We start from the raw sequence: 63,646 nt of genomic DNA on the forward strand, positions 1-63,646 counted from the left end.
CTGAAAGACCGGAGATGGCTATGGCCAAGGTGATTTAATGTAAATCAGAGCGAAAAGAGCCTAGCTCAATAGAGGTAGAAGAGAAAGCAGCAGGTGAGGCAGGGTCATTTTTATAGCATTCTGTAAGCCCTTAGAGATGTAATCAAAGCATGAGAAAGTGCTTAAAGTAAGACAACTGATTGAAGAACTGTATGTCCAATGGCTGCTGAGTCACACATCGCACACTTGAGTATGTGTAAGGAAAGTGTCTATAAAGTGAAGCTGAATAAACTATCAGCCTAAGACGGGCAATGGCTTTCAGAGTACAGGCTGCCAGCTTGCTTATCTTAGAGTACAGCCTGCTTGTCCACATACCACACCCACAAACAGAAATCTTGCAGTCTTTGTATGCAGGGAAAAGGAAACTACTATCAGAAGAAATGTTAGTCAGTTACAGGTAATAATCAACATTTCTAAATTCATAATCATCTCGGACAACTGAGTATCCGCAGACATTTGATTAAAAAGAAAAGCAAAAGGCTCTGGCAAAGACAATTCTATAGATTTATCAAGCCATTTTATCATCCTCTGGGGAGTATAGAAAAACTACATTTCCCAGTATCCTTACATCTAGATTGGGCCTGATGACCAATTCTAAACAGGGGAATGCAGTAGAAACATAAGCCACCCAGGTTTGGCCAGAAACACAAAATCTCCTACATGTGATACTCCTCTCTCACTTTTTGCAGCAATAATGGGAATCCTAGAGTAGTGGTGCTCTGCATCTCTGAGTCATCCCTTATAGGAAAGTTGCCCCGGAGAACTCTCTGACCAGGATGATATGCATTGGCCTTTATGTGAGGTGAAAGCAAAACAAGAAAACTTACATTGGATTAAGGCACTAAGAATTTTGAGATTATTTGTAATAGCAGGTAGCATTAATTATCCTTACTAATATAGCAAAATAAAAGAGAAACACCAAGATAATTAAACAGAATATTGACCCCAGAGGAAACATATATAATTTTAGGAAAAGACAAAAACTTTAATTGAATTATAAGTCTAATTTTTCTTTTTTAAAATTTTGAGGCTGGGTGAAGTGGCTCACACCTATAATCCCAGCACTTTGGGAGGCGGAGTCAGGCGGATCACCTAAGGTCAGGAGTTTAAAATCAGCCTGATCAACATGGTGAAACCCCATCTCTACTAAATACAAAAAAATAAAATAAAATTAGCCGGGCTTGGTGGCGCATGCCTGCAATCTCAGCTACTTGGGAGGCTGAGGTAGGAGAATCACTTGAACCCAGGAGGTGGAGGTTGCCATGAACTGAGGTCGTGCCACTGCACTCCAGCCTGGGCAACAGAGCAAAATTCCAACTCAAAAAAAAAAAAAAAATTGAGAAAATGTTATATTTATTTATTTAAAAAAAGAGTAAAATGAAAAAGAAAAAGAATAAGGGACAGTTGACATAAGTTAAAAATTATTGCTTAAATGATAATTTCAGGAGAAAAGCTATTAATAGAAAACATATAAATCACAAACAAAAAAAAGGATGAAAAGCATTCAGGGGAAAGGTAAGCACAGTAGATAAATATTTTTTACATATTCTTATACAACTTCAGAATAGAAATGATAAAAAGAAAACCCTAAAAACTGCAGAAAAAAATAAATAAAACAAATTATCATGGGCAGAATTGAATCAGATTGGCAGCTGACTCCATACCAGCAACATTAAGTACTAGAAGTAAATAAAGTCAGGACTTCAGTCAGACTATAAAAGAAAATGTTTTACATCTCAAATACTATAACTAACCAAAATATTAATAAAGCATTAAGATAGAATAAAGTCATTTAATACAGACAGAGATGAAAGTTTTTCTATAAAGTGTATTAAAATATGAATTCCAGCACACACAAAAAATGTAGTCCTAAGGAAAAAAAAAAGCTGAAGATAAGAAATCAAAGTACAGTGAAACAAACTCCAAAATTCAGTAAAATTAAATCTCAGGATGGCCAGGATGTTGGTTCTGTGGTAAAACCAGGGAATAAGAAGTTCATATTAGAACAAGAAGTAAGAGCATTCTGCTAGAATATCTTAAGGAAGAAAATAAAATTTTTTAGGAAGAAATAGCATGCTAAGGAGGATGAATGATCTTAGTGAGAAAGTGAGTGGATGCTCCATCCCGGGACTTTCTCCATGAGCCCATGTGCAAGGCCGCTCCAAAGACATCAATGGAAGTGCTACATGGGCTCAGTGACATGGACTTCCTTTGCAAGGCTAATCGGAGGTTATCAGCACCAGCAAAAGGAGATACTAAAGTTTAGTCCCCATCATAGCACCATTCCTCAGGTGTTTAAGGAGATCTCCCAGAAGCCTGATTACTTTGAATCCCTTCTATCTATCATTAGGGAGACATAACTTAATTTCACAGGAGTATGTACATATTCTCAAGAAAAATTTTCCTTCCTTACCCACAATGTTTCTGTCAGCACCATCATTCTTGGACTTATTGAATGACTTATTCATCATTTTGATATCATCTCTGACCAAAGAACATATTTTATGGTGTTGTAAGTGTAGACGTAGACTTACGCCCATAGAATTAATCTGGTTTTATCATGTGCCACACCACCTAGAAGCAGCTTGATTGGTAGAAAGACAGAATGGCCTGCCAATGGGTCAGTGAGGAGACCACCCTCTGAGAGGTTGGGGCACTGTTCTATAGTAGTGTTATATGCCCTAACCTAGTGGACAATATATTGCTTTATCGCTCATTGCCAGAACACTCAGGCCCAGGAAACAAAGAGTGGAGATAAGGATAGATTCTTCCTATCACACCTTAAGTGGACCACTTAAGGAATTTTGCTTCCTTTCCCATACCTTGTACTAATTTCTGTCCAAGGGAGAAATTTTTCCTCTAAGAAATAAAGTCATTGTTCTATTAAATGGGAAGCTGAGATTGCCTTCTGGCATTTGGAGCTCCTCATGCTACTAAAATAACAGGCAGCAAAGGTGGTCACTGGCTTGAATGGATGATCCCCATGACCATTCATGGGAAATTCAGTGGCTGTTCCATAATAGTGACAACCAGAACAATGCCTGGAACCCAGAGAATTCCCTGGGGTGCCTTTTAGCATCCCTTGTCCAATATATCTAGATAGGAAACACAGCAGCAACTCAATGAAGCCAGGATCCCAAGGACCAAGGACTCAGATCCTCTGGGAATGAAGATATGACTCACCCTACTAGAAAAGAACTCTGGCCTGCTAAGGTGCTGGTGGAGGACACAGGGCATAGGAGGTGGAATAAGGTCGTTTTGATTATTAATTTAGTACTCATGATCAGCTACAGAAGCAGGGACTGGGGCAGCCATGTTTTGTGTCATTTCAAGGACTGGGGCAGCCATGTTTTGTGTCATTTAATGCTTTCTTTTCCTCCCCTCCTTACAAGGCACACATTATGGGACGAGCCCTGGAATAGTGGCTAAAGATTTAGGTTTCAGGAGGATCCAACTCAAGCCTCTGTTCAATCTCCTGGCTTCTTAAGGCAACTCAGACATCTGCTTTCCTTGATCCCTATACTCCTGAATCCACATTTACAGTTTCTGTTTCCTCCATACATCAGTTTGCACATAGGGTATATTCGTGAGGGTAACATTAGCTGCTGTAATAAGCAAACTCCAAGCTACATAGTGGCACGATCATGATGGAAGTTTATTTCTTGCTCATGTAGAGTGCTAAATGGTTGTTCCCGGTTGATGGGAGTTGCCTCTCCAAGGAGTAATTCATAGACTAAGGAGTTGTGATGGTTGTTCCCATCTGTCATTTTAAAAATGTAACTTCTGAGATCCTTCTGCCCATCTGTATCAAGTGAGTAAAAAGAAAAGAAAACAAAGATAAAGCACACCTGTCTATTGAGCTGTTTGGTCTGGAAGTGACACAGGTTATCTGTGACTGCAAACACCAGGGAGAACTAGTCACCTGAACCCCTGGAGATCTCTCTCTCTCTCTCTTTTTCTCCTCCCTCATCTTCCAGCTTTACTGCGTCTTTTGTGCTGCCCCAGATCCTCCTCCCTCTATCTCAGAGCCCATATGAAAACTTCCAAGTGGCCCTCCAGGCAAAGCCATATTGTGATTTTGCTATCTTAGGAAAAATGAACAGAGGTACATAATTATGACTAATTATGACAGATCATGACCATTATCCAAACAAAGATAACCCAGGGTTATCTGAACCTTTTCCTTAAAAATGCATGCCTGTCTGTACTGAAAAAAAAAAGTGAGCCTTACCCACCAATACTTTGTTCAGGAATCTTGTTTGCTTATACTTTTGCTTCCTTAATTGATTACAAGGAAAGTTGCCTTTTAATATCTCAAGGCAAAAGTAATTGCTAATGGATTTTCCTTCAAGACACCTGAGGAAGCACACCTCAGGGTTCTACTTCAGAAAGAGTGACATTAATGACCATAATACACCCTCTTGGTTGGTAGAATAAGAGCCTGCAGAAACCCAGCTTAAGGCCACCAATGACTCTCCTGTTGTCAGCACTCACTCTGTCCCCACCAGAATTACTGATGAAGCACGGAGACCTGAAGTAGCATAGCTGATAGCTGAATCTCCTTTGATCAGTAAATTTTATTGAGAAAAAAGAGTGATCCCCTTTGACTGCCCTCACTTTTTTGATATAATGAAATACACATCTAATTGCTATTTAAAAAATAATTAAACACAAAACCTTAAAATAATTAAACACAAAACCTTAAAGACTCACCCCATTATTATGTAAAGCAATTCAGCTCTGCCTAAGCAATTATACCCACATTTATATATGCAGGCCACACACACACACACACACACACACACACACAAAGGTGAGTCAACCTAATGTAGTCCCTGGATTTAAAGGGCAATTTCAGAGCACTTTGCAGTACTTAAGCATGCACACTGGAATCCCCCTTGCCCCAAATGTTTTACCAACACATTTCCTCCAAATAAAACAAAATGAAATAAAACAACACTCCCCAAGGAGAACTTTCAAACCAGCTGCTAAGAGGAAAAAACCAACAACGTTCTTTATCACTTTACACAAACTTCTACTTAGAATCTTGAATGTCTCACAAACTAGCATATCTCTCTGCCAACTAGTTTCTTAGCAGCCTTTTTATTATTATTATTATTCAATGGCATTTAGCAGACGGAAAAACCCTAGATCACAGAGAAAGGCTCAAATTATAATCATACACAAACTTATCTGAGTTCCAACAAAAAGTCTTAAAGGCCCTAGTCACTTATTTATAAACACATGAAATTATTTGTCTCCATTTGGAAAAATAGACTGACATAACTGGAGAACACACTTATTACTCATAAAGCAGACGAAGCAAAAGTAGACATTTGACATATAATAAAACAACTTCAATATAATTAATGTAAATTACAGAAAGTTCCCATTTTTAGGAGTGTTGGATCCACCATCCCTACCACCACCACCACCATTACCACTACCACTAACATTAAAAAAAGAAAAAGGTGTTTAACTGGAAGCAGAATTGTTTTATAAAAACGCTTACAGAATAAAATTTTGTCAATATACTTCTGAGTGTTCAGAGTTTAAAGCATTCACCAAGGAAGCTATTCTAGAATCTCAAATTGTCTAGTTTTAAATAAGAAAAGAAAACTAAAAATAGGAGCAGACCTCATCCTTTTTTTCTTGTTGACCTCTTAGAACCGTCAGTTGCATACAAAGTTATTTCTAATTATAAGATATAAAAGTTCATAATACTTCCCACTCACTTGGCTTATTTGAAGTCTATTACAAGATATGTATAGATTCTCGTAGGAAACTTTGTTAACTTACCATCGCTATTAGTCTTCAGAATGAATTACATAAAATCAGAATGCATTGCTATGCCCCTTTGTAATCAGCTGCTTTGCTCAATTGCTACCAAATTCAAATTAAAGAAAATGATGGCTTTTGGAGACCATTAGGAATAATTATCCTTTCTACAATCCATAATTTGATCGTGGATAATTATGTGATGTAACAATAGAATAATTAGACTTATTTCTCTATCTGTGTTTGTGTGTGGCCTAGTCATGCCACGTTTGCCAAATTATATTTTTAAATGACCTATTAAAATTATTCATCTCTATAAATGTAACTGCTAGAAAAGATTTAGATAATTGCAATGGATGTGTTACTCAAGATTGTATTTTATTTTCCTTTCTTATTACTAAAAATATTAATTTCAGTAAAAATGTTTTATACTGAATTATTTCAATGGGCTAGATACTATTAGTAGATAAGTAAGCAAATCTGACTTGGAAATCATTATGGAACATCAGTCCTGGGGAGGAGAAAGACAATCGTCAAAAACCACACAAATAAATACAGATTTACAATTGGAAACATGATGAAAGAAAAAACAGTCTTCTGTGAGTGAGTGTGATTGAAACAGCAACCTGTGAACTAAGATTTTTTTATTGTGGTAAAATATACATGACTTAATATTTATCATTTTAACCACAATTCACTGCCATTAAATATATTCACAATGTTGTACAACCATTGCCACCGTCTACACCCAAAATGTTTTCAGCATCCTCAACAAAAATTCTCTACAGATAAAACCATAACTCCTCCTTCTGCCCCTGGTATCTTCTATCTATTTTCTGTAGCTACAGATTTGCCTACTCTTGCTACCTGATCACTACAGTCTGAATGTTTGGGTCCCCTGAAGTTTTGTATGTTGAAATTCTAGTCCCCAGGCGGATGCTAATAGGAGGTAGGGCCTTTGGGAGGTAATTAGGTCATGTAGTCAGCGACTTCATAAATTAGACTAATGGCCTTATAAAAGAGGCCCAAGAAAGACCTCTTACCCTTCTGCCACGTGAGGATGCAGCAAAAAGATGACCATCTGTGAACCAGGAAGCGAGCCCTTATCAGACACTGAAGCTGTTGGTGTCTTCATCTTGGACTTCCCGTCCTCCAGAACTGTGAGAAATAAATTTTTGTTGTTAATAAATTTCTGTTGTTAATACCAGTTTATGGTATTTTGTTCTAGGAGCCTAAACAGACTAAGACACTGATACAACTGGAATCACACAGTATTTGTCCTTCTGTCTCTGACTTATTTCACTAAGTATGTTTTCAAGATCCATCCATCTTGTAGCATGATATAGTTTGGATGCTTTTTCCCCTCCAAATCTCATTTGGAAATGTAATCCTTCAATGCTGGAGGTGGGCCTAGTGGGGAGTGTTTGGGTCATGGAGGCAAATCTCTCATGAATGGCTTCATGCTGTCCTTGCAGTAATGAGTGAGTTCTCAGTCTGTCAGTTCATGCGAGATCTGGTTGTTGAAAAAACCTGGCATTTCCTCCCATTCTCTCTGCTGGCTCCTATTCATCTTCCACCATGACTGGAAGCTTCTTGTGGCCCTCACCAGAAGCAGATGTGGACACTATGCTTCATGTACAGCCTGCAGAGCTGTGAGCCAAATAAACCTCTTTTCTTTATAAATTACCGAGCCTCAGGTATTCCTTTACAGTGACACAGAACAGACTAATACAGAACACATACCATTCTGGCTAACACGGTGAAACCCAGTCCCTACTAAAAATACAAAAATAAAATTAGCTGGGCTTGGTGGCGGGCTCTTATAGTCCCAGCTACTCGGGAGGCTGTGGCCAGAGAATGGCGTGAACCCGGGAGGCGGAGCTTGCAGTGAGCTGAGATCATGCCACCTGTGCTCCAGTCTGGGTGACAAAGCGAGACTCCATCTCAAAAATAAATAAATAAACATAAATAAATAAATAAATTACATTCTTTTTATGAGTGAATAATATTCCATTGTGCTTGTATACAACATTTTGCTTATCTATTTATCTGTTGATGGGCATGGATTGTTTCCACCTCTAGGCCATTGTGAATAATGCTGCCATGATGATGGGTGTACGAATATCTGTTCTAGTCCTTATTTTCAATTCCTTTGGGTATACACCTAGAAATAGAATTGCTAGATCATATAGCAATTCTGCATTCAATTTTTTGGGGAACTGCCATACTATTCTCCACCGTGGCTGCATCATTTTACATTTCCCTCCAGTGATGTACAAGAGTTCCAATTTCTCCACATCCTCACCAACACTTTTTACTTGCTGTTTTTTAAAATATAATGACTATTATATTTAAAAACATTTTAATTATATTATTATTTTTAAAAATTATATTTTATTATATATAATATATTGTATAATAGCTATTATATATTACATATAATATAATAATATATATTATATATGTAATACAATAGATAATATATATCATATATATTATATAATAGTCATTATATATTTTTTATATATAATGGCTATTATATCCTAGAAAGCATAAAGTGATACCCCATGATTTTAATTTTCATTTCACTAATGAGGCTGAGCATCTTTTCACATACTTATTGGACTGTATATCTGCTTTGCAAAAGTGTCTATTAAAGTTTTTGACCACTTTTGAATTACTTTGTGTTTTGTTGTTGAGTCTTAGGAGTTCATTATATATTCTGGATATTAATTCCTTAGCAGATATATAATTTGAAATTATTTTCTCCTATTTGTTAGGTCGTGTTTTTGCTTTCTTAATAATATCCTTTGATGCACAAAATTTTTTTAATCTTGATGAAGTTCAATTTATCTACTTTTTGTTTTGTGGCCTGTGCTTTTGGTATAATATTCATAAAAGTGTTGCTAAATCCAATCTATTGAGGATTTTTCCTAATGCTTTCTTCTAAGAGTTTTATAGTTTTAGCTCTGAAGTTCAGATTTTTTTATCCATTTTGAGTTCATTTCTGTATATGCTATAAAATAAGGGTCAAACTTTGGTCTTTTGCATGTGGATATCCAGTTTTCCCTGGAAAAAATTTGTTGAAAAGATTGTCCTTTGCCACTGAATAGTCTTGGCACACTTGTAGAAAATCAATTGACCGTGTATGTGATGGCTAACTTCTGGGCTGATAACTGATGTTTTAAGGATGGACTGGAGTTAAATTAGTCTGGCATTTAAAGTCTCTTTGGGGTAATTCTGAGTTATTCAATTTACTCTGGTTTTCCAGCAGCATAATATAGGGTGACACTAAATCCATTCTTCTTCCTCATCCTGCAACCAATGTGAGTCATAAATATGCCAGTTTTTATTTTTGCTAGTATCCAACAGGTCATGATGATTCAGAAAAGCAAAACTCCCAAGGCCACCTATTAATTCTCATAAATAGTACAGAATAAAGTTGCAAGGAAGAAGAACCTAATTATCTAACAGTTAGTGAAGCCCACCTTGCCCACAATAAGATTAGTAATTTACGCTATAATCAAGAGCAGTATCAGAAAAATTTCTTACAGGCAATTAAAAGATTTGTGGCAGGAGAAGGGAAGGGGAGTTGGAGTTGTCAGTGGGGATTTAATGAGAGTTAACGGGGGGAATTTCTGTAATTTGAACTAATTATATTTTAGATTTTTATTATCTATCAAATGTCTCTTCTTCATTAATTTACTTTGAAGGAAGGAATATATCCAGTTAAGGAATTTACTCTATTTTCCAATATGAAAATAAATAATTTCATGTCTTCACTTAAAGGGATTAAAATTTTATGCCTATATTTTTGTTGAATTTAAATATGAGTAGACCATGATTTTAAAAATCGTGTCCCACTTTCAAACTGCATCTTTTTAGGTTTCTAATAAATAAAAAGTGGGCTCATTTTCAAGTTATATACCTTTTCATGATTGCTGCTTTAGCTACACAAAGACTCAGATGAAGTTTGAAATTATTGCTTGTAAGAGCCTAATCAATTTTATAGACAAGTCAACATCACCTTCCTGTCTCTCCTTGGGTTGTGAAGGTGCAGGGAAGAGGAGGAGAAGAGAAAAGGTGGGAAACAGGGTAGGGATGGCAATTCCCTCCCTCCAATTACGCGTGTGAGTATGTTTATTTAAACTCCATGATTTAAATATTTCAAAATTATACATTTAATTTTAACAGCATTCATTTGCACTGTCAGTGATGGTCGCATTGCTATTTGAAAAGTGAAATGGTCAAGTGCCCCCAAAATATTGTGTCTCTTTCATGTAAGACACAAAAAAATTGTGTTTTCTTTTACATAAATGTTTCTAGAAATGCAATAGACAACATTTATGTGTATTATGAAACGGGAGAGAAATTTTTTGCTACATGAAGAAATTTCATGACGTACTTATTTCAATGACTTACCATAGAATTGCTCTGGAATATTATGCTTATTAAGACCTTGTACTTGGTTTGACATCTGTCACTTTAATTGCTTTCTGTATTTTAAGGCTTTCTTGTTATCTTTTACCTATTTTGCTTTTGGATGAAGGAACCATGTCCATTTGCTTGTATCTTTTATCCATGACTTGTGAGGCTAACACCCTATTTTAAAGATAATCTTTCATGATTATCTTAGAACATTAAAATTCTTTTACCTAATTATGTCTGCAATAACTATTGACTTCCTCTGATGGATGTCAAGGCATTTTTCACTGATGACATCCCTGTCTTTGCTATTTCTCTTTTATATTTTGCATTATGTCAACCTGGATATTTAAAATATTCTTTTAAAAACAGACTTTGTTATTATACTTACATATGATATTTTACTTTTGTCGTCATAATTACCCTCAATTACTTAATTTTCCTCTTACTATTGATTCATGATTTGCAAGTTTGTATTTTGTTTTGTGTTTTATTTATCCTACAATTGTAGATAGTTTAAGTGATTATAACCACTTTTTCTCAATCACATCTTCCCTAATGAAGAATGCAATTGCTTATTCATCTCCTAATTGTTCAGAGCACATTTGTAATGCATCTTGCTGGAAAACAGACTTGAGTGGCAAATTTTCTAAGAATTGCAGATTTGAAAATGGCCTCATCTTGCCTTTTGAGAATAATCAGCCCTTGGCTAAAGATCTAATGTCTGCGTCTGTATCTATTAGAGATGTGTGAAGTTGCAAGTAACACAAATTGCAATCACAGGTGTTTATTTTCCTCATGCAACAAGAAGTCTAGAGGTATATGGTCGCTAGCTTTGGCTCAGATGCCAATACGGTGCTGGAACTCCAGCCCTCATGTCTGTGGTAGGCAGAATATTGGTCCCAAAGATGTCTACATCCTAATCATTGGGACCTGTTGATACGCTCATTTACATGTCAAAGGAAAATGAAGGTTGCTAATCAGCTAACCTTGAGATGGGGACATAACCCTGGATTATCCCGGGGGGCCCGAAGTAATCACACAAGTCCTTAAAAGCGGAAGAAGAGGCCGGGCACGGTGGCTCACATCTGTAATCCCAGCACTTTGGGAGGCCGACGCGGGCGGATCACGAGGTCAGGAGATCGAGACCATGCTGGCTAACACGGTGAAACCCCGTCTCCACTAAAAATACAAAAGATTAGCCAGGCGTGGTAGCGGGCGCCTATAGTCCCAGCTAGTCGGGAGGCTGAGGCAGGAGAATGGCGTGAACCCGGGAGGCGGAGCTTGCAGTGAGCCAAGACTGCTCCACTGCACTCCAGATGTTGCTGGATTTGAAGATAAAGGAGAAGACCTCAAACTAAGGAATACAGTGGCTTCCAAGAACCACACTGGGAAAAGTGAGGAAACAGACCCTCCTTAGTGACTCCAAAAGGAACACAGCCCTATCAATACCTGGATTTTAGGCCACGGAGGTCCACTTCCGACTTCTGACCTTTGGAACTGTAAGATAATAATTATGTGTTGTTTTCAGCCACTAAGATTTTTTCTGGCATTGATAGAAAACCAATGCAATGTTTATGTTTATTTCAAAGTAAGACAGAGGAGAAGAGGCCGTGCCAGGGAATTTGATTATACCGGGAATTCTAAATTTAAGTTTAGGATTCCCTGGCTAATTTTCATATTTTTAGTAGAGACAGGGTTTCACCATGTTGGCCAGGCTGGTCTCAAACTCCTGGCTTCAGGTGATCCACTCTCCTCAGCCTCCCAAAGCGCTGGGATTACAGGTGTGAGCCACCACGCCCTGCCTGACTGTTATGTTTGTCTTCCCCCCGCCACTGTCCCTTTTTATCTCAACCTTTTAATATAGCTTCCACATCTGCTTTTAACTCATTAAGAATATAAAGTGAAGACTTTTTCTTTGAACTCTTACATCTTCATTCCTTTTCTACTTTGCTTCAGATTGTTAAAAGATCTCAAGTGTTGTCATTGCTGTTTACTCATTCTTCATGTTGACTAGCTCCACTTTGTCGGTGGTGCTTTAAGTTCTGATGGGATAGATTCTCAGAATCCATTTGAATGTAGAGAGAGACGTATACTATAAGACAAGAGAATATGGGAACCAGGAAATGTGTCAGCCACATCTACAAGTAGAAGGCAGATCTCGTAGAAATGCAGGCCACCCTTTCAGTTTAGGAAATGCAAATGTTTTCAGAGAGCACTATCTGGAGGCGCAGCTCCAGAAATAGACTGCATTCTACTGGAAGAGCCGACCAGGGGACCATCTGCTCCACATCATAGATCATCCCATCTCCTATATGCACCTGAATGGAAAAGATACAAACCAGGAAAGGAGCAAAGAATGGTGTGGAGTGTTGATCACTTCTGCTCTGCATATGAGGACTGCCCTGCCCAAAATCTTATTAAAATCTAGAATGTTTTCAAGTCCTATTGTTTGTATGGGTAACTGCAAAGGATTTGTTATTTTTCTTTTGAGATCATGTCGTGGTTATTTTAGAAAGAGGACACTCCTAGCATTTCCCTTCACTCCACTAACTTCCTGGGGACCATCTTTGAGCATTAAACCTATGTAAAGACAGTGGTCTGGGGGAAAGTACCAGCAAGTATATCCTATAAAAAGGAGATAGAGATCTCTGTTGATTGCAGGGAAAAATGTAGATTACCGTGATCATTTTATTTCATTTGTGGCAGAGGCTGCTGTTTCCCTGGCTAACACGCTTTCTTTCTTCCTCTCTTAGGTTTAACAGCTTTAATTTCATTTTGTGCAGCATGTATTTTGCAGGTTTCAAGCAGGTAGGGGTGGTCACGTGACACTGTCCTGGCCAATAATACATATGAAGTCACTGAATGGATCTTCCAGAAAGGTTCTTTGAACAGTGCTAATTCAGCTGGATGTAGCGTTTTAATCCTGTTCCCTTCTTTTTCTTGCCTGAAATTTGTAGACCTCATAGCTGGAGCTCTGGCTAAAATGTTGACAATCTGAGAACAAGTCCTCATCCTAAAGTTGGAGTCTTGTTGACTTGGGACCTTCGTAGTATTTCTGTGTTATCTAATTTGTTTAAACCACTGTTGTACAACTTTTCTGTTACATATAGCTGAAGTCAACCTCTAACTGAGAGAAAAGCCATCCTCTTTCTCTTGGAGGCACTAATATCTCTGAATACCTTGTTATTATTGCATGGTTAAAGTAATAACAAAGTGTAGGACTATGATGGGTAAACTTTAATACCACCATGAAGGGTATCCATTACCCTTGGTCTACAAATCAGTTGCAATCTAGGTTTGACTTTCAAACAAACCAGTAACATAGGAGAATTTTTGAACATTCTAGAGGTTTCTGAACAGAAAACAATAAAAGCTTTAGTTGTACAAATGGGCATTTAACACTTCCATTGGTAAAGTGTTTGGAGACTAGACTCCAGCTTTTAGGAAGTGCAACTGCACCTAGAGGCCACAAAGCCTCAAGACAGTTCAGTGAAGGGCCTGAGCCCTGTGAGGTCATGCATTGGGAGCTATAACTAATGTTTTGGAATAAGAGATAGGGGACTCAGAAGACTCGTTTATGGCTTTTTACTAGAATTCTTATCAGTGAAATTATTTGTAAAGCTCTTTGTTTATGACAACATCAGCTTACATTAGCTGTTCTAAGGGGAAATAAGGAAGAAGAAAATTGCACATCCTAGGGGAGTGAGCAAAGCCCAAGAAGGAGGCAAAAACTCAGAAAAAATGAGGCAGAACCAATCTAGGAGCCTTCCTATCTCACCTGGAGTTTTCTACTCAGCAGTTCCTTTTGGTTCCAAATTTACATAATAGATTGTTGTGTGCCAGAAATGATTAATTCTGTGAGCCATAAACTTTATTAGGTCCTGCCCATTAGCAATACTCCAGGGTTTTTTTTTGAACAAGTCAAAAAAATAAAAAAAAAAAATATATATATATATACACACACACACACACACATATATAGAAAGAAACAGGGTCTCACTCTTTCGCCCAGGCTGGAGTGCAGTAGGACAATCTTGGCTCACTGCAACCTCCGCCTCCCGGGTTCAAGCGATTCTCCCACCTTGGCCTCCCGAGTGTCTGGGACTATAGGCATGCATCACCATGCCTGGCTAATTTTTGTATTGTTTGGTAGAGATGAGGTTTCACCATGTTGGCCAGGCTGATCTCAAACTCCTGACCTCAAGTGATCCTCTCACCTCAGCCTCCCAAAGTGCTGGGATTACAGGCATAAGCCACTGTGCCTATCCACATAGAAAAAGTTTAAATATTATTTTTTATTGATTCATTCTATAACACTTCTAAGCACCTGGAGTGTCCCAGGCACCAAATAAATTATAGCAAAAAATTTACATTAAACTTTAAAAAGGAATTCATTACTTTGCTTTTTAATAGCTGCAGGTTGCAGCATACTTTAACAATGCATTCTATGCTCTCCACCTACCATTAAAACTTGGTTTGATAAGACATAGGTAATTAGGATGCAAAGCCAACTAATCACAAATTTAAACCTCTTTGCATCCTGAGTATGACACTTCCTTTGAAAACTAGATGCCTCTCAAATTTTATTAACAAGACAAATATAACTAATTACATAAGCCTTGAGCAGCAAAAACTTCATTTCATATTATAGTCACCTAATATGAGGTATATCATGAAATAGAAAAGAAGGCAGGTATTTTTACTGTTATGTCAATACAGGATATGTTGCAAATTACTACAGGAATTTCTGGGTTTTATAAAGTAACAACTACGGTTTGGTTTTGTCCATATTTTTATTTTAACATAATCTAGTTATGTGTCTTTTTTTTAAGTTTTCCATATAACCATAGATGTCTAGCAATCAGGCATGTTAATGTATGAGTTACGTAATTCCACATACAATGCAAATTCGGTTTCTTTGCAGAAGTCTTTGAAAGCCTTGGAGATAACCAGAAAATGAAGGAAGCCCTCCACCACTGAGTTTCAGGGCAAAGGGAAGAAACAAGATAAAGTAGAACCGTCAGTACAAGTGGAATTATTAATGACGTCCAAATGCAGTCATTAAATACTATCAGACTTATTTATTGACTCCTGATATTAAGAGTGAACAAACCCCTGGCCAAGTGGGAACTTGTTCGGTAGCCTTTATCTTTCTATCACTCATTCAGTCAATTCATTAAAGCCTGTTTGTCTCTCCCAGGTGACTCTTACTGAGTTTCATTGTTTTGTTTATTGTGTTTGTTGGCTCATAGATCTCTTTCACAATTTTCTTCGGCTTCTGAATGCTCTTTAAGTACCAGTTTTGATCAGCCCATTTGCTTTAATAAACAGGAGAGCAAGATGGGACAGGGCGATACAGGGAGAAAAGGGGGCAAAGGGAATTGCACCGGGTGCTTGTGTTCCCTGGAAAAACCAGCAGGTGGTAGCAACACTTCGTGGCAAGGCCCCAGCCCAGCTCTGTAGGACCCAAACAATAGACCCCAAATCCCCGTCCTCGGCTAGAGAAGGGGTTAGAGGTGGGCGGAAACACTTTTCCTCGCGGCGCCCCCTCGGTTCCTCAACCCTGCCTCCAGGTGCCAGCTGAGAGCACCTTGCACCGCCCCTCCTCACCGCAGGGAGGTTCTCTCCGGAGCGCGGGCGAGGGAGGAGGCACCCAGAGGTGCAGCGACTTGCCCAAGCCATGTCAGAGCCAGGCGTACAGCAGCGCTTCCCCTTTTCAACCCGACTGCCCTGCCCCTTGGGGAGGGTAGATGGAGGGAGGTTCGACTCAGAAGCCCCAACGTTGACCAAGATCCAGACACGAAAAGAGAGAAGAGTTCCCGGCTAGCACGGCGACGCTTTCATACCGAGACGCCCCCCTCTCCCGCTGCCTCGGCTCCCCCTACCACCGCCCGTACTCTCCCAGATTTCTCAGTTTGTCTTTCCCTCCACCCCCTGCTTTTCCTTCCTTCTCTCTTGCTCAGCTCACGCCCACCTTAGTTCAAAGCTGAGTAGGAGCCCCACTGTTTTAGTTCCTAGAGTTAAAGCCGAAGAGGAGGGAGGCGCGAGGGGGTGTGTGCGGGGCTCTGCCCTGCCCTGAACTGCCACGGTCCGCCAGTTGCGCTTCGCTCCGCGGGTGTCCGACCCAAGCCGAGCCCGAGCCCGAGCCCAGGGGCTTTACAGCCTTTTCCCTTCCCACTTCCTGCAGGCGCCCCACGCGTGCGATCCTCCCGGCCAAGACCCGCGGGAGGAGGCCGCCCCCTTCCCGGCGCACAGGCGGGGCCCCGGGCGCGCCCCGCGTCTCCCACGCGCGCCGGGGCGGAGGAGCGGGCGCCGCGCACTCACCGCCTAGGCCGGGAGGGCGGGCTCGGCTCCCCGGAAGAAGGGAGTGGGAAGGCGGCCAAAGGGGCTGAAGGGGCGGGCCGGGCCGGCCTGGGAGGGGACGCGGAGGGGGCGGGCCGGGCTGCGTTCGCTCCAGCCGCGGCTCTACAGCAGCGGGCGGCGGGACCCGGGACCCAGCTTGGCGACGGCGATCGCGACCCGGGACCCAGCCTGGCGACGGCGATCGCGACGCGGGCCCCCAGGATCTCCCGGCGCCCCACCTCTGGAGCAGCCCCTGCCGCCAGCGTCAGGTCCACCCCGGAATCCCAGGGACTCTCGGCGCCGAACGGACCCGGGCCGGGTGCAACGGGGTCCCCGGACTGGAGAAGACGCGGGTGGCACTGTGCGAGCTCCAGGAGCCCCGGGTCCACTGCGAGGCCTCGGGGGGCGCAGACCTGCAGAGACTGCGGCCAACGGGAAGGTGAGCCCGCGGGGTTAGCAGGCGGCGTTGTGGGGGTCGGGGACAGTATGCTTGGGGACAGAGGAATTAAGGTTTGCAAGAGTAGTGGGGCTCCCCAGCCCCTAGGTGGCTTCCTGAGGGAGTACTGAGGATCCTTCCTCAAGGCCAGATTGGGGTTCCTGAAGGGTGAGGAAACGGTCAACCTGGCTACTCCCCTCTCACTCCACTCTGACCTGGCATCATTGACACCGCATTACCCTTGCTGTTAGGATCCCCCAGTTGCGTTCCCAGACATTCTCCTCTGGCTCTGGCTTGGGAGTCCTAATCTGGGAGGGTCCTCGCAGAGACGGAGCTCCACGCTTGGAACAGGATTGCCACCCCTCTGACTCCAGTGGCATCACTCCAATCCCCTTGGAGCTGGGAGGAGTCAGGAGGCTGACCACACACCTGTCCCCTGCTCCCCACAAGGCACTGTCCCCCCCAGCCCCATGACCACAGTTAAGCCTTGGAGGTGGAAGGAACGCTTGGTTCCTGCTGCCCAGCCATCACCCCCAACGTGCAACCAAATTCTATTGCGTGCTCCTGCCCCAGCTCCACCCTCGCTCTGCTCCCTCCATCTGGGTGCTTGGCCCTGCTTGCCCCACACCCCCACCCACCGATCTTGGCCGTCTGGCACCCTCTCTCCTCCCATCCCTGGGGGAGCTGGCATGGACCCAGCATAGCAATGTTGTAATGTCCCTGGCAGCGCCCATGGAGCGGAGCTGCTGGGCCTGTTCCCAGTTAACCCAGGCCCTCCGCCCGCCAGGGGAACTTGACTGAGGCTCTAGGAGGGGAGATGCTGGTCCTGAGCTGAGAGACCAGTGGGAGGGAGCTGTGTGGGGCTGTTAGTAGACCACAGAAGCTGCCCAAGTAAGGGGCATTGGAGCATTGAGGCTTCTGAGTGCTGCTCAGTGGGGCCACTTGGCTTTTCAGAGCAGTGGGCCTTTTTTCTCAAAGGAAGATTAGGGTGGGGGTGTCTATGTACTTACCTGGTGGCCTCAGAAGGAGGACTTGTTTGGAGTCTATTACTCCATTCAGGGTGCAAAAAGATGGTTGGCAATGACACTGAGTTACCAGAATGCTGGGGAGCAACAGGCTGGGGTGGGCTGAGCGTGGGAAAGGCAGGATCCTCCTTCTGGGACGGCTGTTCTGCTATCACCCTGTCCTGAGCCTGGGCCCTAGACCCTGAGTTCCCACTCTAGGTAGAAGGAGGATGGCAGGTTCTGGAGGGTTTGGGAAGCCTCAGGTTTCCCTTTCTTTACCCACTCCTCCCCGCCCCCCGCTTGGCTCCCTCTCCCAGCCCAGGTGTTTCTGCAGAAGTACCTCCTGGGGCCAAGAGCAACTCACAGCCAGACTGGGGGTAGAGCAGGGGCCGAAGGTGAGGAAGAAGGGCCCATGGAACCACTCCGGAACCAGCACTGATGTGCATCTTCTGCCACAGGAAAGCAACAGCCCCCGTCTACACAGACAGCATCTGCTCCCGCCCACCTCACCTCATACACATTCCCTTACACACTCCACCAGGTAGACACACATCCTCAGGCACTGCTGACGCAGGTGCTACTCCTGGCACTCAGGGGCTTTCTTCCACAACCTTCCACTTACTCATCTCTCAGGCACATTTGCCTCCTGCCTTAACACCCTCCCTTATGCTCTTTTCCAGAGCCACGCATGTCCCCCGTCAGTGCACAGAGTGGCTCATTCTAAGTGGCTGTCTGGCTAGACCTAGACACTGCCTGCATCTTAAAAGCCTCCCCCAGCTCCACAGCCTGGGAGTGGGAGGCACATTTGTCTGAGTCACAGTGCTCTGGGGGACATTCTCAGGGGCTGGAGGCCTCCAGGGACACAGGACTGTCCTCTGCTAGGTAATCTACAAATTAGCTTCTCCAGCCAAGGAAGCAGGGACTAGAAGAGCCGGAGGACAGCCCCTCCTCACTGTCTGTCCTGGTTGCCTCCATAAAGCCTGATGATGGGATCCTTCTCAAGGCAGGAGGCCAGAGCACGAAGAGATCTCCAAGGTGGAGATTAAAGGATAGAGGCTTTGGCATTAAACTGAGCAAGGATTATACTGGAATTTCCTGGGCGTTTAACAGCTGTGGAACAGAATGGGGGACAGGGCCTGTGGTACTGACCCCTCCCACACTGACCTGTGTGGCTCACAGGTGTAAGGACCAGCCCAGCAACCACACCAGACATAAAACCTCGAACCCCTTTGCCCTCGGGACTGTTCTGTCCCTGCTGGACTCTGCAGCCTGCTTTGTCTCACTAAATTGTTCCTGTCTGGGCTCGGTTTGGGGCCATGCCCTTTACTATGTGTTCCCAGTGGACAGTCCCCTGGGTTCCCCTCTGTCCCTTCATAGCCTCATCCCTTTGCTTGACATCGTCGAAGAGAAGCATGCATGATGTCAGCAGCGGGACAGTTGGAACTTCTTGGGAGACAAGCTTAAAGACTAGCCAGAGATAACAATTATTTTGGTTTTCTTGTTGGCATTACTTCACTCATTCATTCTCAGCTCCTACTGTATTTCCACCTCTACCTTCTTCTTATAGATGAACATTTCTTGATATTTTGAAACATAGAAGGAAAATGGCGTGGGGAGTGAATAAAATGTAAACGTATGCTTATTTGTCTAGGTTTTACAAATATTTTTCTTTTTTGTTTAGATTTTAATTATGAGATTTTACGTTAATTATAAAAATAAGGTATGCTTACTGTAACAAGAAAAATAATTGAATTATGTATAAGACAAAATTAATGCCCCCACCTACAATCCTTCATTTCTACCTCCCACAGTAACCCATTTTAATGGCCTAATATGTCTTCTGCCTACCTTCCTCCAAGCTTATTTGGCTTACATTATTTAATCTTTAAAAATTCACTTTGTGGATTGAGGTGCATAAACTATATTAAGTAAGCTTGATTTGCTCATGAAAATATCATATTTAGCATTTAATTGGAGCACGGTTAATTTTTTAAATTCTTACCAATTTACCAATTTAATTTACTTTTAAGTCATTCTTTTTTTTTTTTTTTTTTTTTTTTTTTTGAGAAAGCATCTTGCTCTGTCGCCGAGGCTGGAGTGCAGTGGCACGATCTCGGCTCACTGCAAGCTCCGCCTCCCGGGTTCACGCCATTCTCCTGCCTCAGCCTCCCCAGCAGCTGGGACTACAGGCACACGCCACCATGCCCAGCTAATTTCTTTTTTTTTTTTTTTTTTGTATTTTTAGTAGAAACAGGGTTTCACCGTGTTAGCCAGGACGGTCTCGATCTCCTGACCTTGTGATCCGCCCACCTTGGCCTCCCAAAGTGAAATATTTCATTTTTATAGCAACATAACTCGTAAGCTATGCTTTGTAACCTATGATTCTACAAATCTTTACTTTTTGCCAGTTTCTGAAAACAAAACACAACCTTGATACCTAAGAAACAGTCTTATTTTTGTAAACCGAAGAGATGTAGCAGGCTTGTGGATCTATTGTCTCTACTGTATCAAAAAGATATTAAGTGATATATCTATAAAAGAAGCTGAGAAAATATTATAAAGTCATAGACTGCAATTGTTGTTACCTAAAACTTTGTCTAATCAGTCTCATTTTCTCTACCATTGTTTTATGTTCACATTTCTGCTGCTTCTGGTTTTATATTTTTAAAACCTTATACACATCTGAAATGTGAATATTTTTCTAAAGGAGATAAGTTCTTTTGCACATTCTTGTGTTAGAGAATTTCTAAATACTGACCAGTTCCTTTTGTAAGTCAGAGGAGAGAGGACTCTCAAGCAGGCTGTGAGAGAGGAGCAAGGGGCCTGGCTTTGCAGAGGCTGCTTCCCATCTCTGTGGCAGGAGAAATGTACTGGCCTGTCCCTGGGATGCTCTCCTGGACCAAATGCAGAAGATGCTCCATGCCCACAACCATTGAAGACACCTTTGAAAAATCAAGTTCTGAGTCCTGCTTACTTAGCATTCCAGGCATGTGGAGCAGCCGTGTTCTTGTCACTTATGTTTCTGCCTTTGAAATTGGCTTCAAAAGAATCTGCAGTGGTATGAATTTGCTGACAGCAATTTATTCCATATCTTAATAAAGCTTCCTTTTTCTTTATTTGGATTCCTGCAACAGGGGTACACCCATATTCTTTTTATATATTAAAATTAAAAGTCTTGAATTTATTTGGCTTGTTTGATAAGTAAGAACTCATCTAACTTCCTAGTCTGACTCAGCAACAATTTTTTTTTTTCTGAAAAAATGTATTTATAACCTTCAATCATCTGGATCTGAATCTAAAAGAGGTCCTCATCAAACATTAGAAGTATCCTTCTGGGTACTTTAAGATCCTCAACCATTTCTTTTTAATGAATATCTTTGTTCTTAGTAAAATTTCAAAAAATTGCTGAAGTGGTCATCCACAGGCAGTGTCTCTATTTTCTTCTTTTCTTTATGCTGTTTCTTGATGGCAGAAGCTGAGTGGCCTTAACATCCATGTTTCATAATTGCTTTTGCTCTTTTCTGGATCTTCTGGAGGGAGGCCAGCTTCGTGTTGTCATTACGAGGCATGCTAAGGCTATGCAAGCACGCCCTATTGCAACCACAAGTGACTGTGTTCCTTGTAGTTCGGGTCATCAAAGCAAATATCTTGCTATTCATCTTCCAGAGTGTTCCATATTGGACAGCTGATACTATCTGCAGCGCATCTTTTCTATCTTGCTTGGCTGTCTTTCAAAATAATTCATTGAAATATTTCCAAAATATTTATTGTTCCTTCTTCATGATTATTTGCCTAGTTGTAAGCTTGAGAAGACACAGGGCTTACTGTTTCTTCTTTGTACAGATTACAGAATCCATCCATGTTCTGAGTGAAAGAAAGAGACTATTTTAAAGAATAACTTCTAGGCAAATGGTAAAATAGACTTCATTGTTTAAAAACCTGCTGCTGGCATTTTCTTTCCCTGATAACAGTATTTCTAAGGACTCCGTGACTCTGGTTTGCTTCAGTGTGTCAAGCACGTCTCCAAATTAAGCCATTGAGAGTTTGGGGGGGGTGCACTTACAACATGAATTACTTTAGGATATTTATTAAACAGCCACTGGTGACGGTGCCAAGGTTACAGAATTGAATAGCTATGCCTGCTTTTTACTTCATGATCTCCCCGTTCCTCTCCAAAGCATTTATTTCATCTGTGAAGGATCCTAGTAGCATTTCAGACATTTTTGCAAAGAACATTACTTAAGAGCAATTTGCCATATGGAAATGCTCCTTACTTGTCTCCATAGGCTGTAAATTGAACTCTCTATTTCACAAATAGGGTTAAAGATGTACAAAAGGTGAGTTTCAGGGGCTAGTTGGCAGGTGCCCACTCTACATCAGCCCACGCGTATGTAGAAATGGTGTCTTTCCATGATAACTTCATGGACAGCACAGCCCGCAGTGCCAGAAAAAAATTAGTAGGAATCAAATTATGATTTTCATATTTGTCGCAATTAAAGTTTCATAGTTTGATTTTTGTTTTATGATAGCTTTCAACAATCCCAAGGCCATATATATCCAGGAAAAACAAATCACAACTTCTCTTCTAATTGGCTTTTTTTTTTTTGTTTTCCTCTCAGTTCTATGTCTTTTGAGCAATCTGGGCAACATGTCTCTTTTTTTTCTTCACAGAAATAAAGGGATTATAGTCCACTTAATTCACAGACTTCTGAGACTCAGACACGAGGAGAGATAGAGAACCGCCAATCTCTAGATCAACAAGCAAAGGAGGTGCCAAGCCTGTTTGTCTTCATTGTGACGCTGGAGGTAGCTATTCCTTCTGTTCATTTGCTCGTGAGCTTAGTGGTGTGCCTTCTGAAGGCACAGGAAGGTTTTATATAAGAGGTAGCTTACTACATAGTTCTGAGAAGCCATTATGAGGATATGAACACTGTTTTGATTAACTTTACTAAACAGTTATTATCCTATAGTTTTAAAGAAAATTTTAATTAATGATTTAGTTGAAAGAATACACATGCAAGAGTTTAAGAATGCAAAAATTTAAATGGATACAATTAATGAGAATACAATGAAAGTTAAGTCTCCCTTGCACTGGGTCTCAGTCCATTTCCTTTGCCTTTTTCACAGGTTTTGGATGCTGTTCCATAGATATCCTTCCATACATATGTATGTGTATATATCCTTCTTAACAAAGGGGAGCTTACTTTACACTGTTCTCCATTGTCCCACTTTCACTTGGAAATGCTTTTTATATCAGTGCATAAACAGTTGCCCATATTTCTTTCTAAGGATGTACTATAATTTTACTGTCTTCCAATTGATGGACAGTTAGTTTACAGCCTTTTCTCTTATAAACAATTTGCAATTAATGTCTTTGTTCAAACATCTGTGCAAACCCATACAAGTATACAGTACCTGAAGGACACATTCTTACAATGTAGTTGCTGGAAAGATATTACCCAATTGTCCTCCCAAGAGAATATTCCAATTTGGATTCAAGCAGAGTATGTACAAGAGAACCTATTTCCCATATCTTGTCCAACATGGTAAAAATGGTGTCTTAGGCAACTGTGGCTGCCATAACAAAGTGCAATAGACCTAGTAGCTTATACACAATAGAAATATCTTTCTCACAGTCTGGATGCTGGGAAGTCCAAGATCAGGGTGCCGGCATGGTCAGTTCCTGGCGAAGCCTCTCTTCTAGGTTTCAGACTGCCCTCTTCTTTGTTGTGTCCTCGAATGGCAGAAAAAGGGTGAGAAAGCCCTTTGGGGTCTCTTTCATCTGGGCACTAATCTCATGATTAGTGAGGGCTCCACCCTCATGACCTAAAATTTCCTCCCAAAGGCCCCATCTTCTAATACCATCATCTTGGGAGTTAGGATTTCAACATATGAGTGGAGGGGGGGCACAAATATTCCTTCTATAACAAATGGCCTGTTGCTGTAGTTTTAACCTGGTTTCCTTTCAATGTGAGCAAACAAGAAGCATCTTTTCATATGTTAAAGCCATAGGGTTATTCTTCTGTAAGCTCTAGGAAAACATGCACCCCTTGGGGCACGAGGATCTTTGTTCACAAAGTGTATGCCAGACCTCCATAGCTCTGCCCCCTCCCTGCACTGTCTCATTTATCAGACTGAATCTTCATGCCTGTGTTCTTTCTGTATTTATTCTGGTCCCTTCCCTCCCATCATACCCCACAGCCATCTTCCTGTGTCCCTCCCGCTTCACTGCTTCACTGCCCCTCTGAAATTTCTAGAGCATCCAGGTCCATCGGGGGTGGGGCGGTGTGGTGAGGATTCAATTCATGTGTCCGTAGGATGCAGCAGCTTCTTAACCAGCTGCCTTTAATGAAAATCTTCTAACTTCCAATACAGGGTGGCTGTTGGAGGAAGGGAGGAGAGTAAATGAAGAGAAAGAACTGGAATAACCCCTTGCAGAAAAAAAAAAAGGGTAAGATTGACCCAGAAACACCCTCTGCCCCACTTCTAGGAAGGAGAGCTGTGAGAAATGAACACAGAGACAGGGTCACACAGGGAGTAGGCATGAACACTCCAAGATGGTCAAATGTGCACCGGCTCAGGAGAGGCAGTATGCAACCTGGCTTCTGTCCCATGGTGGGTGCTGGGGCGATTGGAGAGCTGTAGGAGGAGACACAGACACGGGGTCAGCTTTTGGAGCTTGGGCTGTATATGAAGAAACACTTTCTTCCCATCTGCCTCTTCTGGTCTTGTGTGTCTCCTCAGGAAGCAAGCTTAGCTGTACACCCTGAGTCTTGCAAAAGCTGCAGCCCCACCCAGGAGCAGGGTGGTGGCTGGGGCGATGGTGGACGCCCTGAAGATGTCCCATGGCTACTGAAGGGGCTGCCCAGTTAGGGAACAGAGTGGCGGGCATGGTGTGTAGCCTATGGGTGCTGCTCCTGGTGTCTTCAGTTCTGGCTCTGGAAGGTAAGAGGGAGGGGAGACAGGAGAACCCAGACCTGCCATAGAGACCCAGTGCAAGGGGGAAGTGGGAAAGATTTAGAAAAGGTAGATAAGGGTGAAGACATCAATAAAGGGAAAGACATGGTGAGGATAATGAAGACCCACATCAGATTTGTCAGAGAAAGGACCCTGACAGACAGCTGTGCTCCTGCTGGCAAAGACATGGGCCCGGGTGGGGCATTCTTTTGTTCCCGGTAGGAATAGAGTAGGGGCTGGCAGTGCTGGCTGGAGGCTTGGCCACTGTGTGCCCCTCTTATTTCTGGGCAGAGGTATTGCTGGACACCACCGGAGAGACATCTGAGATTGGCTGGCTCACCTACCCACCAGGGGGGGTGAGTGCCACTCTAATTCTGAACCTGAATCCCTTGGCCCTGCCCCTCCCTGTTCCCTGGAGAGTGGAATTCATGAAGGAAACCCTGGGTGAGGATTATGGGAAAAGGATCCCTCCCTCTAGAGCACCAAGATTTCAAGGTATCCTCTATCTGCTTTGCTTGTCATTAATTTTAAGTCTCAGTGGAAGAGATATGTCCCCTTTCCTATAACCTCTACCTCGCCTTGCTTAAGCCTGGAGCCCCTAAAGCTTCTCCTGGCCCTTCCTGCAGTGGGACGAGGTGAGTGTTCTGGACGACCAGCGACGCCTGACTCGGACCTTTGAGGCATGTCATGTGGCAGGGGCCCCTCCAGGCACCGGGCAGGACAATTGGTTGCAGACACACTTTGTGGAGCGGCGCGGGGCCCAGAGGGCGCACATTCGACTCCACTTCTCTGTGCGGGCATGCTCCAGCCTGGGTGTGAGCGGCGGCACCTGCCGGGAGACCTTCACCCTTTACTACCGTCAGGCTGAGGAGCCCGACAGCCCTGACAGCGTTTCCTCCTGGCACCTCAAACGCTGGACCAAGGTGGACACAATTGCAGCAGACGAGAGCTTTCCCTCCTCCTCCTCCTCCTCCTCTTCTTCCTCTGCAGCGTGGGCTGTGGGACCCCACGGGGCTGGGCAGCGGGCTGGACTGCAACTGAACGTCAAAGAGCGGAGCTTTGGGCCTCTCACCCAACGCGGCTTCTACGTGGCCTTCCAGGACACGGGGGCCTGCCTGGCCCTGGTCGCTGTCAGGCTCTTCTCCTACACCTGCCCTGCCGTGCTCCGATCCTTTGCTTCCTTTCCAGAGACGCAGGCCAGTGGGGCTGGGGGGGCCTCCCTGGTGGCAGCTGTGGGCACCTGTGTGGCTCATGCAGAGCCAGAGGAGGACGGAGTAGGGGGCCAGGCAGGAGGCAGCCCCCCCAGGCTGCACTGCAACGGGGAGGGCAAGTGGATGGTAGCTGTCGGGGGCTGCCGCTGCCAGCCTGGATACCAACCAGCACGAGGAGACAAGGCCTGCCAAGGTGAGAGCCCACTCGTCTTGCACTTGCCCGACACGTGCCACCCACCCCCAGCCTTTGGGCTCCTCTTCTGAACACCCCAAAATTCATTTTATCTGCAAAAGGTCAGGAATAAGCCATCTTAGGAAAGGACCCCGATTTTCCCTAATTTTATTTCTTAAAGCACTCAAACTTACTATCACCCACTCATCTGAAATTTCTGGAATCTTCTGGAGCCTTTCACAGCAATTGCCTTCTCCTAAGTCTTCAGGCCTGAGAAGCGATGGAGACCAAAAGGAGTTTAGCTCCAGCTCCAGGGTTACTATGGAATAGAGTCCTTTGGTTCCCATTCGCCCTTCTGTTGGGAGGGTCCCTGCCTCGCTGGGCCAGGTGACAGGGACGCAGGTAGAGGAAGGCAGTGGATGGCAGCTAGGGAGAATGACTGCAGCAGCAGGCCTCCGCAGAGGGAGCTTATGCAATAAGCTGGGAACACCCACATCTGGCACTGGGCCTGTCTGTAACCCCCACTGCACCTCACTTTCTCCATCCATGGAAATGCAATTCTGTCCCAGCAATTGGCAGAAGAAATCTCTGCCTGAGGGAAGAGAGGGTGGGGTTCAGTCTTGGAAGAAAAGGAGAACCAGCTCTGGGGAAGAGAAGGCTGCGAGGATACCTGCCTGCTGTGTGTTGGGAGCTCAGGGTGGGTGGACAGAGCGAGTGTGACGCCCCCACTCTCCTCTCTGCCTCCTCAGCCTGCCCACGGGGGCTCTATAAGGCTTCTGCTGGGAATGCTCCCTGCTCACCATGCCCTGCCCGCAGTCACGCTGCCAACCCAGCAGCCCCCGTTTGCCCCTGCCTGGAGGGCTTCTACCGGGCCAGTTCCGACCCACCAGAGGCCCCCTGCACTGGTGAGTTCCTCACCCAGCCCTGCAATGGGAAAGAGACTGGGAGAGGGGCCAGAAGTGGGGGGAGCAGGCAACACGGGGGGCTCTTTGCATTTGGAGTGACTTGTTTTTCCCCTATTTTCTTGGCTTCCTCCCCTCCCTGTCCCCACCCCCTTCTCTCCCTGACCCATCCTTCCCTGGGCCCACATCCTGCCTCTCTGGGCTACCCCCACCCCATGCTCTTCTGTCTCCTTCCCTCTGGGCCACCCACCCTTCCCTGGCTCCTTCCTTCCTCAATCACCCCCACTCCTGCCCTCTTGGCCCTTGGACTGCCATATCCTCCGGCCCCCCAGGTCCTCCATCAGCTCCCCAGGAGCTTTGGTTTGAGGTGCAAGGCTCAGCACTCATGCTACACTGGCGCCTGCCTCGGGAGCTGGGGGGTCGAGGGGACCTGCTCTTCAATGTCGTGTGCAAGGAGTGTGAAGGCCGCCAGGAACCTGCCAGCGGTGGTGGGGGCACTTGTCGCCGCTGCAGGGATGAGGTCCACTTCGACCCTCGCCAGAGAGGCCTGACTGAGAGCCGAGTGTTAGTGGGGGGACTCCGGGCACACGTACCCTACATCTTAGAGGTGCAGGCTGTCAATGGGGTGTCTGAGCTCAGCCCTGACCCTCCTCAGGCTGCAGCCATCAATGTCAGCACCAGCCATGAAGGTGAGCTCTTTTCCTTGGCCTTCAGGATCCCCTGCCTCCGCTCCTTTGAGCCCCCTTCCCTACTCCTGATCTCCAGCCTGGTCCACCCCTGCCGCCCTCCCCTCAAGGCTGATCCTGCTCCCAGGGACTCCTATCCCCATAATAATTTTCCTTTTGCACTCTAGTGCCCTCTGCTGTCCCTGTGGTGCACCAGGTGAGCCGGGCATCCAACAGCATCACGGTGTCCTGGCCGCAGCCTGACCAGACCAATGGGAACATCCTGGACTATCAGCTCCGCTACTATGACCAGGTGCGCAGGAGGAGTGGGGGTTCCGCAGTAGGGCTGGTAGGAACTCATAGGCCTCACAGTGGGGCCCAGAGGTGACCAGGTGCACAGGAGGAATGAGGGGTCCGCAACAGGGCTGGCAGGAGCTCACAGTCCCCACAGTAGGGGCCAGAGGCTGAATGGGCAAGGAGAGGTGCCCAGAAGCGTGCAGCACTGGGCATGTGTCTGAGAGCCCTGTCAACCAGGGAGGGTGGCTGGGGGCCTTAGGGGCAGAAGCAGGGGCAAGAGGGGGCCAGGCAGGGAGTGAGTGGCTGTTACCCCCAGGCAGAAGACGAATCCCACTCCTTCACCCTGACCAGCGAGACCAACACTGCCACCGTGACACAGCTGAGCCCTGGCCACATCTATGGTTTCCAGGTGCGGGCCCGGACTGCTGCCGGCCACGGCCCCTACGGGGGCAAAGTCTATTTCCAGACACTTCCTCAAGGTGAGCGGGGGTCAAGGGCCAGATGGGCAGGTGAAGGCCCAAGTGGGTAGTGAGGAGAGGCCCAGGGACTGTCCGGCCTTGAACCCTGGCCCCGTGCTTCCCAACCAGAAGTTCTGTGGGAAAGAAGAGTGCCTTTTGCTCAGCAGCTGACCTAGGGGCTACTTGGGGAGGTGGGGAATTGTAGGGGTATGTATGCATGTTGAGTGTGGATATGGGAGGGCTGTGGGGATGTGTGTGTGTGTTGTGTGTCCCTGGGTGTGGATGTGGGAGGGCTGTGGGCGTGTGTGTGTGTTGTGTGTCTGTGTGTGTGGATGTGGAGGGCTGTGGGGATGTGTGTGTGTGTTGTGTGTCCCTGTGTGTGGATGTGGGAGGGCTGTGGGCGTGTCTGTGTGTTGTGTGTCCCTGTGCATGGATGTGGGAGGTTTGGGGCATGCGCGTGCATGTTGTGTGTGCCTGTGGTGTGTGTGGGTGCCTGGGCACATGAACAAGCACCTGTGAGAGAACTGGCCCACCTGTGACCCTGTCGGCTGGTCCCCCAGGGGAGCTGTCTTCCCAGCTTCCGGAAAGACTCTCCTTGGTGATCGGCTCCATCCTGGGGGCTTTGGCCTTCCTCCTGCTGGCAGCCATCACCGTGCTGGCGGTCGTCTTCCAGCGGTGAGTCCCCACCCCTGCCCAACTCTGCCCAGCACCATTAACTCCACAGCCAAACCTCAAGTCCTGCCAAGTCTGGAGCCCCCTGCAGAAACCTCACACTGGTGCTCCTCCCGTCAGCCAGCCCCTGCCCTGGGCCCCACGTGGAGGTGGGCAGGAGGGCCAGGCTGGCGTCCCCCCTCCACAGACCGACTAAAGAGCAGTCTGGAGGGTGACAAGGGGGCAGCAAGGGGGTGGAAATGGGAGCGTAATCCCCAGCCACCGTTTTGTTCCTCAGGAAGCGGCGTGGGACTGGCTACACGGAGCAGCTGCAGCAATACAGCAGCCCAGGTGGGGATGAGGAGAGGAAATGGGTGGGGCTGGGGAACACATGGGTGGGGCACATGGCAGGCAAGGCTGGATCCCCCCAAGATTGGGGGAGCTCCTTGGCACAACCTTCTGGAGGTAAGTGGGCATGTCTGGGGTGCGCGGGCAGCCCTGCCTTTCACAACATGCTCATAACATACTCCACACCCCTCCAGGACTCGGGGTGAAGTATTACATCGACCCCTCCACCTACGAGGACCCCTGTCAGGCCATCCGAGAACTTGCCCGGGAAGTCGATCCTGCTTATATCAAGATTGAGGAGGTCATTGGGACAGGTACAGCAGGGCCAAGGCAGGGATCAGAACGACGGGGCTCCCTTGTGGCCTCCGCTGGCCAGACTCTGTGACGCTGTGACAGCAGGACGCTGTGAGCCTTGATCCCCACCCCAACCTACACCTATTTTCCCAGGCTCTTTTGGAGAAGTGCGCCGGGGCCGCCTGCAGCCACGGGGACGGAGGGAGCAGACTGTGGCCATCCAGGCCCTGTGGGCCGGGGGCGCCGAAAGCCTGCAGATGACCTTCCTGGGCCGGGCCGCAGTGCTGGGTCAGTTCCAGCACCCCAACATCCTGCGGCTGGAGGGCGTGGTCACCAAGAGCCGACCCCTCATGGTGCTGACGGAGTTCATGGAGCTTGGCCCCCTGGACAGCTTCCTCAGGGTCAGTCCAGCCTGGGTGAAGGAGGAGGGTCCTTGGGTCCAGGAAAGCTTCCAGGAGACGAGGTCCTGTATCTTTGCTTCTTACCACCCCACCTTCCATGGTCTCCGTCCTTCCTTCCCAGCCATTTTCTGATTCCACACCCTCCCCCTCTCATGCTGTTGTCTGCTGTGCAGTATGTTGAGGTCTCCCCCTGTCTCCGATCACTGACCTCTGCCCCCTGCCCCTTCCCCTCAGCAGCGGGAGGGCCAGTTCAGCAGCCTGCAGCTGGTGGCCATGCAGCGGGGAGTGGCTGCTGCCATGCAGTACCTGTCCAGCTTTGCCTTCGTCCATCGCTCGCTGTCTGCCCACAGCGTGCTGGTGAATAGCCACTTGGTGTGCAAGGTGGCCCGTCTTGGCCACAGTCCTCAGGTGAGAGCACAGCCTTGGGGACACAGCCTGGGGCCTTGTGGCATGCCCCAGCAGGTGCTGGGGTCGGGGGTGAGCTGGAATCTGGGGTAGGTACCTCAGCCGGGGTGTCATAGTCCCTGAAAGGAGTGAGGCTCTCCTGTGTGATGGGGAGATGAAAGCCTAGGCGACGGGGTTTGAGGGATTTCAGGGACCAAGACAAAGGGGATGAGGGAGGGGAGGAGACCTGCAACAATCTAGAACTACCTCCTGCCCTTCCCCCGTTGTGGAGATTACACAGACTCCAGAGTCAGCACAGCTGGGTACAAATTCTTAACACTCTGCTCTCCAGCTCTGTGACCTTGGACAAGTTCACTTTCTCTAAGCTTCACCTTCTGCTTCTGTGAAATGGAGATAATATCATCCACCTTGGAGGGTTGTTATGAGGATTAAATGAGATGCTTGATGTAAAACCCTTAACATATCTGAGCACATAGTAGTTGCTCCATAAACGTGACTATTGCTTCTGCTTCTGTGAAATGGAGATGATATCATCCACCTTAGAGGGTTGTTATGAGGATTAAATGAGATGCTTGATGTAAAACCCTTGGCATATCTGAGCACATAGTAGTTGCTCAATAAACATGACTATTACTATGATTATTACTATTTGCTTTTGACTTTACCCCTCAGGGCCCAAGTTGTTTGCTTCGCTGGGCAGCCCCAGAGGTCATTGCACATGGAAAGCATACAACATCCAGTGATGTCTGGAGCTTTGGGATACTCATGTGGGAAGTGATGAGTTATGGAGAACGGCCTTACTGGGACATGAGTGAGCAGGAGGTGAGCACTGACCTAGACACTGCTGATTTCCCACCCCGATCCCTCCCAGGTTGGAACATTCTAGGACCTCCATTCTCTACTCCGTTTGTATTCTAAGATCTCATGGCTCTTGGATTGCCATATCTTTGAGTTCCTTCTCCACTCCAACCTCATGCTCCATCAGATTCCAGCCCACCCTCTTACCCAACAAAGTACTCCCCTCTACTAACAAAACTTCCCATTGTCATAGTCTTCCTCTGACCCCCAGGTACTAAATGCAATAGAGCAGGAGTTCCGGCTGCCCCCGCCTCCAGGCTGTCCTCCTGGATTACATCTACTTATGTTGGACACTTGGCAGAAGGACCGTGCCCGGCGGCCTCATTTTGACCAGCTGGTGGCTGCATTTGACAAGATGATCCGCAAGCCAGATACCCTGCAGGCTTGCGGGGACCCAGGGGAAAGGTCTGGAGCTTGGGGCTAGAGCCTGGGAAAGCCAGGGAGGGTAGATGCAAACCTAAAGAAAACTTAGGAGAGGGGCTAAGATGAAGAGGAGACCTTGACCCTGCTTGCCCCTCCTCTCTTAGGCCTTCGCAGGCCCTTCTGACCCCTGTGGCCCTGGACTTTCCTTGTCTGGACTCACCCCAGGCCTGGCTTTCAGCCATTGGACTGGAGTGCTACCAGGACAACTTCTCCAAGTTTGGCCTCTGTACCTTCAGTGATGTGGCTCAGCTCAGCCTAGAGTAAGCAGGGAGTGGTGGGGTGGGGGCGAATGCTCCGGGCCCCTGGCTGGGGGTCGTATTGGGGATCTCGGAGAAGCTGGCCCAGATTTGATCCCCTCCCTCCCCACCAGAGACCTGCCTGCCCTGGGCATCACCCTGGCTGGCCACCAGAAGAAGCTGCTGCACCACATCCAGCTCCTTCAGCAACACCTGAGGCAGCAGGGCTCAGTGGAGGTCTAAGAATGACGATACCCGTGACTCAGCCCTGGACACTGGTCCGAGAAGGGACATGTGGGACGTGAGCCGGGCTCCAACAGCCTCTGTGAGAGATGCCCCACACCAAACCCAACCCTCCCGATGGCTGCACTCCCTGGTCCTCCGCCTCTCCACCAGCCCCCTCCTCATTAAAGGGAAAGAAGGGAATTTGCAAGTTTGGTGTGGTGAGGCCTCAGTCTGCAAGGAAGGGTGAGGGAGGCCTCAACGTAGGAGCAGAAGGGTGGGGCCGGCAGATGGCACTACAGAGATGCAGAAGGGCAGCTGGGCAGGGATCCGAAAACGACTTTATTGAAGATGGAGTTGGCAAGACCTAGCCCCACTTCCCACCCCCAGAGCCGTTCCTGTCTCCCTCACTCACACGCTTTCCACAAGCTCTGCACTTCCCTGCACCTGCCTGGGTGCCCTGGGAAGGGCTCTCTCCCCACTTATGACCCTGGGGTGGAGACCGAGCGCCCGAGCAGGCTGGCCTGTTTTTAAAGTGCTCTGACATGCAGTGCTCCTGTCGGAAGGGGTGATGAGCAGGCCACAGGAGAGCTCCTCACGCCCTGCCAGCCCCATGCTTGGGCTGGGCTTCGTCTGCCCCAGAGCTGAAGGAGTAATGCAGGCCTGGAGCAGTGATTCTCGATGTACATTCCTTGGCATTCATGCTACTCCTCTTTCTCCCCTGGGGCCTGGGAGATGAGACCTCTGGGTGTTTGGTTTTTGTTTTGTTTGATGCTCCCAGGAAAATGAGAGCAAGTTCCAGGAAGCGAAGTGAGAGCACGCAGTCAGATCTGATATTCCCAGCTCTCCCCGTCCTCCAGACCCTTGTTGATTATCCCACGCAGGTCTCTCCTCAGGGTCCCTTGCCGAAGCCTTTCCCAATTGGCACTGCTGCGGGAGGTACTTCGAGACACTGAGGGCGTAGGAAGGGACAGGTGGGGGCTGAAGGGACAGCCCAGCTCTAGTTTTTCCACTGAGTCTTTGTCCAAATCCTCAGAACCCCGGGTGTGGAAGGCCTGTGCGTAGCGTTGGATCCGCTGCCGGTTGAGATCTTGCCTGTCTTCCACCCTGTGGAATGCGGGAGGACTTGAGACACAGCCAGGACTTGAAGAACAGATCCAAGAAGGATGCTTGTCTGTTATCCCCTGGTCCCCCCATCCCCGCCATTGCTGGCCTTTTCCCTTTTCTGCAGCCATGGTGGATGCCTGGGTCACTGGCTCCTTGGCAGCTAGGCCTCAGAAAGCAGCACGCTCTGCCACAGACTCCCTGGATGCTTTGAGAAGTCTGAGCTCCAAACGGGACCCCTTCCTCACCAGCTCAATCAACAAGCATAGAGCCTAGGGAGCACACAGGCTTCCACAGGGACCCCAGGAGCCGGAAGCTGTCTGAGCAGGGGGATACCCTGCCGATGAGGCTTCTCAGGGGACACCTACCCCCACATATCACTCACCGCAGGAACCAGCGGTCCCCCAGGCCGTACTCCCGTCCGCAGATCCCGGAGCGAGGCCACAGGCAGCGAGGCAGCTTCCGCTCCAGCATCACCGTGGTGGCCACGATCTGCGTATGGGAACAAAAGGGGAAGTCAGAGATGAGGCTGGGCGCAGACAGAGGAAAGAGAACTGCAGACAGAGAAGAAAGCGAGAGCAGGAGAGGATGCGGGGCAAAGGTTAACAGTCTAGCAACGGCAAGGAAACTTGGGAGCTTGTGGTTTCCCCGGGGGTGATGAACAACACCCCTGGATCTGGGAGGTGGGGCAGCCTTTGTTGACCTCCTTCAGTGGGAGAGAGTTGATAGAGCTTGAGACCAACAATTCTTTACCCAATGACCCGACATCCATGACGCAGCCAGGCCAGAGGCAGGAGAAAGACAGGAAGCAGAAGCCCCATTCCCAGGAGCACAGGCACCAGAGAAAGCAAATAGAAAGGGCTTTTAAGGGCTCCCAGATATTTTGACCCTACAGACATAAAGGCCACTTATAAATATAAACATCCCACTTAGAATATCAATATATATTCCTGGAGAAAATATTTTTCTGAGCGAACCTTATTTCCCAGCTTAGTTTTTCCACTCCGTTTTCTACACAGCATAGTTAAATGCCTTCCAGTTTGGCAAATTTCCATTATTTTGCTGAAATGATTTTTTTAGATAAATTATTTTCTAGGTGTTTTTTAAATGAGGATTTGATTCATCTCATGGTCTTCTCTCCCTATCTTGAAGATCTGGCTGAAGATAGCTTCTGCTACTATAGGAAGTTTTGGTGGCATTACTTTTTTAACACATCCTGCTTTCCATATCAAATTTTGCAGACTTAAGTATTATCAAGAAGACTTGATACTCCAGTTTTTATTTGGGAACAAAATGTACTGAGTGCAATTTTAGCCACCGTTAATTTTCTTTTGATTTATTTCTTGTTGATTCCTCTAGAAAACACTGAGCTTTTAACTGTTGAGAAAACTGTGAGGCATTCTTCTCAGCGATTCCAGTATTGCCTGGTTGAATTGCTAATCAGTGCTTCTGTACATTTTGCATGATTTTGCTAGCTGTGCCACAACTGTCCAAACATAAGTGGGGTGGAGATATCCTGCCTCTCAGCTTGGCAGGTTCTGGTAGGAAGGGGATGACTTGCCCTAACCCTCCCTGCCACCAGGGGGCTCACCTGGGCCCTCCACAGCTCATCCCGCTCATGGGCCACTCGCCAGTGAGTGTCGCCCATCATGGCAATGAGGAGGTTGAGCATGAGCAGTGTGGCGATGATGGCAAAGGCAGCATAGGTGATGCTGTACATGAAGGGCAGGTCCACGTTGTAGTTGGCTGGGCCATCGATGATGGTAAGGAACAGCTCGAAGGTGCTGAACAGGGCCATGGGGTAGTCGTAGAAGTGGCCTAGCTCCTCGGGGTCCTCTGTCTGGAAGATGATATAGAAGGCTGCTCCACCCAAGGGGGTGAGGGTTACCATGGCAACCATGCAGACGACCAGCCCACCCCGGGCTCTGCGTGCATGTCCATCCTGGTCCCTTCATCTCAATATCACCAGCTCTGCAGTGCTCCAAACTTTGGGTTTTTACGGTCCCTAGTTTTCTATGAGCCTCATCTTGATCCTAAGAGCCACCTCTCCCTAACACTCCCGATTTTTCTCACCTCTGGAGGACGTCCCATCCTCTGATACCATAGGTCTCCTCTGATCTCTGCATTACTCCTCCTCCCCAAGTTTAGCCAGAGCCAGTGCCCCCTAGATTTTCTCATCTCTTCCCTGCCATGGCCCCTGGTCCTGGAGAGATGATTACCTGAAGCAAAGCCCAGGATGACCACAGCCATCAGCCAGCAGAATCGCATCAGGTCGCCAAAAATCATCTAGAAGGAGCAGGAGGCAGAGAACATCTGCACACATTCCCCAAGCAATTGCCCCATCCAGCCTCTAACAGGTCTCACCCCGACAAGTCTCACAGCTCCACCCTCTGGGACAGGGATTGGCTATCTATGGCCTGTGGACCAGATCTACCTGACCTGTTTTGGTGTGGCCTTTGAACTGAAAAGGGTTTCTACATTTTTTAAAGGGATTGTTAAAAAAGAAGAAAAACATGCAGTGAGGCCATGTGTGGCTTGCAGAACCTGCAATGTCTACTGTTCTGCCCTTTATGGGACTGTCTGCTGACTGTGGCTCTGGGGCCTTTCTCTAGGGAGCTTGGGGGGAGGACTGACCTTCTGAATCATGATGGTGAAGGGGCCTAGCATCTGGAATCCTCGGGCGAAGTACATGACGTTGCACCAGCCCAGCACGAGTGCAAAGGACATGGGTACCACCTCCCCGCTGGCACTGATGAGCCGCATCACCATGGTCACCAGCACCATGAAGGCATAGGTGATGCTGGGGGAGCAGGGAGGAGGGTGATGAGGGGAGGGCTGGGATGATCCTAGGGACCTGACAGCAAGAATGTAGCTGGGAAAGTACCCACACATGCAGATTCAGCCTCCCCACACTCAATGCCCAGGGTCATACACACAGCACTAGAGAGGGGGCTCTGGAGCTAAGGTTCTTGAGAGGTCAGGAATCCAAGGAGTGGAACTGGAGCCCTGTTGAGGGAAGGGATGGGAGTGAGAGGAAGGAAACTCACATGAGGACATGGAATGGGCCCCCAAGGATGGTCTGTCCAAAGAAGCGAGTGACCCCCATTCTGAAGATGTCTGGAACCTGAAGAGGTCAGGGAGACACAAAAGCACTCAGATACCGGAACTTGGGCTGGATTCCTCGGGCAGACAGCCTCACCCAGAGTCCATCCACACCTCACCTCTACCAGCAGGATGATGATAGCCCCAATGACAGTCACCAGCTCCCCCACCAGCCGGATATCGTCCTTAGGGGTCACGTAGGCTTCCTAATCGGGGAGAAGAACAGTCAAAATGCTCAGGGCTTTCAGGCCTCTGCCCTGCGTTTCCATGGTGCCCAGGGTCACCAGCCTTAGCAGATTCTTTTTAATCTGTTAGGTTTGGGTCTTCTCAAACTCTGCTCTCAGAGTAAGAGCGTATGTGTGTTTTTGTGGGCGTGCATTTGGAGTTTGTACCCATATATTTGAGATTAGAGCAAGAGGAGAAATGGTGTGAGGGAGGAAAGGGACACCAGTCTCTGAGGACAGAGAGCCAAGTCCTGCCCTGCTGATCTGCTCCTACAAGGGTGTCACCTGAAGTAGCTTCTGCTGTAAGAGGGTGTTGTCCCGGGGGCTCGTGCGGTTATTGGTCCTGGGCTTGAGGGGGCGGTAGATGCAGCACATGGTGAAGCAGATGATGTACAGCAGATATATGGCACCCAGCATGCAGAAGTACGGCCGCCCGTACCGCTTCCACTTGAGGCTCACCAGCTCCTTCACCGGCGTCTGGTCCAGGATCTGGCGAGCCTGCAACAGAAAGAGAACACGCGGCTCAGAGACCCTGACACCCCTCCCCAGCCACAGCCTGCTGTCATGAGCCATACCTCCCGCTTCTTGGTGGTGATGATAAGTTCCAGCAGGGACTGCTCATCCCCTGAGGAGTCGATCTCTGTGAGGTCATAGAGAGTCGAGGTCAGTGGTCCATACGTCCACTGGGTGTGCTTCCGCTTCTGCATCAGGTGCTGAAACATCTAAGGGAAAGTGAAGATGACTCAGGAGCAGTAAGCAAAGGGGATGGTCACAGAATGTGGATAGGATGCATGTGCAGGAGGACAGCACCCCTGGAGAAGGTGGCTGCCCTTTCATTTTGATGACAGCCTTTAGAGGGCAGAAGAACCCACATTCACAGTGACATTCATAGGTTCCTCATCCTCTCCCATGACTCCCTCCAGAGTTTGGAAAGGGGAGACGAGAGGCTGGAGGGCCCTGCTCTGGGGGCTGAAAGGGAAGGTGGGCTGGGGCATTACAGACAATCCCAGCATGGGATCTAGACTCTGTAACCCCCAATGCCTCAGGGGAAAAGGAGTGGGCAAGAAAGGGAACAGGTAACCAGAGTGGGAGGGGTTGAAAAATTTCTGAGTTGAGAATGGGATCTAAGCATCAGGGATCGCGTTCACCTCTGTTTCTCCCAGGGCCAGCAGGATAGGTTGAGGGTCATTAGAAAGACACCTCAGGGATGGGGACCGTCTCTCACCACAGTGTTACCCTCCACTCCAGCCAGCTTGAAAGGGGTGAGACCCTGGTGATTGGGCACGAGGTCCAGGGGCTGCAGGTGGTCCCCATGTCTGTCGTAGGACAGCAGCAGGTTGTACATCTGGCAGGCAAAAGTTTTGTTGGGCTGGAGGATGAGGATGTGTAACACTGTGTTTCCTGGGGAGGACACAGGGTATCATGTGGCCACTGGCCTAAAGTCCCTGATGTCCCCTTCCCCACCCTGAGGTCTTCCTGAAGGTCCCAGCCCCTCTCCTCACCCTGTCCCTCACTCCCTGCAGCATCCCAGCTCCCCTCCCCATCTCAGCTCTTACCCAGGGAGTCCTGGGCCCGGATGTCAGCTCCATGCTCAATGAGCAGCCGCACGATCTCCTCACTGTTCACACAGGCAGCAAAGGACAAAGGGTGCTCCCCTGTGGACACAGAGAGATCTATGGTAGGAGAGTGCAGGATGGCAGGATGGGGTGGGCAGTCTCCCCCAAGTGACAGCCTTATCTTCCCCCACATCTCAGCTCAGGGCTTGAGGACACTTTTCCTGCAGAACCAGAGGAAGGGTCGTGGGGTAAATTGGCCTCTAGTCTGATTAAGCCCTAGAAGGGTTGCTCCTCCCAGCTGCCCAACAGATACAGCTGAAGACAGGATCCTCCTCTGCCTGGCCCTGCCCTGCCTTGCCCACCTTTCCAACTGCCCGTCCTCCAAGCCCAGCCCTGCTCTCACCAAAGTAGATGAGGTTGTGGGGACTACGGCGGAAGGCAGTGCCTGTGGCTCTGGCAGACACACTGGCCCTGCGGGCAAGCAGGGCTCGCACCAGGTTCACGTTCTGGTTCACAACAGCGATGTGCAGTGCAGTCTGACCTGGCCCAGAGATAGCTGTCAGTCATGGGTCTGTCCCCAGGATCCTGCAGGGGGTCCCTCCCATATGCACCCCAGTCTCTTTCCCTCAGGGGTAGCCTGGAATGGAGAACAGGGAGCCCTCGGGTGTTCAGGATTCCCAGGGGATCCAGCTGCTGCCCATCTCTTCCTCTTCTCTAGGCCCCTGGCATTTCAGGGGGCAGGCATTCGAGTGATGGGCAGTCAGGACTGACACGGAAGGGAGACAGAGAACAGAAAAAAAGAGTAGGAGGCTCAGATCCCCTGTGTCTTTCCCAAATTATCCATCACAGAGACTGACTTGAAATACCCAACCAGTCACTCCTGCTCTTCACCCCAGACCCGTGGGCCCTCACCCTCATAGAGCTCAGATGTCATGGGCTCAAAGACCAGCTCCGGGGCAGCCTCCATCAGCACCATGGCGGCCTCCAGGTTGTCATAGAGGGCTGCTATGTGTAGCGCTGTTTCCCCCATGGCTCCTGGCATTTACAGAGAGGTGGGTTATATGGCTTCTGTGGGACAGCGGATTAGAGACGATAGATTCAGAGGCCAACAGCACGAGGTCCTGGGCACTCCTGGGAGGCCCCATGTGTGGGGCTCACCTAGGAGATCATGCTGCGTTTCTGCTTCTTACCTCTCTGGTGCACCTTGCAATCCTCATACTTGAGCAACTTGTTCAGGGCCTGGACATCATTCTCTTTGGCAGCTAGAAGGAGAGGAGACTCCCAGATCCTATGAAGGGATGGAATAGGAAAGCTGGAAACAGTGAGCATACCTAGTTGTGGAGGGAGAGGCCCTGGCTTGACTCCATTATACACAGATGTGTGTGCCTCAGCAGCAGGAACTTCAGGGTCTTCAATCAAGGCAGGTGGGGCCATTGATGTCTTTTCTCTTTACAGTCAGTAAATACAAATCAACTTTTTGCCCATTTAGCATGCGTTTTGAGATTGTCCGTGACTGGTTTCCTTCCCCCCAACCCCTGGCCCCCCCACCGGGTCCTGGGATCAGAACATATCATGTGTGAATGTATTATCGGTGCATTTCAGGTACGGAGGGGAGGAGTTCTATGTAGACATGTGCTTACCTGCTAACCAGTTTACCCCTGGAGTGGTCCTGTTTAACCCTCACCAGGTGCCCTGAGATTGCCCTCCAGGATAAGCCTTGTTTTGCATGGACCGAGGGGTGCAAGGAATTCCTGTCTCATATTTGTGGAGGGAGTCATATGCACAGGCTAGCAGGATTTCTCCTGTTGCACCATCCTCTGCCTACTCAACCTTCTCAGCGGAACCCTTTGATCCTGGCGCTTCCCTCCCAACAATAGCATCTTCAGAGCTTAACACAAAAGAACAGTGGACCATAAGAACAAGCCTGGCTCCAGGCTTTCCTTCCTCATAGGTGTTCATTCATTCATTCATTATCTCTGTCTCTTCCTTTCTGCCTCTCGTCTTTCTTCTCACATCATCTCAACAGCCTTCCTTCTTAAAGTGGACCCCTGGATCAGCAGCAGCACATGAGCCCTTATAAGAAATAGAAATGCTCTGGCAGACCCTTCCACCTAGTGAATCCAAATCTGCAGTTTAAGAAGATTTCCAGCTGATTCCTGGGCATATGAAAGTTGGAGAAGCATTGCTTAAGTGGTCCTTGCATGCAAAAACCGGTGGCAATAAATCAGAGACAAGCTCAGGGGTCTCAGTTTCCAAACAGTTCACATTAAAGTTTGCGAAGCAGTGTTCTCCATCATTTTCAGACCAGCTGTCTAGAGGGCTTTAGGTGCTACTTTGTTTCGGCTATTGGCCCCTAAGACACAAACTATGGCCAACAATGACAGATGCAGAGAAAAAAGAGAACCCAATCTAGAGGATTCATTCATCGAATTTCATGTGCATCTGAATGTTCCCATTCTGTCTTCGGATCCTTCTTGGATTTACCCAATTTGGGATTCATGGATCCGTTTATTTCACTGAGTCAGATTAGCCTCTCCTTATTATCCACTTCTCGCTTGTTTTAGGCAAAATTATCTTCTCTCAATCCCCAGATCATCTCTTTATTCTTATTCCTACTGTGTGCTAAAAATCTCTTTTAAAATTAGAACTTACCCCAACTAAGACACATGGGTCCCTTTGATTCAATTTTCTCTTGGCCTGGAGCCATTTGGTCTTTCTATGGGAGTAAATGAAATAACTCTATTTATCCATAGTTTGACAATTATGTGACATACAAAAAGACATAGACAGGAGCTCACATTCTAAAGTGCTGGCAGTGGCAGGAAATTGACTCCAGAGCTGGAGGTGGGAGGGCAACCAGAGAGGAGACATCAGCTCACTCATCTCCTCTGCCTTGCCCCCATGCACAGCAGCTGCCACCAGGTCCTGTCAGTTCAGCATGGAAAGCTGTCTCTTCATTCAGTCCCTACCTCCTTGCTCCTGCTAACCCTCATTAATTCAAGTCTTCATTCTCTAGCCCAGATTAGCAAAATATTCTTTTAACCAGTTTCCCTGCACTCTACCCCCATCTATCCTTCTTGATGCTGTTCAGATAATCTTTCTAAATGGCAAATGCAAAAGTCCAATGGGTCCTTAATGCTAAGGATAAGGAACACAGAAGCTCTTTAAGGTCTTTGTGCAACTGCTTTTCCACCCTCTGCACGTCCCACCCACTCCTTAGACCTGGCATTTTGGTCTCATCCTGTCTCAGCTCTGCAGAGCACACCATTCTCCCTATGTCTGTGCCCATGAAGCTCTTTCCTTCTAGAATCCAACTCCCCCAGCCCGCCAATTGTTCATTGTGTCTTCTGCACTGCCTATGCCTAGAAATACACCTAGAATGGTATAGATGCTCACGGACACCATCTGTAGAGTGAATGAATCAGCAGCAATGCCAAAAGGTGATTTGAATTAACTGTTGTTATTATTATTTTCATCAGTCGCCCGCTAAGCCAACTTTCAGCAAGCATATAAGTGAAAAATAGTACACTTGGTACGCAAACACATCTTCAAAACAAGTTTTCCACATTCCCTCCATCACCACCACCACATCAACCATTTGCACAAAGCCCTCCTCTCTAGATACCCTAGACTGGGGGGAAAACAATCGCTAGCACCACATACACACACACAGACGCTCAGAAGTTCTTCACTCTCTCCTGTGGCCTTACTTTTATTTCAGCATCTTTCACTGGGTGCTGTAATTGCTACGTATCTGTGTCCCTTCCTCTATGCTAAGGGTACTCGAGGGAAGAGACCAGCCACTAACTCTTCCCTGCCCTCCTCCAATATGCTTCCACATTTGTGTCCCATTTTGACCAAATGTGTGAAAGATTGATGGCAAATCTAGAAATGGGTCCGAGAGAGCACCTTTTCCAAGTCCAGAGTTCTACTCGCTGTATCCTAGATGTTAGTGGTGGTATAGTCAGTGGCAGGCTCAAAGATTCCCCTTTGGTCCCTACACGTCTCTGAAGCTGAAAGTGTCCCCCATAAACCTCCATTCCCTGTGAATTCTGACACTCTAGTGGCCTGGGGAAAACAAAAAGCTACTGTCAGACCCAGAGTTGCTAGAGTTACCAAATAAAAATACAGGATGCTCAGTTAGATTTGAATGTTAGATGCACAATTTTTTTTTAGTATAAGTATGTCACGTGCAATATTGGGGATACACTTATACTAGCAGCCTATTCGTTATCTCAAATTTAAATTGAATTGAGTGTCCTGCATTTTATCTGGCAACCTAGCCAGACCACACCCTGCGTGAAGAGCCAGCTTATGACCCAACCCAGCAAGGTTTGTAGAGAACTAGCCTCCTCTGACTGTGAACTCCAGACTCCAGCAAAAAGGGGGGCCCAGCCTGTGGATGGGTTTTGAAGGTATCCGGCCCAGCCATTACTTGCAATAACCTCATATGCCCACAAGGGGACAGCACAGAAAGCCCTAGCTCACCTGCTTGGGAGTAAGGCTGACCCCAAAACACCTGACTCTCCTTGGGTCCCTGAAGGAGGTGCACAGAGCTGACCTACTCAAAGATTCCTGTGCTTGGGGGACAAATAGATTTTTCAATAGCAACTTATCACAGGAGTTTAGATCACAACACGGGGGTCAAAGGCAGGGACACGGCTAAGCACCCTGCACAGGACAGCCCTCACTGCAAAGAATTATCCTGTCCAAAATGTCAATAGTCCAAGGTGGAGGTCCCCTGATTCAGAGGTACAATGATTCATAATCCATTTTAGAATGAGGATTCTTCACTCAAAAAGGAATCAGAAATATCCTATACAAAAAATGTTTTCTTATGGATCACTAAATACTCAACTAAGGGAGAAACAAAAAGAAGACAGATGAAGCCTTTTAAGCTCCCACTGATGAAGTAGTCAAAAGAGATTATAGAGCAAATCTGAAACTGTAACAATATGAAAGGTATTTTCAGGTTCTAGAATGTTTTCTTTTACTAGGCAATTAATTATAATAAAATTGAACGGTCTAGTTCAACATTAGACTGGTGAAAACCCAACTAAGGGGTTCCTGGCACAAAATCTAGCACATTATTTCTTGAGCAAACAGATCAATGACCTCCTTCTCAGGGCTGCCTCTGGGCCACCAGGGAAGGATTTCTGACTTCCTCTCTCCGTCTCCTCCACCCCACACCCTCATCTGCTCCTCCATCCTTGTAGATGTGTGCACTGTGTGCATGGGTCCAATTTGGTTTTTAGGTGCTGGGAAACAAGGCAGGATCACAAGACTCTTGAGAAAAGTTCAGATAAGATTTTTAGAGCTAGAAAGCCCCTCAGAAATTGAGTCAAATCTGCTCATGTAACAGATGGAGGAAGCAAGTCAGAGACAGAGCCACGACGCATGCCCCACTGGTCATTTCTTGGTCACGATTCTCAGTTTTAATCAGGGCTGGAAGAGGAGTTAGAGAAGACAGGCATGGGTCCCACTGGTCTCTCCACAAATACCTTTCCCACCAGTGAGTGTGCCCTCTGGGCAGGGCTGGGGCTGGTACACAACAGGGTTGCTCAGAGTGCGTGGCTTTTTGCATTCCTGGGTGGATACAGTGCTGTGCGGGGGAAGTTCACGGCCCCTCTCATTCCTGCAGCATCTCACTCATTATCACTTTTGCTCTTTACAACCTTCTAACACCAGCTGAATAGTTCTCCCGTGCTTCAGAAAAGGAAACTGAAGCGACATAACCAAATCATTGCCAGAAGATCACACGGAGTTAAAGGCAGGATGCTTGGCCAAGAATCCAGCCCCCGGCTCTGACCACTAAATTATGTGGTTCTTCTAGTTTTATGGCTCCTCCTGATTTTTCTTGGAGGTTGGGGGGCAAGCCTGAGCAGTGACCACAGATGAAGGAAAGAGCGGTAATGTGTGGGGCGGAGGCATACATTGGGCACTTGTGGGCCACCTCCCTCCAGCTCATGCTCCTGGCAATGGGGATGAGGAAGCCAAAGTGGTTGTTTAGAGATTTGGAATCGGCTGCCATCCTAAGTGCCACAGCTCCTTTTGTGCACATGTCTATTTGCGCATTTACAAGTAGGTGTGTGTGTAAGTATTTACCAAGGCAAGCGTGCACAATATACCAGAGAAACCCAGGGATGACTTTTCAGACACTCACTTCACACATTTCATACAGGTATTTAACCCTTAAAAAAGCTCCAACAAGCATCACCTTCCCTCCAAATTGCTCCTTAGATGACAAAGTGCCAGCACATGGACGGAAGTGGGGTTCAGGTTAAGCAGCCTCTATGAAGCTGCCCAGGACACCCCACAGCAGCCGAAATCAGATCTCACACCTCCCCCTCTATGCTTCCAGAACACTCATTTACACCCTTCTAGTGATGTCTACTAAGTCCATCTTTAGCCCTGTATGTGCCTTCAGTAAACTTTGGTCATAGGAATGAGAACTCCCTCAGAGGAGGAACAGTGTCATATTCATGTTCTGCAGAAAGGTGGAGTGCCTTATGTTCAATAAATGTGTAATGCATTAAATATCAGGAAGCGAGAAAATCCAAGCCCAAGGGGGAGATGACCTGGAAGACACGGGAGAAAGTTGAGAGCTCGACTTGGATCCCAGCAATGTAGATTTAAGCAGAGTGGGCTGCATGCTAAGAACCAAGAAACATCCACTGTAGAAAGAGGAGTTTTGGATTCCCAATCATCCTGGAGAGACTCAAAGCCTTCCTTTCTCACTAGACCATCCTGTACCCCATGGAATCCCACCCAATCCCACCCCACAGTTCTCCCTGTGAGTCCCCTTTGGAACAAATTCAACTTCACCATTTACTTGCTCTAGGGTTCTGGGCCTGCCCCATTCATAGGGGGATGACAGGACCCACCTTCCATTATTGTTACCGGGATGATGGAGATAAGGCAGGTGGTAGTACCTAGTACAGCACTGGGTTCTCAATCATTGTGTGCTCCTTTCTTCCATTAGCTCACCCCTCACTTGTCCATATTGTTCCTATTTACTTAGTCATCCCATGTTTATCTCAATGCCCCCATGCCTTCTCTTTGGTTGACGGCACAGATTAGGAAACTCCCCTTGCAGGCAATTTCAGCATCCTTCTGGGAAGTGCCCACCCAAAGGAGAGTCATTGCTCTGGACACCTGATATCCAGGAGGAAGAAGGCCAAGAAAGTGCGCAGGCCAGTAAGGAGATCAGGGCAGGGAGGGGGGATCCCTCCTGGGTGACATCAAGCCTTTCTAGCCAAAGTCTGCAGAGGCAGCCCCCATATGATCTGAGGAAAAGTGAGGGCAGACAGGACATGCGGAAGCAGCCTATTCTCAGCCAGACTCAGCTCAGGGCCTCCACTCTGCTCTCCCCTGATATCGCACACAGGGAATCTCCACCACCCCTTCCAATCCCCCAGGCCTTTTTGCACTCTGTGCCTGGATCCCCTGGCCCTGGGGTCCTAAGAGTGGGAAGAGGATGAGTGAAGCCAGTGAGGACGACCTACTGTCTAACAACAATGCCATTCTGTTGCCTCAAGATGTCATCAGCCAAACATGTGCTCCAGTCCCCACTCTCCCAGGCCTTGGGGGAGAGGTGGGCGGCTGGAGAGACGGGAAGCCATAATTCACAGAAAGAGACCATCCCCAACCCAGAATCCTTCAGCAAAAGAAAACACAGGGGCCTCCAGGCAGCCTCCCCGGTCAGGCTAAAGCAGGCTCCTACTCTTGGGGTCAGAGAAAAACCCTAAGGCACAAAGACTTCAGGCTTTCCTCTATGACCAGACATCTGCCTCCTTCGTGACCCAGGGAAAGCCCCAACAGGCAGGACTTCCTTCTAGCATGCCACTAACTGGGTAGAGAACTCTATTAGAGACCTTGAAGAAGATACCACATGCAGGGATAGCCCCGAGTTCTGATTCCCCGCTCCTCTCCTGCTCTGTACTCCAAGCTGTCATGGTGAAGAAAGCAGGACATGGGTTTAGGAAGTTTTCAGGGGCTGGAAGCCGCCAGTGAATGTCCTTAGGGCTTAAACCCTAGAGTCTCGATTTCCACCACCTGAATGCGGAAGAGCACAGGTCCTCGGAACATCTGTTATTTTGACCCGCTTCCCCCCAGTCCCCACCCGCACTGAGAGAGAAATAAACCTCAAGGTTGGGTTTGAGCATTGTGGGTCTCCATATCCCCCCAGTGCTGGGCAAATAGTAAGGACTTGGTCAGTGTCTGATGAGACAGATACATAGGAATGGTCACTTTTTTCACATTTTGTCTTATTTTCTGGTTCCTGGTGTCCGCGGTTCTCTCTGCTTCATTCATTCAATCGTTCCCTCATTCCTCCATGCGAACGTACGTATACTATGTGTTCCTGCCAGAGAGACTGTTCTAGAGGCAAGCAGTGGAGATACAGAAGGCATTGTCCTCACCTGCCGTCCCCTCTTGGGTGGAGGGGCTGTGATGCTCTATCCTTACAAGCCCCAGCAAGACGCCTGGCCCTTAGAGAAGTATTCACAAGAGGCTTGCAGAATCGAATTAGATCTTAAGATAGTGAACACCTGTGCCCATCTCAGCCCCATCCTCTTTCACCAGCCCTACAGGCTGAGGCTCTTAAGACAGAATGCTCCCAAGGAGCCAGTCCGGGCCTGGGAGCACCATCTGTCCAGCCAAAGGTGCCAAACAAAGACAGGAGGTGAGGGAGGGGTGAGGGGTAGAGGTGCAGGCCTGGGGAGGTAGGGAAGGGAGCAGACCAAGGGGGCCTTACCTCTTCTGCTGCAGCAGGTTCTGCTCATCTCGGCTCTGGGCCCAGGACTCCCGTCTCTGGAACCATCTGCAGAACTTGCTCCATAGGCAGAGAATTAGCCCTTTCTCCTTGGGCAGTGACAACCCCATGGGGTGTAGGGCCGGCTCCTTGGGGGCCTGAGGCCGAGGCCAGACCCTGACGGGACTCAGCCTTGGGGCCACATCAGCCCCCCCAAGGGCCGGCCCGCCCTCTCCCTGTAGAGGTCCCGTCTCCTGTCTCCTGCCTTCCTGACGAGTTCCTTGGGAGTCTCCCAGCAGCCCCAGCCAGTCTGGAGAGGGCTGTGAGTTTGTTACACTTGGCAGAGCCAGCCAGGACTCTGCAGGGCTGGCCTGTCGGGAGCTCCTGCTGGGAGTGAGCAGGAGGAGCCAAAGCTGCACGGACACGCCCTCCCTCCTCCCAAATTACCTGAGATTTAAAGACACAGGCCAGCCACAGACCTGCCTACCAAGGGGTACTTGTGCCAACTCCAATTCTTTCTCCACCCAGGGCTCTCTCCCTGCCCCCAGGCCAGTCACAACCAGGGAGGCCTTCAGAAAGACTGGCGAGGCCTCCCTTGGACGTCAGAACACCCAGTGACCTACCCTGAGAGACTCTAGGCAGTGAGAAAGGAGGGGAGGAGTCAGGGCAGGCCCATTCCCAATGTTGAGGGCTCCCAGGAGGGAGCGCCCCACTTTCCCACAGTGCCTCTTCTGCCAGCCAGCTGCCTCACTCTCTGCCTCCCCCTGCTTATGTCCTGGAGAATTCCATTTTCTGGACTCTTCCAGTTTCATTCTTGCCAGGCCCGAAATAGGTATATAAATTGCGAAGATTCTCAGTTCTCCCAGACTTTCCTCTCAGTCCCCATCACCTTTGGGTCAGCAAACTTTTTCTGGAAGGGCTGATAGGAAATGTAAAGATGTTAGGTTTTGCAAGCCATGTACACTCTCTAATGTACGTTATTCTTTGGTTTTGTTTTGGTGGTTGTTTTCTAACCACCCCCAAAGATGTAAAATGCATTCTTCGCTCACCAGCCAGGGCACAAAATCTAGCTCTGGGCAGACCCCCTGCTCGGGAGCTCCACAGACTGTCCATAATGCCCCGTGCATGGGGTGGGTGCCCGATAAAATACAGGACATGTGGTCAAATTTGAATTTTAGATAAACAACAAAGAATTTTTTAGTATAAATATACCCCACGTTTTGCAAGTATTCTGTCTGCCAGCCTTCCCGTGGAGGTGACATTTATTCAGCTGCTACTGTGTGCTGGGCCTTTTAACTGAGTGTTCCCAGGTAAACTCGTAACAAACCTGCAAGGCAGGTATTATTATCTACATTGTATTGATGGGAGAAACCAAAGCTCACCGTGGTAAAGGAACTCTCCCAAGGCCATAGAGGTGGCAGAGGCAAGATTCACACCTGTCCCTCATTCCAAGCCCACTTCTTTCTCCCTAGCACACCTCATTCTAACTGGCCAACAGAGCTTCAGAGAGGTTAAGTGACTCGCACAGTCATACAGAAGAATGATGGCATTAAGCATGGCCCGTCGTCTTCCCACAACAAAGAGCTCCATCGTGAGCTTGCTGGAAGCTGTCGGAAAGGTCATTTAGATCAACTTTTCCACTGGCAAGGGGCAGAAGCCCGGGCTTAACCAACCTCCTGGTGCCAGCCAGGTGCCAATAGCCTAGGGGCAGGTGTCTGGGTGTTCAGAGTCACAGGTGTGTGGATCACTTCCTAGCTTCAGAGTCTGTTTTGTCCTAACTTTCTCTGACTCAGAGTTGGAAGACCCAGCCAGGGGAGTGTGTGTGTGGCGTGTGTATGGCGTGTGTGCCCATGTGCATTTGTGTGTGGTGTTTATGCGTGTGTTCGTGATGTGCATCGGTGGGGTGTTTTGTGTGTGGTATGCTGTATGTATATGATGTGCCTGTGGTGTGTTTGGTATGTGTCTACGTGTGTATGATATATGTGATGTGTGTAGGTATGGCCTGTAGAGCGTGTGGATGTGGTGTCTGTGATGGTATGTGTGACATGTGTGTTGTGTATATACGTATTGTGGAAAGATTGTTGCATGTGTGTTGTGTGTATGGTGTGTAGTGGGTGATGTATATGGTATCTTTAAGGTATGTGTGCGTGTACATGATGTGTGTGTGTGTGTGTGGTGTATAGTATTCATGATTTGTGTAGTGTATGGTGGGTTTACTATGTGTGTATGTATGGTGTGTGTTGTGTGTGTATGTATGTCATGGGGTGTGTGTCATAGTGCTGTGTGTGGGGGGAGTCGGTGTGTGGAGGGAGGTGGATGCTGAGGTAGGGCAGGGGAGAGAAGGACCCCTTCAAGTGGAAAGCTATTTGTGTTCCTGCCGCTGGGCAGAGGCCAGGCCACGCAGTCCTGAGCAAACAGTTCAATTGGATTAGCTTCGTCCCCACCCACCTGGGTCAGTGGGTTCGGGCTGGGTTGGGGGAAGGTGCTAGAACCCAAACCTTGAACCCCAAGACCTTTGTGCCCATTAAGCCAGTGGTTTGTCGCTTGCTGATCCATTTAGCTTCAAAGACCTATTTAGCTTCAAAGACCCCAGTTTAGTGTCTGGTGGGGAAGGGGATAAAGCAATGAGGCCTTCGTTACGCTGGGGAGGGATGCTGGGGGAGGGAGGCTTTGGGAGGGAGACTTAGGGAGGGAGGCGGATAGGAGGAGGACAAAGTTGTTTTCCAACGCTCTTCCTCTTCCTCAGCCTCCTCCACCTGGTGTTGTGCATGGATCAGCCAACAGACTCAAAATGGGGGTGTCCGGATGGGAGGGGAGGACAAGTTTGCAGGATATAAGCTTCTGGCTGCAATGTTCTCTTGGTCTTTGGACCTAACATTGTATCAGTAAGGGAAGGTGGCCCTAGGGTAGGTGGCACTACACTCAGAAGCTCCTGAAAGCACCCCCACCAATCACTTTCAGTCTCGCATTTTTTTTTTTTTTTTTTGAGACGGAGTCTTGCTCTGTCATCCGGGCTAGAGTGCAGTGGCGTGATCTCGGCTCACTGCAAGCTCTGCCTCCTGGGTTCATGCCATTCTCCTGCCTCAGCCTCCCGGGTAGCTGGGACTACAGGCGCCCGCCACCATGCCCAGCTAATTTTTTGTATTTTTAGAAGAGACGGTGTTTCACCATGTTAGCCAGGATGGTCTCAATCTCCTGACCTTGTGATCCGCCTGCCTCGGCCTCCCAAAGTGCTGGGATTACAGGTGTGAGCCACCGCGTCCAGCCTCAGTCTCACATCTTAAACCTGCATCCCATATTGCTGGTTTCCAGGGGACAGGAAGGATGCCGTGGACCTCCTTCTCCCTTGAGACTAGCACAGCCCCCTCTGTGCCACTCCACCCCAGGGCAGCACCTCCTGACATGGGAGGAATCGGTTCTGTAACCCACAGTCAAGGAGTGGGCATGCCCAGGAGGCTGTGAGTTTTGGGGTGAAGGTGGTGAGGGGGAGACTGGAGATCCTGGGAGAGCACTCACGGGGCTGGCCTCTCCCGGTTCCCTTTCCCAGACTCCAAAAATAATAAGACTTGTGTGACTTCCGAGTGAGTCGCTCTTCCTCTCAATGATTTTATCCATAATGATGAGTGCATGGCCTGACCTCTTTTCTGCCCTCATGGTGGCTTCTGACCAAGCCCTGAAGAGAACCGAAGGGGTCAGGAGCCAAGAGGGAGGGAGGACAGGACTGGAGCAGGCAACCTGGGGACCAGGTGCTTAAACCAGTCCTCCCTGCCTGGGGCTGAGCCTCAAATGCTAAGTGAAAGTGAGGTCCTCAGGCTTCCCTGGGGGCCCCAGGGCAGAGTGTCAGAGCCTCCTCTGACGGCCCCTGAGAGGGGCAGAGAGGTCACAGTTACACAGTCCTGAGCTGGAGGCACAGGAGCTCTTTGGAGCTCCTGTGCCCCCGATGTTTCCGCATTTGGGGCACAATTTCTCGACCCCGGCACTATTGATATTTCGGAACAAATAATTCTTTTCTGCAAGGGCTGTCCTAGGCATTGTAGGAAGTTTAGCAGCATCCGAGCCTCCACTCACTGGGTGACAGTAGCATGTCCCTTCCCTCCATTGTGACCACCAAGGAATGTCTTTACACGCTGCTCATGAATGTCTTTACACGCTGACATTGGCAAAATCATTCTCCATTGAGAACCACTGATTTAGAGCCAGAAAAGTATATGTATAGTCTTTTTCTGGCTTTGTCACTTTTTATTTGTCCTATGTCTTTCTATGTTTCGCTCAGTTTTTCCTGTCTTACTGCCTCTGTCACTGTGCAATAGTATCTCTGCTCCCTTGCTCTTAGTCTCTGTGGTGAGGGGTGTGTGTGTGTGTGTGTGTGTAGTGTGTGTGTACATGCATTGCATGTGTGTGGTATTTTGGGGATGTACTTGTGTATTTGTATAGTGTGTGTGGTATTTTGGGGGTGTATTGGTGTATTTCTATAGTGTGTGTGGTATTTTGGGGGTGTATTGGTGTATTTCTATAGTGTGTGTGGTATATGTGTTGTGGTATGTCAAGTGTCAGTGTGTGGCCTGTGGCAGTGTCCCCTGGCCTCTTGGAGGGCGTGTCCTTGCTCTCTGCTCATGAGGGATGGAACCAGCAAGGGGTAGTGAGGTCAAAAGCATTGCTTACTCACTCAGCTTGGAGTTTGTTCCAGTCACTGGGTTCACCAGCCGTGCGCCAACTCATAAAGCCTGCAAAGGAGCCCATGACAGTGCATGCACACACACACACCTGCACACACACACACACCTGCAGACACACACATGCACACACACACCTGCAGACACACACACACCTACAGACACACACACACACCTACACACACACACCTGCAGACACACACACACCTGCAGACACACACACCTGCAGGCACACACACCTGCAGACACACACCTGAAGACACACACATGCACACACACACCTGCAGACACACACACACCTGCAGACACACACACACACCTGCAGACACACACACACCTGCAGACACACACATGCACACACACACCTGCAGACACACACACCTACAGACACACACACACCTGCAGACACACACATGCACACACACCTGCAGACACACACACACCTGCAGACACACACACCTGCAGACACACACATGCACACACACACCTGAAGACACACACAGACACACACCTGCAGACACACACACCTGCAGACACACACACACCTGCACACACACACACGCACACACACCTGCAGACACACACATGCACACACACACCTGCAGACACACACACCTGCAGACACACACACCTGCGCGCGCACACACACACCTGCAGACACACAACCTGCACACGCACACATACACCTGCAGACACACACACATGCACAGGCACACACACCTGCAGACACACACACACCTGCAGACACATACACATGCACATGCACACCTGCAGACACACACACATGCAGACACACACATGCAGACACACACACATGCACATGTACACACCACATATACACACATCAACATACACACATACACCCCATACCACACACACACCCCATACCACACACACACACACACACACAACCACCACACACACATGCACACCACATACTACACAACCCACACACACCACACCCACATGCAGCACACACACAGGCAGCACACACCACCCATACCACACATACACACCACATACCACACATACACACCACATACATACCACACACACACAACCACCACACACACATGCACAGCAGACACCATGCAACCCCCACACAAAGCACACACATGCAGCACACACCTACCACACACACACCACATACCGCACATACTACATACCACACACACACCACACACACATGCGTCACACACCACACACATCGCACACACACCACATACCACACACATCATGCACACACACTACAGACACCGCACACACACACACACGCACACACCCTACCCCCTACACCTCCCACCCCAGGGATGGGGGCGCGGTACGCTGCTGCGGTGCCTGACTGGAGGTATCTGACTGTCGCGCTGGCTCTGCAGTTCCCTGGGAAGCACTTTGTTCTGAAACTCTCCAATGTCCTTTTGTACTCAAACATCCAGTGCATCTGAAGAAATATGCTTCACCCACGGTCCCAATGCACACGAAGTCACTTCAACTTTCATAGGTCAAGAGGTCTAATTTATTGCAGAACTGCCATGCACCTTTCCCTAGAAAGTGACTTTAGTCCCGGATCCCTTTTCTCATCCCAATCACTCGTTGTAGCTCCATCCCTGGGGCTTCAAGCCCTCATTTCCTACCTCCCAGTCCTTGGCCCCACGGAGCCTCCGCGCCCAAGGAGCTTCACACTCCACACGCTTCCTTGGCAAGATCTGGGGGCAAGATCCAAGAGCAGGGTGGTTGAAGGGCTGAGTTGGAGATGAAAATAGGGCACAGGGAGGCAGAGGTGATGAGCAGCCACACCACGCAGCCAGTTTTACCGTCTAGATATGCATGTGCACGTTATTTGACATAAATGTATGCATGGTGTATTTTGTGTCAAAATGAATCAATACATGACAGTGATGTTCCAGAGCAATTGTGTGTGTGTGCACACAGATGCCTGTTTTCCAGCATCTTCCCAGCAGTCTATAGATTTCAAGACCCACAGGCATTCAGTCCTCCTGGGCCCCTACCCCTGTGTAGAATGCACCCAAAGGGCATACGTGGGCATCTGTATGGCCACCGTCCCCTCTTCTCCATTTCTCCCCACTGTCTGCCAGTTCTCACCCCTCTCCTCTCCCACTGCCCTCCTCAGTGGAAGGTGGGTCCAACCTTGGGAGTGCTCATGTAGTTTACAGCCCCTCCATCACCCTCTCAATGAGTTTGAGTCCCCCAGCCAGAAGATGTCAGGGGAAGGGCTGAGTGCTGATCTGGGGAGAATGGGTACTGACCCTCTTGGGTTTGTGAGAGGAGGCCTGAAGCTTTGGAGGAAGCCCATATGCCCCACCTGCTCTGCCCAGCTGCAGCTAGAGTCCCCCTGCCCCCTGCATGGGTCCCCTGACATCTGGTACCCGCAGGAGGATGCCAAGCTCCTCAGTCTTGCCCTGGGCCCAGCCTCTGGTACTTCTGGCCAAGTTTCCCCCAAGCCTCTTTTTTCTGCCCGTCATCTTTTTCTCTCTTCCTCATGAGACCCCAAGTTCTCCTCCCTGTGAGAACAGGACCCCAATCCTCTTCACTCTACCATACCTGGCCCCATCTCTTCTCTTGCAGGCACAAAAGACAAACAAGAAGAGAGGCTGCAGCCCTTTGGGAAGCTTTACAAGTAGGCTAAGTGTGCCTTGCAGCGGATCGGCTTTCTGGGAGAAGTGAAATGGAAAGAGCAATTGATCTGTAATAAAGACAGCTGCATTCTAACCCCAGCTGACCAGAAATCACTTGGTGTCCTTGGCCAAGTCACTTACATTTTCATTTCCTGATCTACAAAATAAGGACTCCAGATATTGAGTGCCCCTGTTCCCTTTTCCATTCTCTGCTCTCCCAGGTAGCCCCCCTCAGCTTCCAGCTATAGGCAGGATGGAGCTCAAAGCTTCATTGTGTCAGAAAGGGCTCATCTCTCAGGTTAAGCCTGACTGTCTTTGTCTCTGAGTTACACAGGAAGGAGAGAGCAGGCCGCAGGCAGAACATGAAGACACAAAGCCTCTGACTCTCCTCTGACCTTCCGAATGACAGGATTCTGTGGTCCAAGTAGCTCTGGCTGAAGAGAGGATGAAGCTCCTGAACCATGGTGATTCTTGGAGCTCTGGACAGCCACAGATATGGAGGGGACAAGGTGCGTGTTCCCTCTGACAAGGCGGGAGTGGGCTGGCTCCCCAATCCAGGGCAGTGTCCCCAGACTCTGGACTCCAGGTCACCAACAGTTTTCACTCCATGAGAACCTGGCTGTTGCCTCTTAGCCAGAGAGTGGGGAAAGGAGGGTATGTGGGGGCCACTAAGCCCAGAGTAAACAGCATTATTTGGGGCTCAGAAGACAGGAACAAGCCTTTATCCCAAAGCCCATCATGGCTGTTAAAAATTCAAACCCAAAGCAGAATTCTTTTCCAGAAGCATGCAGTCTGCTCACCATAGCCTTCTGGGCAGCAGGCCTGCAGGGGTGGCATTTGATTGCCAATCTTCCCCTGGTTGTCCCCACCTGCACTTCTTATTCTTCTCTCTTCAACCAACAAACTCAGTGAAAGGGCAGACAGTGAGAAGAACTCTATTGAATTCTATTTAAGGCAAGCAGTCGCCCAAACACCCCACCACCTCCTTAAAAAAAAAAAAAGCAAAATGCCAGACTTGGTTAAGAGTGGAGGATGGTTTAACATGTACAGACATGCCCAAACCATGGGAGGGGGACACACTGGAAGCAAGCTGCCTCTTCTGAAAGGTCTGGGTCTGAGGGGTCCAGGACAGAGAGACCCAGAAGCAGGGAAGGAGCAGAACTGAGGGGGAGGAAGTCCCCTGGAGGTGGAGTAGGGACACACCCAAGAACCTAGGGGCTGGGAGACACCAGCGAGTCAGGGTGCAAACCTTCCCCAGCTTTTCTCACAATGGGAGCTTCGCCCCTGGATAGAACTGCAGTAGGGAGAAGGTGGTGGCTCAGCCTCCCCCTAGACCACAGGGTAGTGCTAAGCTGAGACACCAGGGACTGGGCAGATTCTGTGGCAGATAACTGAGCTGGGAGGCTGAGAGGAAGGTGGAGTGGCAGCAGCTGAGGGGGCCAGGAGGTGGTGTCCCAGCTGGGTACAGGGAGGGATGGAAGCCCAACAGTGTGTTCTCCAGATGGCTGTTGGGAAATCCTGGACCTAGCTGGGCACCAGGAGCATGAGGTCGCTAGTCAGGCACTACACTAACAGGAACTAGAAAATTAAAAAAAAAAAAGACTTTAGCTATTCTGCAACTCCCCACCTCCCCAGCCTCCATCACACGATTCTTGGAGCATGGGGCATGGTTCCCTCCTGTGTGTAGTGCCCTGTGCACGTGGGAGTGTGGATGCTGGAGTGTGCAACTTGGCTTTGTTTGAGCATGTGTGTGCTGGTACAAGCATGGGGCAAGGTGGGAATGGGCGACAGCTGGAGTATACAATGATCTCCCGATAAGAATCTGTTTACCCATCACCCCTGTCATCACAGAGCTATGTGCTGTACCCTGGGAGCAGTTCTCCTGCCCGGGACTCCCACTTGCCCTCCTTTATCTTCTCCTCCTCCTTCTCCTTGCTTTGCCGAGGTTTCTAACTACAAGAGCTGACTTTGGAGTGTCTGAGGGAACCCTGAGTCTTCAAGCTGCTGGGGAGTCCAGGAACTGCTTCGCAGGCAGTACTGGGCCTAAAATTCTTGCACGTGGACCAAAGTGCAGAAGGAAACTATTGGCACAGGGCTGCCTATCCGAGTCAACGCTGAAGGTGCTGGTGGATGATTCTCTGCCTGAAGTTGTGTGCCCAGCATTGAGGGTGGCTGCTGCAATGTACTAAACACAGTCAGAGGTGTGCAAGTGGCAGTGAGCTGACAGACTCAGAGGTGTCTTTTAGTTCCATTATCTGTGTTCACCCTTGCTACAGACTTTATGAAGAGGGTCGTGCTCCATCCACCAGGATCTGGATTTGTCCATCTGTCCATACAACGAGAGAGCCCTTGTGGAGACAGATCTCTCCAGGAGCCCAGAAATCCTGGGTCATTGCCCTGCTCCATTCTGGTGAGATCTGTGACTTCAATCAGACAATCTCTCTGAGAATCAGCTTCCTTGTCTGTAAAATAGGAACGCTTAATACCGCTCTGTTTACTTTATGGGGTTGTTTTTAGGATTAAAGAAGATAACGACCGTGAAAAGACTTTATACACCATAAAGTGTCATATGAATGCAAGTCACTTGTTTTATCATTTTGCTTTGGGGGGAGTATTTGAAATCCAACCCATCTAGGAAACAGCTTTCTGGTAGAGACTTTAGAACTGTCTTATCTCAGGGGCTCTGAATTGTGAGGTAGAAGTACGAGGTCTTGGAGCCAGATAAATTTGGGTTCAAAATCAGACTCTGCTAATTACTGGCTGAGTGATATTAGTCAAATTAGCACACCCCTCTCAGCCTCAGTTTCCTTGTCTACAAAATGAGCACGGTAATAGTCACTTGACCTTAGGCAAGTAACTCACCCTCTCTGGGCCTTAGTTGCCTGTCTGTAAAATAAGGATGACAACAGCTAACTTGCAGGCTCCTGAGAATTAGATGAGAGAGAAGAGTGTGGGAGGCAGCTGGCCCATGGCAAATATACAGTAATAGCCTCTGTTCTTATTCCCTCATTCTTCTCTTCTATGGCTGTTATTCTGCCTTGGAGCCCTTTCAGTGATAGACCACATTACCCTCTGGTGAGAAAATCCGCTCTCTCCCTCCAGGAGACTAGAGTAGATCCTGCCTCAGGCTGTTACCACCTACACATGGTGGGTTTCTGTATCATCCCTTCCATAGACCTCACCCCCTGCTCCCCCAAAGAGACCGTTTACATCTAAGTCCCTTGTTCACTGTTGACTTGAATAGTGAGGAAATAGGGGTTATGGCATTTCCCCTACACCAGGCTCTCTAATCAGGCCAATCCTGCCCCAGTTCAGGAAGATGCCCCAGATGATCTGTTCATAAACTCCAGCTCATCCTCTGAAGCCCAATTTGAATGTCAAACTCTCTCTTTTCTTCCCTAGGCACCCAACTCTACCCAGTCAGGGCCAGTCCCTGCCTCTCCTGTGCCCCCACCTCTCTTCCCTCCTGCCCTGCATGGAAAGGATCTTACTGCATTAACATTGTCCCTTTGCTTGCCTATTTTTCCCACTTAGAGAGTCTCAAAGGAAGAGGCTAAATCACATCACATTCTTCTTTTTCCGCATTGGAGCGCCTGGCGTAGAGTTTATGATGAACTACGTTTTATGAGGAATGAGCTGTGCCTGGGAAATTGCAAGCTATTTAATAGGTATATTTTCTTTCCTAGGCCCCAAGGGTAAAGGTGGCCCAGTGTACAAGAGAGGGGCTCAGAAGGTGGTGAAGAACAAGGAAAGGTGGCAGGGAGGTGTGTGTGTGCCCGGTGGGGTGGGGAGGGGGTTTTTCAATCCCCAGCCCACACACAGAGAAATGGCCATCTGCTCTTGAAAGATTAATTGGCCTGGATAAGGTGGGAAGGGAGCAGCAGCTAGGATGGAGGAAAGGACGTGGTGTATGTAGCAAAGACACCTGTCTCCCCAGCCATTCCCACACTCCCACCCTGAGCTTCCCCATCAGGTCTCGCCTGGGACCCAGAGGGAAGGAGTGATCACTGACCTGAGACCTGGGGGGTTGGCACAGAGGCCATGGAACCTGGGATTGCCTCCTTCTTGCCCCTCAGGTTCACCAAGTTCACCTGTGGAGGGAGGGAGAGAGAGAAGGGAAAGAGACAGAGATTTCTGCCTGGGTAAAGAAAGAACAAGTTGCTTGGGCAACATGGCTAAACCCTGTCTCTGCCAAAAAACAAACAAAAAACTAGCCAGGCATGGTGGTGCACCTGTAGTCCCAGTTATTTGGGAGGCTGAGGGCTGAGTTGAGACTGCAGTGAGCCACCATCACACCACTGCACTCCAGCCTGAGTGACAGCGTAAGACCCTGTCCCCCAAAAAAAGAAAGAACAAGTTGTTGCAACCCTCCCTTTGCAGCTGCCCTCTCTGGATGTGGTTTATTTAGGGAGAAGAGAGAGACTACAGGATGAGGGGCTGGAGTCTGAGAATTCCTGAAGAAGTAAAGAGCCATCATTTGGGGGTTACCCCCTCTGACCTATGGGCATGACAGAGGCTCTAAGGACCTGGCCAGTGTCACCTTCATGGAGCCATGGCCTTTTATTTCTACATCTCTTTCCCTTATATCCTTATTTCTGAATTGGAAGACAGTGTCCAGAGGGGGCTCAGAAAAAGCAGAGGGAGCAAGAGCACAAGAGAAGGGAACCAGGGCAGCCCAAGGTATTGCAATCACTCCTTACAGCAGTAAAATTTTAGGAACGTGTGTGCTTTCACATGCTTGGTGCTATTTTCTTGTCATAATCATGTCAGGTACACAAGTCAGAAATTATCATCATCACTGAGTGATGTTCAAGTTTCCTCAGCTAATACCATGGCACAGCTGGGGAGTAAAACTGGGTTTTCACATGCACACGTCATCCGTCAGGGGCCCCCGTTCTCGAGGGAGCTCTGCTCATGGGGATGAGAAAAGAGGCAGCGGCTGAGGTGGCCTTGGGTTAACAGAGCACCTAAGACAGTACCGACCAAAGAGGGCCCTGGTGGTGGTTGGGGCAGGGTGGTAGTGATGATGTGTCTTGGAGGCAGGTTGTAACCCTCAGTGGGCACCACAGTTTGGTCAGGAAGAAGAAAAAAAGCAGCTCAAGTAAAAGGGCCAAAGAAAGAAAGCTTTGTTGAAAAGAGAATGACCTTTAAGAATCATGAAGGAGGCTGGGCGCGGTGGCTCATGCCTGTAATCCCAGCACTTTGAGAGGCCAAGGCAGGCGGATCACTAGGTCAGGAGATCGAGACCATCCTGGCCAACATGGTGAAATCCCATCTCTACTAAAAAAAATACAAAAATTAGCTGGGCATGGTGGCACATGCCTGTAGTCCTAGCTACTCAGGAGGCTGAGGCAGGTGTATCGCTTGAACCCGGGAGGTGGAGGTTGCAGTGAGCTGAGATGGTCCCACTGCACTCCAGCCTGGCAACAGAGCAAGACTCTGTCTCAAAAAAAAAAAAAAAAAGGAATCACGAAGGAGAAGCTCTTCCGCACAGGTGAGTGCAGGAAGCACTGCACAGGTAAGTGTGGAGGCACACACTCAGGCTTGCCATGCTGCAGCTGGCTTGCACAAGCCCCTACCCCCTCAGGCTCAATTGATCTTAAATGCCGCCTCCTCAAACCCAGGGATAACAAAGAGGTGCAAGCAAAATGAAGAAGGTGTGTCCAGTCCTTCCCCAGGTGGCTCCAACCTGGCTGCCATCCCAGGGCAGAGAGAGGGGGGCCACACTTTACCAACTTCTCCCTGTCTGCATGACATCACTCAGCATTACCTGGTTAAAGTATTTCTCACCATGCCCATTTCTCATCTTTTCCTCATTAACCTTTAAGAAACAAGGGAGCTTGGCTCAAGGAGGTAAATGATGCTTGACCTCATGTCAAGGCATTCTCTCAGCTTTTCCTGGAGTGATCTCAGGTGTGCCGAGCAGCCTTCTGGATGCCATTGTTGGCCCCTCTCTCTCTCCAATGTCTCTTCTCTGCCCTGCCATGCAATGCCATCCTGCTCTAAGGACCTGCTAAGACAGCCCTACCTTGGCTTACTCTCTCCCTCCTCCTTTTTTTTCCCCTCCCTCAGCTCTGCCCAGACCTTATCTTGCATTTCTTCAGATGCAACACGGGGAGGAATGCTGACCTCTGGCCCCCATTCCTGAGGCTTCCGGCAGAGCCATTCCTCAGGTGCAACTCAGCTGTTCTTACCAGAACCCAGCACCTTGTCAATAACATACTTTGCAAACGTCTGAGGGAGGGAGGCATTTTAAAAGTCCAGTGATGCCTGTGAGAACATTTTCTTTTTCTTTTTTTTTTTTTTTTTTTTTTGAGATGGGGTTTCGCTCTTGTTGTGCAGGCTGGAGTGAAATGGCATGATCTCGGCTCACTGCAACCTCCACTTCCAGGGTTCAAGCAATTCTTCTGCCTCAGCCTCCCGAGTAGCTGGGATTGCAGGCATGTGCCACCGTGTCTGGTTAATTTTTGTATTTTTAGTAGAGATGGGGTTTCTCCATGTTGGTCAGGCTGGGCTTGAACTCCCGACCTCAGGTGATCTGTCCACCTTGGCCTCCCAAAGTGCTGGGATTATAGGCATAAGCCACTGCACCCAGCTGAGAACAACATTTTCTCATTGCTTTCCAGCCTCTGGCCTATGAGACATACAGAAGCATGAATATTTTTTTGCATTCTATATTCTGAAATAATCAGGGACGGGGGAGACAGAGGGGGAAGAATAGTAACCATTTGTGGGTACCTGAAGAATTCCTGAGGCAGAACGAGCAGTGGATATTTCTTCTACTCCCTGTCCCTGTCTCTGAAGTCCTGTATAGAAGCCTTGCAGCGGCCAGGCAGGAAGAGACATTTGCCATCTCGTTTAGCACACGGGTCACTTCCCACATCTGCCCTGCGGTGAGCTGATGTCTGTGTGTATGTGTTCTCTTCCCTTCTCACTTGGGCTCCTGAGGGCAGATGTGGAATCTCACAGATTATCTTAATGCCTCTTACAGAGGGTACCACATACCATACAGTAAGTGCTGTCCCAGAGCTTTGCTGAAGGACTTCTTGCCCCCTTTTCCTCCTCCTCCTCTTATTCTTCATCTTTTTTCCCCTTCTTCCTTCTTCTCTTCTCTGTCAGTCCCCCTCCTGCCCCTTCTCCTCCACCACCTTTTTCCTCTTCCTCCTTCTTCTCACTCTCTCTCTCTGTGTCTCATATATACACACACAGACACACACACAAATACATATTCACACACACATGTATATTTAGGCTAAACACATGTTCTAGCAATCACATTTGCATTGGTTTTTATTCTTTCCAAAGTGTTTCCACTCATATTATGTGGTCATCTTTAATTACTACAACCTCACTCAAAAGGCAGCTATTTTTTTTTACCACCTTTGACAGGTAGAAAAAAAGTGGAAATATGTATGGCCAGTAAGAAAAGTCAGAATAAAAATAGGTCAATCATTCATAGATTCAGTTAATAAATATTCATTTCACAATACATTGTACTAGGAATTATGCCAGGTACTAGGAATACAAGGGTGAATAAGATGGACATCATCTTTACGTTTGTGGAGCTCATAGTCATTTAAACAAACAAGTGCAATAAAGTCCAGTGTGTGTAATAAAAAGAAAATATAGGTGGTCTAGCAACATAAAGCAGGTAGTCTCTAACCTAGTATAGGAGTGAGTCAGGGAGCCCCCTCTCTTACCACACATGTGTACATTCACCCACCCTAAATGTATAATCTTTAAGCTGAGACCAATAGGATGAATAAAAGTTACAGCGATGGGCCGGGCGAGGTGGCTCACACCTGTAATCCCAGCACTTTGGGAGGCTGAGGCGGGTGGATCATGAGGTCAGGAGATCGAGACCATCCTGGCTAACACGGTGAAACCCCGTCTCTACGAAAAATACAAAAAATTAGCCGGGCGTGGTGGTGGGCGCCTGTAGTCCCATCTGCTGGGGAGGCTGAGGCAGGAGAATGGCGTGAACCCATGAGGTGGAGATTGCAGTGAGCAGAGATCATGCCACTGCACTCCAGCCCGGGCGACAGAGCAAGACTCCGTCTCAAAAAAAAAAAAAAAAAAAAAGTTACAGCAATGAAAGAGGAAATGGAGGCAGAGGGGTAGAAAGGTCCAGAAATTATGAAAGCCAGGGGGAAGGAGAATATAGCACTACCCAGGAATAAAAATAATACATCATGGTAAAATCATGTGCAGAATGAGATGCTTTAAAATATCCTAAGTGACAAAAGCAACAACTCCTTTTCTAATCTACTATGCTATTATATGTATTTTAAGACAAACATATACATACATATACTTGGAAATGCCTAGAGTATTTCTGGAAGGATAAATAATAAACTTTCATTAGTGAATGTCCCTGAGAATAACAAGCAACAGGCTGAGACAGAGATAAGAGAGCTTACTTTCCTAGATATCTTGTGTGCTCTTTGGGTTTTGTACCTTGTGATGTGTTATCTAATCAAAATTAGTTATTTTTCAAAGGAGAAATTTAGGGACTAGACTATCCACAAGACGTGAGATCAACTGGATATGAGAGTTGAGATAGAGGTGTGGAGGATGGGACGCCTAGGATCCTGGCTTAGGCAACTTTGTTGTGCTACCACATAGTTGGTTGGAAACACTGGTGGAGGAGCAGGTTTGGTGAGGAAGAAAAGCTGTTCAGTTTGGGACATGTTGAGTTTGAGGTGTTTGTAAAACATCCAGGTAGAGCGGTCCAATCAATAGGCGTCCAAGCTGTTCATGCCTGGAGCTCCGGAGACAGATCTAAAGTGATGATAAGGAGCTAGGGATTCTGAGCTTGTGCATGGTAATCTATTGAATTAGGCAGGACTACCCAGGTGGTAAGGAAAACAGCCTGTGGACTGAAAATCTTTAAGGGGTCAGTGGAGGAGAAGCAGCCAGGACAGCTGCGATATGTGGCACAAGACGTGTTGAGAAGTGGCGCACAGTTAACTGTAATCTGAATGCTACCGAGTGTTCAAGCAAAACTAAGACTGTTCAGTGGTTTTAACTACAGGTATCAGTATCACGGAGAAGGCAGGGTCAAATCACAAT

General features: G+C 48.1%; 2 protein-coding genes across 8 annotated transcripts; one reads left to right on the forward strand and one right to left on the reverse strand.

Annotated features, from left to right (window-relative positions):
• The first annotated feature begins 16,689 nt into the window (after positions 1–16,689).
• On the forward strand, positions 16,690–32,738 carry EPHB6 (EPH receptor B6). Of its 5 annotated transcripts, XM_016958301.3 has the most exons (21): positions 16,696–17,026; positions 22,699–22,833; positions 23,155–23,193; positions 23,664–23,780; positions 24,403–24,478; positions 24,772–24,972; positions 25,276–25,340; positions 25,611–26,388; positions 27,117–27,272; positions 27,602–27,958; positions 28,123–28,247; positions 28,548–28,710; positions 29,250–29,364; positions 29,639–29,691; positions 29,883–30,002; positions 30,136–30,383; positions 30,618–30,791; positions 31,461–31,610; positions 31,858–32,051; positions 32,174–32,329; positions 32,440–32,738. In XM_016958301.3, exons 6-21 carry the CDS (start codon positions 24,873–24,875, stop codon positions 32,546–32,548), a joined length of 3,063 nt encoding a protein of 1,020 aa, XP_016813790.1. In that variant the 5' UTR covers positions 16,696–17,026; positions 22,699–22,833; positions 23,155–23,193; positions 23,664–23,780; positions 24,403–24,478; positions 24,772–24,872; the 3' UTR covers positions 32,549–32,738. The 5 variants fall into 5 exon arrangements, with proteins under 5 accessions (XP_063671771.1, XP_016813791.1, XP_009452666.1 ...); XM_063815701.1 differs by lacking the exon at positions 23,155–23,193 and having other exon boundaries at positions 16,690–17,026; positions 25,276–25,479; XM_016958302.3 differs by lacking the exon at positions 23,155–23,193 and having other exon boundaries at positions 16,690–17,026.
• A 111-nt stretch (positions 32,739–32,849) lies between these two features.
• On the reverse strand, positions 32,850–47,676 carry TRPV6 (transient receptor potential cation channel subfamily V member 6). 3 transcript variants are annotated; one of them, XM_001161776.8, is made up of 15 exons: positions 47,269–47,676; positions 39,704–39,801; positions 39,426–39,548; positions 38,917–39,054; positions 38,514–38,612; positions 38,183–38,358; positions 37,533–37,679; positions 37,243–37,455; positions 36,853–36,939; positions 36,679–36,755; positions 36,266–36,431; positions 35,851–35,917; positions 35,223–35,491; positions 34,017–34,123; positions 32,850–33,634 (listed from the first exon to the last, which is right to left on the reverse strand). In XM_001161776.8, exons 1-15 carry the CDS (start codon positions 47,394–47,396, stop codon positions 33,352–33,354), a joined length of 2,178 nt encoding a protein of 725 aa, XP_001161776.1. In that variant the 5' UTR covers positions 47,397–47,676; the 3' UTR covers positions 32,850–33,351. The 3 variants fall into 3 exon arrangements, 2 of the variants coding, with proteins under 2 accessions (XP_001161776.1, XP_009452668.1); XR_010159032.1 differs by lacking the exon at positions 47,269–47,676 and having other exon boundaries at positions 35,223–35,471; positions 39,704–40,031; XM_009454393.5 differs by lacking the exon at positions 47,269–47,676 and having other exon boundaries at positions 39,704–40,031.
• Positions 47,677–63,646: the final 15,970 nt, after the last annotated feature.

The sequence above is a fragment of the Pan troglodytes genome, chromosome 6 (genome assembly GCF_028858775.2).
Source record: "Pan troglodytes isolate AG18354 chromosome 6, NHGRI_mPanTro3-v2.0_pri, whole genome shotgun sequence".
Classification (NCBI taxonomy): domain Eukaryota; kingdom Metazoa; phylum Chordata; class Mammalia; order Primates; family Hominidae; genus Pan; species Pan troglodytes.

Bases quoted from the DNA above. Each gene is read 5' to 3' on its own strand.
- EPHB6 (XM_016958302.3), top strand. From the start codon at position 24,873: ATGGCTACTGAAGGGGCTGCCCAGTTAGGGAACAGAGTGGCGGGCATG. The intron at 28,248-28,547 runs GTGCGCAGGAGG...TGTTACCCCCAG, and splicing joins AGCTCCGCTACTATGACCAG to GCAGAAGACGAATCCCACTC. The intron at 29,692-29,882 runs GTGGGGATGAGG...ACACCCCTCCAG, and splicing joins GCAGCAATACAGCAGCCCAG to GACTCGGGGTGAAGTATTAC.
- TRPV6 (XM_009454393.5), bottom strand. From the start codon at position 39,947: ATGGCCCCACCTGCCTTGATTGAAGACCCTGAAGTTCCTGCTGCTGAG. The intron at 39,055-39,425 runs GTGAGGGCCCAC...TCTCTGGGCCAG, and splicing joins GACATCTGAGCTCTATGAGG to GTCAGACTGCACTGCACATC. The intron at 37,456-37,532 runs GTATGGCTCATG...TTTCTGTTGCAG, and splicing joins TCACCACCAAGAAGCGGGAG to GCTCGCCAGATCCTGGACCA.